A 57,841-nucleotide genomic window follows, 5' to 3' on the forward strand; every position below is an offset into this window, starting at 1 on the left:
AGTCGAATCCCAGCTCACTCTCCTGCCCTTTTTTCAGCCTGTTTTCAGCTTTTTTCTCACTCATTCTCTGCAGATTTCCCTCGCCACCACTTCTCCTGTCTTTAAGTGTTTTGTTTTCTCTCAGTCTCCCATTGTCTGTTGTAATGACATGCTTCTCATTTGCATTCACGCTCCCCTTATTCTTCTTTTCTTTTCACATCCACTCCTTCAGTCTTCCATCATGCTCCTTTTAGTTTGCTGCTCTTTTGATCTTTCTCTAACAGTCATGACTTTGTTTCTCAGTATTGAGCTGCAGGTCCAGGAGCAGCCTCCTGAGGTGCGTTCAGACATCTACTCCCACATGGAGGCGTTTGTGCCATGCAACAAAGAAGCTCTACTCAAACGCCTGAAGAAGCTCAGCCTCAACATCCAGGTGAGTGAGGCTCATCTATGGAAGATAGCTAATTTCCCCTACATTACAGTGATATAAAGAGTGATATAAAATAATGATGTAGCCTTTCGGACAAGCTTTGTGGCACTAAAGTAGTAGTAGTAGTTTTCCAGTATTGTATTGAATGTGTTTTCTTGCCTTTCTTTTCTGACTTAAGAATCTTGTCAACCAAACAAATGCTATATTAAACTTGCAATGTATAAACATGCTGTCTTAACACTTTAAACTGGTCCTCTAGGTTCCTCTAGGGCTGACTTCTGCAGCGAGCATTGCCACTAAAAACAGGCTTCTCAATTTTTGTTTATATCACCGTTCATTTAATAACTATATCACTGTCTGCCTCCATTTCCCCTCTGTACTCACTCAGACTTAAATTTTCCTCCCTACTCATCCTCTGGCAGCTTTACCTGCTGCTCACTATCTATCTCTCTGTCTATTTCAGGACGATCGACTGCGGAAACCTCTGTTGAAGCTGAAGTTGGCGGTGTGCAGTGTGATGCCTGAGCAGATAGCAAGATACAACATGGACTGCATGGCCAAGGTTGCAAAGTAAGTAAATCGGTTTTTGCTTTAGATGATTAGTATTCATCAGTTGCAGTTATGGTCTGATTAAGTATAAGGAAAAATGCACAAAGAGCAAGTCAATGTAGTTAATATAGTCTAAAAGGGTAATGCTGGTCTTGGAGTTTACCATAATGACCAGCTTGCTGATCATTATCATGCTTATTAAACGGCTTTATACATAAGAAGTCATTAAAAAAAATAATGTTGGCTCACATGACAAATGTAGCAAATGTTTTTTTATATGTAGCTGCAATTGGTTTCTACATAAGTCAGGTGTATATGTATAAAATACATTTTTTTTAACAAATGCAACACAATGCAAGTGTGAGAGCAGATAACTTAAATTGCTGGATTTTTCCTGTGTCTGTCTGCATCTTGTCATTCTGAACATTTTTTTACTGTTTTTTTCATGCTGTGTGTGTATCCTGCAGGCAGCAGTCGGAGGAAGGTGATAAGAACGGCTCAGAAGAAGAGGATGAGGAGAAACCTGGGAAAAGAGTGATGGGCCCGCGGAAGAAGTTTGTCTGGGATGACAAACTCAGGTAATGACACGAGACTGTCCTGCTGGAAGAGATGCTGTGCAGTATGTTTGTGGAGCTGTATGTTTGCTGTTGAATCCTAATTTATTTTTTTTCTTCATCATGTTTTATTAGAATGTGTTTGCAAGTTTCAGCTCAACATACCACAGAGATGCTTCATTTTACCATGCCTGCTTTTACCGTGTTCCAAAGGGCCTAGCTACAGCCCTTTGGCAAAGTGCTGTGCCTTTTTATAAGCTGGAAAAACCAGACACAAGAACCAAAGAGATTAGCAGAGAGAACACAAGAGTTCACATTTAGATGCTAGATCCAGCTGGGTGGTGGGCTCATCATCTTTTAACATCATACAGACCCACAAAACAGAAATGTTTTGATTGGTAGAGAGAGAGAAGAATTATGATTCTATACAGATATAGGAACAACACACTGATCCTCCTCCTGGCAAATGTTCACACTTCACACTTTTATCTTGCATAAATAAATAAATTTTACTTTACAGGAAATACGAGCATAAATGTGGAGAAATAAATTAATCTTTGAAAGAAATAAAAAAACAACTTGACACCAACTTACAACAGCTCATTGATTTTTTTTTTTTCTCCACATTTTTAGGATACTGATTTTTTTTTTTTTTTTTTTTTTTTTTTTTACAGAGATTACTACCTCTTACTGTTTAAAGAATAAGAGTCTCCTCTGTCAGTATGTGATCTGCAGCTGCAATCTAATTCAGATATTAATATTTTTTGTGTGTTTGTGCAGGAACCTGCTGTGCAGCTTGGTGCGGGTAAAACTGAGCTGCTATGAGATGGAGAACCAGTGTTCTCTGTCTGTGGAGGACTACCTCAAGGCCTTCTTAGAGAATGAGGTCAAACCACTGTGGCCCAAGGGCTGGATGCAGACCAGGTCTGTGTGTGTTGTAAAATTAAAATGGAAGTCATATTTACTTCAAGTTCCTGGAGCAGCACTTCCATGTTTGGAATGTGTTAGTTTTGCCCATCTTGCATCAGGCACACCAATAATAGATGCATCCAAATTCCAGCTGTTCAAACATCTTATTATCCTTAAAAAAAAAAAAAACCTTTTTTCCACTCCTTGGATTGTTTGCTGCTGTAACTTGTATTTTCCTAAGGAACCAATACCTTGTTGGCATGTGTTACTACATATAAATGCCAAAAATAGTGTATATATATATATTATATACTTAATATATAGCATTCTGCAAAAAAAGAACAAGATTTTTACTTTTTCTCAAATACATTTTTCAGATGAGAGGTTTTGCGCTTTGAAACAGATGTTACAAGAGTGGCATGTCTCCTTTAAGAAACTTCGCACTAAGTGTGTGTGTTTTTTTTTTTCATTTGTTGTCAAGTCGGCTGCTATATAACTATTTAGCGCTGCAGGAAACCCTGAGAATAAAAATAAAATTAGAGGTATTACTGTTAAAAGACAACTTTGCTCATTTTCTTTCCAAAGCTATGTGTGTAAACTCACCAGCTCTTCACCAACTGGTCATGGTCACCGGCCAAGTTCTACTATAAAACTGGAGTGCTGTGTTGTAGTACTTGGAGCTTAATGAAATGGGATGTTAATAGATTTGGACATTTTTGCAATTAACTTACAGTTTGAACACATGATGTCTTATGTTGTTGTAGTAGTAGTGTTGTTGTTGTTGACATGATTGACATTTACAAAGAAATGTAGTAACAGTTTCTTTGTCTTCTGCACTTTTAATGTATCAGGATACTTTTCAAGGAGAGTCTCGCTGTTCACAATCACCTCACTGGAAACCTGTGAGTATTTACTTTTTCACAACTTGTTTCTCCAGTAAAACTAAGTGCCCAGTGTCACACTTCAATACAAAATTTCCAAAAAACTTTTTTCACGCAGAGTCAAGAGAAGAATGATGCCTGGACCCAAGGCCAAAGCCAAGGTGAGTGATGGCTCAGACATTATCTGAAAAACGCCCAGCAGATTCTTTTGGTAGGAATTTGAAATTGCTGGTGGTTTTGTGTGTTAGCGTGACGGAAATCCTGACTGTATTCTTTTGTTTTTTTTTCAGGAGGGTCTTTGGATACACAAACAACCTCTGAATATGACCCCCACCCAGTCTCTGCCCACCCCTTCATCTGCTCTGACCTCCAATCGCCAGCCCCCCTCCTCCTCACCCTCTGAACCCATCTGCCTGTCCGACTCTCTGGATGAGGATCTGACTGCTCCATCCTTGGACTCCATCTCCCATGCTCTGGCTCTTTTCAACAATGGTTCCAAGGGCCTGGGTCCCTCAGACAGCCCCTTGTCACCCCCACCTCTGCAGATACCCACCTCTTCTCCTCCTCCCATCACTCCTCACTACCCCTCAGCCTCTCAGCTATCTGCCTCAGTTTCAAACACAACGCAGCAACATTCCCTGTCTAAGGTGGAGAATGCTCCGCTGTCTGCTGCGTCTGCTGGGAACATGCCAGCAACAACAACACTACCAACTTCCTCTTCTACCTCCTCTTCCTCATCTCCGGTTGTGTCCTCTCTAGTTCGTATGCAGGCAGCAGGCCTGTCATTGGCCTCCAGGACTGCAGATGGTCACTATGGCCCAATCAAAGGATCTGGGGCCATGGGCCAAACCCAGACTCAGAGACACATTACCATGGCATCATCCAATCACAAACAAGGCTCAGTGATGGGCAAGATGCATCCACACCCCTCCCCTTCTCCTCCAAAGCAGCGGCCTCCTCTCACAGCTTCTCCTCTGCTGCCCCCCCATCAAAAAGGCTTTGCTACCCCAGCAGGAGTACTGGGAACTATGGGAACCACTCAAGGACTGGGTAAGGGCAGTGCCAAATCCAGCGGCATCAGCAGCAACGGCAGTGCCGTGAACAGCAACATCACACCTTCCTCCTCCCCTTCCTTATTGTCTCGTTCCAACGCTACCTCTCACCACGTCCTACAGACCTTCTGCCCTCCCTCCCCAGCAACCTCCTCACCATCCCCCAACTCTCATTCCTCACACTCCTCTCCAGGTAAATCTCACACACACCATCACCAGTCCAACTTCATCACACCCATGCAGGCCACCCTCACCAAGTCCTCCCACAGCAGCAACTCCTCTCCCATCATCAAACTCACCCCTCGCCCTCCCGCACCCACTCCCCCTCCCTCTTCTTCACCCTCTCCGTCATCCTCGCCCTCACATCCACTCCCCCATCAAATGATCTCCAGCCAACAGCAGCAACAGTCACATCAGTACTCTCCCAAAACCCCCAAAAGTTTTCGCCCCCCTTTCAGTGTGGCGGGCAGTGGGCACTTGAAGCAAACGCAGGGCAGCTTTGCTGGAGGACAGAAACCTCAGTCCACCACTAGCAACAGTAGCATCAACAACTCTAACAACAAGGGAGTGGCATCAGTGGTCGGCAGTCATCCAGACAAAACTCCTGCATCTTCTGCATCTTCAGTCTCAGCCAGTCTTGGGCAGAGGCAGAGGGTGGTGGGTGGGACCACCCAGGGCTCAAAGGCAGGAAATGGTTGGCCAGCTTCAGGAACTTTGGCCACATCCTCCACAACATCACACCTCTCACAGGTACCTTTTAACACCAGCAGGAGCATGTTGGCCAAACGTAGGAGAGGTGCAGTTCTGAATGAGTTTGCTTTTTTCTGCAGGTATCAGCTGCAGGCACTACCCTTTTGGGTAACCCCTCTGCTCTGCCGCTGGGCTTTGGGATGTTAGGAGGACTCGTGCCTGTCTCGCTACCCTTCCAGTTCCCCTCGTTGCTCAATTTCAGCCCCCCTGGAGCACCTGGGGCAGCTGGCATGGGCTCAGCTCCTAGCTCCAACTCAGGATACCCGCTAGCACAGAGCGACCTAATGGGTGAGTGGGCACGCAGCTTTTTTGTTTTTAATATTCTGATTCTGTCTTAAATCAGATTCTGACTCGAAAAAATCATTTCAAACATTTCAAAACCATGAATTTTATGTTTTTTGACACACACACATTTTTAATGTAAATGTGCTATTTAAAACACATTTAAAACCTCACCTTTACCTTAAGCTGTAAAACATTTACAGAATTGACCATCTGTGGCCAGCTGTGTGAGGGCTTGTTTCTGTTTTGAAAATCACAAGTCAGTATGTCTGTAAAACTATAAAACACCATCAAGACATGATAAAAGAATGAACACCATCCCCAAAACACAACATGTCCTCATCTTCAGATGGAGGTGGTGGATGACTCCACAGTCATGGATTTCAGGCTAACTGAACTGCATGTACATTTACTGACAGCTTTAAAACTTATTTTCTGTCTTAGGCCACACATGTATTAGCCTAAGCACGTTAATGACCCAGCAGTACAAACAAAAGTGCAGACTGGCTCACATGAACTGAAATTTGGCAACCAGTTACATGTTCATACTGTTTGTTGACCTTGTTTGTGGTTACATGCAGCACAGCTTTGTTCTATGACCCTTACTCCTTTGTTTTGTCCCTCCTTTGTTCTCCATCATTCTTGTATCTGTCATCTCATCCTCTTTGTTACCTAAACACCTTACTTTGATCCCCTCCTTTTTTGTTGCCGGTCTTTTGCTTTCTTTGTGCCATGTGTTCCACATCACCGCTGATCGTGGTAGTTGCTGTTTTTGTCTCATCTGTTGATCCTTCCCTCTTCCATCTCTCCTCAGATCTGTACAAGAGTCTCCAGTCAGGGTCGCAGGCTGCCCTAACTCCTCACTTGCAGCTTGCTTTCTCAGGTAATCTGAATTCCTCCTCCTGTATGCCAGTAGCATGAAACATTTGAGTTGCAGTTTACAACAATTTCTTAATGATTGACCACACAAAATCTCATAATTTAAAATAAAAATGAGATTGATTGCAAAATAAACTTCACGGGGATCGAAATATTATATAGATATTGAAAAAACCTCATCACCTGCATGTACTTGTCAATAAAATAACAAAGTGGTTAAAATGCTCAGGTTAAAATGCTGAACTGGTGCTCCTCGGACAGGAAGAGGTCGTTTTTATCGTCCAGGTGTTAAAAAAATCTTTCCTTATCACAGATGTGAACCAAAGCCAGGGTGGAGACATGAAGAGGAAATCCCACTGACCAATAATGGCACAGAAGATGAAGATGGGGTAACATCACAGCTCATCCACTAATAGGAATCTTCTCTTTAACTGACTGACAAGATGATGTGGTATGAGGGGTGGGGGGCAGAAATTCACTGCCTCTTTAAAAACGGACCTAAAAGGAGAATCAATGAATCCTCGCTACAAGTGGCAATGATAAATTAATTTAACAGGTTTTTTTTTCTAACGAACCGGGTATGAGAACGAGACAGAGTGAATGACGAGAACACTTATTTTTGTTCTGCTTATTTTTATTTTTGTCAACATGTTTACATATGACCGACCTTGATCACTGTGGAATGAGTGTGAGCGAGGTGGTTGTGGTACAGATGAGAGTAGTAATATGCTACGTAATATAATTTGTATTTAAGCTTATGTGATATAACAAGACTCTTGTTACTTGCAGTACAAAAAGAAAAAAGAAAAACAGAGTAATGAGTTTTTGTTTTTCTGTCTTTTGTCTCAGATGTGGGAATTGTTGTGTCTGTAGAAGTTTATTGTTGGTCACCTCTGCTCCCACAAATGACTGTTAAGTAATAGCTTAAAATTAATATTGATAAATTATTTGTAATTTACACAGGGACAAAAATGTGGTGTGTGTGTGAGTGAGTGAGTGGTGAGCTTGATTTGAATGTGTTATGTACATAAAAAAGAAAACACAATATGCTGTTAATTTCTTTCCAGATGATTCAGTATGACTGTGTAAGGATGTTTCCCCCTTCCACAATAATGAGTGTAAGGTTGATGCCCCTCTCTTGCTCAGTATGTGTGTTTTGTTTTGTTTTTTTTTTTGTCTTTTTTTGGTGCTGTTAATCACACTGGACCTTTTGTGGAAAACAAAACAAAAGACTTGAATTGAAAAAGTTTTGGGTTCCTCTTCAAAGCAGAGGAGCTGCCTGTAAGAGAGGGGGAGAAACAACAAGATTGTAGCCTACTTGAATTGTTTTGTTTCTTTTATTTTAAAAAAAAAAGATTTTTTATTTACTTTTTCTGCTTAACAACTCAAACCAACTTAATATAACAAAACGCCTTAGTTTATATTGAAAAAGTAAGAAGAAGATCTATGCAGGACTGTAAACGCTCAATGCAAAAGTGCAAGTTGTCGCTTGGCTTTCAACCTCTACTTAACTTGTCAGTGCATTTCTGGAGTTGTGAATGTTTGTAAATGCCGTTATGTCATCTAAGACTACTTATTTTTCCAGTGTGTGTGTTCAGACAGAAAGAAAAGTTAATTTTAGGTGCAGCACAATTAATTGGAAGAAATGTTTAAATTGAAGCAATCAGAATGGGCGGCAATAGGAGAAAGTGGCCAATTTTTAAAGAACTATTTTAAGTGTTCATTCTGGGCTAATATCGCCAGGTGAACGCCACAAACTAGCTACATTTCATGCATATGAAGCTGGGTTTGAAAGTGGATTATGCATTTAGGTCAACTTGACATCAAGAGTTGAAATAAATGCAAATTAAACTAAATTTGAGTTTATTTCAACAAAATGATTACACAATCATGTTGTTGAAAACAAAACAAAAGACTTGAATTGAATTGTTACAGTGTTAGCATTGGAGCTAACCACACTGAAATGGCGCCCCCTAAGCAAAGCCCTCAAACACTTCTGACACTTTGTGAAAACAGTATTATTCTTGTCTTTTTCAATATGTTTTTAAGACAAGTCATCTACTAAGACTGTAAAAACTGGCAGGTGAGGTCAGATGCAGTCAGTACTAGCTACTAGCTAGTATACAAACAAAGCTAACCAGTGTGTCTACAGCAGCTGTTTGGGGCCACACAAATTTACTTCATGCTATGCTGCAAGCCTAAAATAATGTTTAATGGCTGTCTGAACACCCAGGTAGAGAAACCTTTCCTCAGCTGAATACCTCCGTTAACAAAACCGTTCTTCCTGAGTCCTCCTTCGATAAGTTCCCCGCCCTCCTCCATGTGTGTGTCTGGCTGACCGGCTGCACCAAGAACGATGCCAAAGATTGTTCTGTAGCTCCTCACGATGGGGTGCTGCTGGTTAGGGTGTGTGTGTGTGTGTGTGTGCATTAATCCGACGTCATTTTCAATCATAATGTAAACCCATGCGTGTCTGCGTGGTCCTACGGGATGTCATTGTCAAGTCATGTGACTGGAGCAGTGGGTGACTTATAAATTGTGCTTTCTTTTGGGGGTGGGGGAGGATTAAAACGACATTTCGTGGTTAACTGGTTACTTAATTTGGTCTTTTGTAGATTATTTTTGTGTGTCTCTTATGGAATTAAACAAAACAAGTGGTTTTCATGGTGAGTCCTTTTTTCTCTCCTGCTGTTCATTCATTGGCTGTAGAGGATAGAGGTGGGCGTGCCTGTGACCTGTGGGTCAGAAGCTTGTTTGTTTCTAGTTATTTTACAATGTTGTGTTATTTTATTCATGGAGAAAAGGGTGTTTATTTTAAAATCTTGAAACTGAACACAGCACAGCATTGACACATCGGTAACTTCACATTTCTGTCTAAACATGTCTAAAAATGGGTCAGTCCGCTAATGTTTTCCTACTTTCCAACTTGTCCGTTTCATTAAGCAGGTTCAACAAAGTCCGAGTTTAAAGGTGAACTCTGAGTTTCTGTTTTTGGTAAAGATGATCTGCATTAGTTCAATCAAATCTGACTATGTTAGATTGCAGTCACCATGGTAACAGATGAAAAAAAACCTCAACTATTTTTCCTCTTAAAATGCAGTCATGAGTTTGAACCACAGGTTTATATTCATGAGAAATGTAGCACAGCTGCAGCACGTTTAAAATGGCAAAATCCCAAAACGGCATTAAAAATATTCGCTATTAATACTTCAAAAAATGTGCAGCAGAAATTTCACTGGATTATTCCTAAAGAAGGTCTTCTCTATCACCACCGTGAGTTTCATGAAGATCTACTGCAGAATTATGGAGAAATGGGAAGTTGAAATTGCACTAAAATCCCATAGACTCTCATTGAAAACAGCATTTTCAGCAAAATCACTATTAATAATCCTTCAAAGCTGCAGCAGCACTGGGTTATTCCTAAATTCTTTAGGAATCACCACAGTGAGTTTCATGAAGATCTACTGCAGAATTATGGAGAAATGTGAAGTTAAACTTGCACTAAAATCCCATAGACTCTAATTGAAAACATTTTAAAGAAAAGTCACTATTAATAATTTGTAACATTTGCAGCAGATATTTTACTGGATTATTCTTAAGGAAGGTCTTCTCTATCACCACAGTGAGTTTCATGAAGATCTACGGCAGAATTATAGAGAAATGGGAAGTTAAAGTTGCACTAAAATCCCACAGACTCTCATTAAAAAAAGCATTTCATTAAAAAAAAAATCACTTAATAATCCTTCAAAGCAAGAGCAGATATTTCACTGGATTATTCTTAAGGAAGGTCTTCTCTATCACCACAGTGAGTTTCATGAAGATCTACTGCAGAATTATGGAGAAATGGGAAGTTGAAATTGCACTAAAATCCGATAGACTCTCATTGAAAACAGCATTAAAAAAGAAAATTACTATTAATAATCCTTCAAATTTGCAGCACATTTTCCACTGGATTATCCTGAAGGAAGGTCTTCTCTATCACCACAGTGAGCTTCATGAAGATCTACTACAGAATTATGGAGAAATGGGAAGTTGAAATTGCACTAAAATCCCATATACTCTTATTAAAACGGCAATAAAAAAAATTCACTATTAATACTTTGTAAAATTTGCAGCAGATATTACACTGGATTATTCCTAAGGAAGGTCTTCTCTATCACCACAGTGAGTTTCATGAAGATCTACTGCAGAATTATGGAGAAATGGGAAATTGAATTTGCACTAAAATCCCATAGACTCTGATTGAAAACAGCATTTAAAAAAATCACTATTAATAATCCTTCAAGTTTGCAGCAGATATTTCACTGGATTATTCTTAAGGAAGGTCTTCTCTATCACCACAGTGAGTTTCATGAAGATCTACGGCAGAATTATAGAGAAATGGGAAGTTAAAGTTGCACTAAAATCCCACAGACTCTCATTGAAAACAGCAATAAAAAAGAAAATTACTATTAATAATCCTTCAAAGTTGCAGCACATTTTCCACTGGATTATCCTGAAGGAAGGTCTCTATCACCACAGTGAGTTTCATGAAGATCTACTGCAGAATTATGGAGAAATGGGAAGATGAAATTGCACTAAAATCCCATAGACTCTGATTGAAAACAGCATTTAAAAAAAATCACTATTAATAATCCTTCAAAGCAAGAGCGGATATTTCACTGGATTATTCCTAAGGAAGGTCTTCTCTATCACCACAGTGAGTTTCAATAAGATCTACTCCAGAATTATGGAGAAATGGGAAGTTGAAATTGCACTAAAATCCCATAGACTCTCATTGAAAACAGCATTAAAAAAGAAAATCACTATTAATAATCCTTCAAAGTTGCAGCACATTTTCCCCTGGATTATTCTTAAGGAAGGTCTTCTCTATCACTACAGTGAGTTTCATGAAGATCTACTACAGAATTATGGAGAAATGGGAAGTTGAAATTGTGCTAAAATCCCATATACTCTTATTAAAACGGCAATAAAAAAATTCACTATTAATACTTTGTAAAATTTGCAGCAGATATTTCACTGGATTATTCCTAAAGAAGGTCTTCTCTATCACCACAGTGAGATTAATGACGATCTACTGCAGAATTATGGAGAAATGGGAAGATGAAATTGCACTAAAATCCCATAGACTCTAATTGAAAATCTGCATTTATTAAAAAAAAATCACTATTAATAATCCTTCAAAGCAAGAGCGGATATTTCACTGGATTATTCCTAAGGAAGGTCTTCTCTATCACCACAGTGAGTTTCATGAAGATCTACTGCAGAATTATGGAGAAATGGGAAGTTGAAATTGCACTAAAATCCCATAGACTCTCATTAAAAACGGCATTAAAAAAAGAAAATCACTATTAATACTTTGTAAAATTTTCAGCAGATATTACACTGGATTATTCTTCAGGAAGGTCTTCTCTATCATCACAGAGAGTTTCATGAAGATCTACTGCAGAATTATGGAGAACTGGGAAGTTGAAATTGCACTAAAATCCCATAGACTCATTGAAAACGGCATTTTATTAAAAAATCACTATTAATAATCCTTAAAAGCTGCAGAAGATATTTCACTGGAATATTGCTAAGGAAGGTCTTCTCTATCACCACAGTGAGTTTCATGAAGATCTACTGCAGAATTATGGAGAAATGGGAAATTGAATTTTCACAAAAATCCCATAGACTCTGATTGAAAACAGCATTTTAAAAAATCACTATTAATAATCCTTCAAGTTTGCAGCAGATATTTCACTGGATTATTCCTAAAGAAGGTCTTCTCTATCACCACAGTGAGTTTCATGAAGATCTACTGCAGAATTATGGAGAAATGGAAAGTTGAAATTGCACTAAAATCCCATAGACTCTGATTGAAAACAGCATTTAAAAAAATCACTATTAATAATCCTTCAAGTTTGCAGCACATTTTCCACTGGATTATTCTTAAGGAAGGTCTTCTCTATCACCACAGTGAGTTTCATGAAGATCTACTGCAGAATTATGGAGAAATGGGAAGTTGAAATTGCACTAAAATCCCATAGACTCTCATTGAAAACAGCATTAAAAAAGAAAATCACTATTAATAATCCTTCAAAGTTGCAGCACATTTTCCACTGGATTATTCTTAAGGAACGTCTTCTCTATCACTACAGTGAGTTTCATGAAGATCTACTACAGAATTATGGAGAAATGGGAAGTTGAAATTGCACTAAAATCCCATATACTCTTATTAAAACGGCAATAAAAAAATTCACTATTAATACTTTGTAAAATTTGCAGCAGATATTTCACTGGATTATTCCTAAAGAAGGTCTTCTCTATCACCACAGTGAGAGTTATGACGATCTACTGCAGAATTATGGAGAAATGGGAAGATGAAATTGCACTAAAATCCCATAGACTCTAATTGAAATCTGCATTTTATTAAAAAAATCACTATTAATAATCCTTCAAAGCAAGAGCGGATATTTCACTGGATTATTCCTAAGGAAGGTCTTCTCTATCACCACAGTGAGTTTCATAAAGATCTACTGCAGAATTATAGAGAAATGGGAAGTTGAAATTGCACTAAAATCCCATAGACTCTCGTTGAAAACAGCATTTCATTAAAAAAAAATCACTATTAATAATCCTTCAAAGCAAGAGCGGATATTTCACTGGTTTATTCCTAAGGAAGGTCTTCTCTATCACCACAGTGAGTTTCATGAAGATCTACTGCAGAATTATGGAGCAATGGGAAGTTGAAATTGCACTAAAATCCCATAGACTCTGATTGAAAACAGCATTTAAAAAAATCACTATTAATAATCCTTCAAGTTTGCAGCAGATATTTCACTGGATTATTCCTAAAGAAGGTCTTCCTAAAGAAGGTATTCTCTATCACCACAGTGAGTTTCATAAAGATCTACTGCAGAATTATGGAGAAATGGGAAGTTGAAATTGCACTAAAATCCTATAGACTCTCGTTGAAAACAGCATTTCATTAAAAAAAAAATCACTATTAATAATTCTTCAAAGCAAGAGCGGATATTTCACTGGATTATTCCTAAGGAAGGTCTTCTCTATCACCACAGTGAGTTTCATGAAGATCTACTGCAGAATTATGGAGAAATGGGAAGTTGAAATTGCACTAAAATCCCATAGACTCTCGTTGAAAACAGCATTTCATTAAAAAAAAATCACTATTAATAATCCTTCAAAGCAAGAGCGGATATTTCACTGGATTATTCCTAAGGAAGGTCTTCTCTATCACCACAGTGAGTTTCTTGAAGATCTACTGCAGAATTATGGAGAAATGGGAAGTTGAAATTGCACTAAAATCCTATAGACTCTCGTTGAAAACCGCATTTCATTAAAAAAAAAATCACTATTAATAATCCTTCAAAGCAAGAGCGGATATTTCACTGGATTATTCCTAAGGAAGGTCTTCTCTATCACCACAGTGAGTTTCTTGAAGATCTACTGCAGAATTATGGAGAAATGGGAAGTTGAAATTGCACTAAAATCCTATAGACTCTCGTTGAAAACCGCATTTCATTAAAAAAAAATCACTATTAATAATCCTTCAAAGCAAGAGCGGATATTTCACTGGATTATTCCTAAGGAAGGTATTCTCTATCACCACAGTGAGTTTCATAAAGATCTACTGCAGAATTATAGAGAAATGGGAAGTTGAAATTGCACTAAAATCCCATAGACTCTCGTTGAAAACAGCATTTCATTAAAAAAAAATCACTATTAATAATCCTTCAAAGCAAGAGCGGATATTTCACTGGATTATTCCTAAGGAAGGTCTTCTCTATCACCACAGTGAGATTCATAAAGATCTACTGCAGAATTATGGAGAAATGTGAAGTTAAACTTGCACAAAAATCCCATAGACTCTTGATTGAAAACAGCATTTAAAACAAATCACTATTAATAATCCTTCAAAGCAAGAGCGGATATTTCACGGGATTATTCCTAAGGAAGGTCTTCTCTATCACCACAGTGAGTTTCATGAAGATCTACTCCTGAATTATGGAGAAATGGGAAGTTGAAATTGCACTAAAATCCCATAGACTCTGATTGAAAACAGCATTTTAAAAAAATCACTATTAATAATCCTTCAAGTTTGCAGCAGAGATTTCACTGGATTATTCCTAAAAAAAGGTCTTCTCTATCACCACAGTGAGTTTCAATAAGATCTACTGCAGAATTATGGAGAAATGGGAAGTTGAAATTGCACTAAAATCCCATAGACTCTCATTGAAAACAGCATTAAAAAAGAAAATCACTATTAATAATCCTTCAAGTTGCAGCACATTTTCCCCTGGATTATTCTTAAGGAAGGTCTTCTCTATCACTACAGTGAGTTTCATGAAGATCTACTACAGAATTATGGAGAAATGGGAAGTTGAAATTGTACTAAAATCCCATATACTCTTATTAAAACGGCAATAAAAAAATTCACTATTAATACTTTGTAAAATTTGCAGCAGATATTTCACTGGATTATTCCTAAAGAAGGTCTTCTCTATCACCACAGTGAGATTAATGACGATCTACTGCAGAATTATGGAGAAATGGGAAGATGAAATTGCACTAAAATCCCATAAACTCTAATTGAAATCTGCATTTTATTAAAAAAAATCACTATTAATAATCCTTCAAAGCAAGAGCGGATATTTCACTGGATTATTCCTAAGGAAGGTCTTCTCTATCACCACAGTGAGTTTCATGAAGATCTACTCCTGAATTATGGAGAAATGGGAAGTTGAAATTGCACTAAAATCCCATAGACTCTGATTGAAAACAGCATTTAAAAAATCACTATTAATAATCCTTCAAGTTTGCAGCAGATATTTCACTGGATTATTCCTAAAGAAGGTCTTCTCTATCACCAAAGTGAGTTTCATGAAGATCTACTGCAGAATTATAGAGAAATGGGAAGTTGAAATTGCACTAAAATCCCATAGACTCTCGTTGAAAACAGCATTTCATTAAAAAAAAATCACTATTAATAATCCTTCAAAGCAAGAGCGGATATTTCACTGGATTATTCCTAAGGAAGATCTTCTCTATCACCACAGTGAGTTTCATGAAGATCTACTGCAGAATTATGGAGAAATGGGAAGTTGAAATTGCACTAAAATCCCATAGACTCTCATTGAAAACGGCATTTTATTAAAAAATCACTATTAATAATCCTTCAAAGCTGCAGCAGATATTTCACTGGGTTATTCCTAAAGAAGGTATTCTCTATCACCACAGTGAGTTTCATAAAGATCTACTGCAGAATTATGGAGAAATGTGAAGTTAAACTTGCACAAAAATCCCATAGACTCTTGATTGAAAACAGCATTTAAAACAAATCACTATTAATAATCCTTCAAAGCAAGAGCGGATATTTCACAGGATTATTCCTAAGGAAGGTCTTCTCTATCACCACAGTGAGTTTCATGAAGATCTACTCCGGAATTATGGAGAAATGGGAAGTTGAAATTGCACTAAAATCCCATAGACTCTCATTGAAAACAGCATTAAAAAAGAAAATCACTATTAATAATCCTTCAAGGTTGCAGCACATTTTCCACTGGATTATTCTTAAGGAAGGTCTTCTCTATCACCACAGTGAGTTTCATGAAGATCTACTACAGAACTATGGAGAAATGGGAAGTTGAAATTGCACTAAAATCCCATAGACTCTCGTTGAAAACAGCATTTCATTAAAAAAAAATCACTATTAATAATCCTTCAAAGCAAGAGCGGATATTTCACTGGATTATTCCTAAAGAAGGTCTTCTCTATCACCACAGTGAGATTCATGACGATCTACTGCAGAATTATGGAGAAATGGTAAGATGAAATTGCACTAAAATTCCATAGACTCTCATTGAAAACGGCATTTTATTAAAAAATCACTATTAATAATCCTTCAAAGCTGCAGCAGATATTTCACTGGGTTATTCCTAAAGAAGGTATTCTCTATCACCACAGTGAGTTTCATAAAGATCTACTGCAGAATTATGGAGAAATGTGAAGTTAAACTTGCACAAAAATCCCATAGACTCTTGATTGAAAACAGCATTTAAAACAAATCACTATTAATAATCCTTCAAAGCAAGAGCGGATATTTCACAGGATTATTCCTAAGGAAGGTCTTCTCTATCACCACAGTGAGTTTCATGAAGATCTACTCCGGAATTATGGAGAAATGGGAAGTTGAAATTGCACTAAAATCCCATAGACTCTCATTGAAAACAGCATTAAAAAAGAAAATCACTATTAATAATCCTTCAAGGTTGCAGCACATTTTCCACTGGATTATTCTTAAGGAAGGTCTTCTCTATCACCACAGTGAGTTTCATGAAGATCTACTACAGAACTATGGAGAAATGAGAAGTTGAAATTGCACTAAAATCCCATAGACTCTCGTTGAAAACAGCATTTCATTAAAAAAAAAATCACTATTAATAATCCTTCAAAGCAAGAGCGGATATTTCACTGGATTATTCCTAAAGAAGGTCTTCTCTATCACCACAGTGAGATTCATGACGATCTACTGCAGAATTATGGAGAAATGGTAAGATGAAATTGCACTAAAATTCCATAGACTCTCATTGAAAATAGCATTTAAAAAAAAATCACTATTAATAATTTGTAAAATTTGCAGCAGATATTTCACTGTATTATTCCTAAGGAAGGTCTTTTCTATCACCACAGTGAGTTTCATGAAGATCTACTCCAGAATTATGGAGAAATGGGAAGTTGAAATTGCACTAAAATCCTATAGACTCTCATTGAAAACAGCATTAAAAAAGAAAATCACTATTAATAATCCTTCAAAGGTTGCAGCACATTTTCCACTGGATTAGTCTTAAGGAAGGTCTTCTCTATCACCACCGTGAGATTCACGACGATCTACTGCAGAAGTATGGAGAAATGGGAAGTTGAAATTGCACTAAAATCTCATAGACTCTCATTGAAAACAGCATTAAAAAAATCACTATTAATAATCCTTCAAAGCTGCAGCAGATATTTCGCTTGATTATTCTTACAGAATGTATTCTCTATCACCACAGTGAGTTTCATAAGGATCTACTGCAGAATTAAGGAGAAATGTGAAGTCAAAATTGCACTAAAATCCCATAGACTATTATTGAAAACGGCATTTTTTAAAAAAAAAAATCACTATTAAAAATCCTGCAGAGCTGCAGCACATATTTCACTGGACTATAGGGTCCAGTCGGTGGACGCATAGGGACACAGAGCTGATGAGAATAGTGGAGACCTGTCTGTGCATCAAACCCCCAAAAACATATTATTCATACATAAAAATGATCAATAAGCACTTACTTCCTGTTTCCAGTAGGTGGCGCTGTGCAGGTGACTCATGAGCATGCAGATGTAACAACCTCCCAAAATCCACGCTCCACGTGGGTGGTCCTCTCCACCGGAGTTCGTGGTTCAAAACAAAAAAGAAAAATACATGAAAGAGTCCGCCATCACAGTTCGTAAAAAGAGAATCCTCTCACCTGTTCGTAGTATTTCTTGATTTACTGCTGACTCGCGCGCCTCTCCTGCTTCCTCCTCTTCTCTCCTCCTTTTTTGTCGGCGTGTCAGCTGACCAAAATAAAATCACCTGACCCCCCCCCCCCCAGCTATCCTTTCACACGCTGTGTACCGCAATAACACAAAATCAAACACAAAGCATCCGGTGACCTTAATCGGCCCTTCCCCATATACAACATACATTTTATATGGCCCCCCTGAAAACAAAATAAAATAAAATAATGGTGTCTCTGTGGGACTTCAAGTCTGTGATCCTCATCTGGCTGTGAAATAATGGAGATGGATTAAACAGTGTGAGATAAGTGAATGTCAGTGTAGAACATGGCACTTCCTCCAGACTCCAGACTCTGGGTTAATTTACCTTCATTATTAAAACAGTCACCTCAAGGTTTCCCTCAAATCAGGCTGAACATACTCAGAATTTCCACTTAACCTGCTTTATGAAACAGGCCCCGGATTCTATAGCATCCTCGATTCTATAGTCCAATTTAACTTCTTACTCCTAAACACAAACAGGCTGAATTTAATAATGTCGTACAATAGTCAAAGGTTAAATTTAGCCATAAAGACTTTGAAAAAAAGAGGCTTTAACAGTATAACAGGTTTAGACTTAGTGTTCAGTTTATGCTCCTAAAAGACAAACCAGGCCAGCGTCACAGTTCAAATGAATATGCTTTATTTTCCTTTTACAAAAACAAAACAGAAAAAGACACCGTCTAGAAATACTGGTATACAAGAAGTAACATGATGGGAGTATTTGCAGTTGAACACCTGGTTGTCAACAGCCAGCTGGATAATAATAAAAAAAGAAAAGAAAAAGGAGTTAACCACATATGGATGTTAAAGCTTCCAACCAACTTAGATCCTGTGCAGCACATCAATCCCCAGAACGAGCACTAAGCCTTCACCTGAGTGGATCTTAGTACAAGAATAATGCAGCTGCAGAGGGGCTCCGCTTCTCATGTTAGTTCATCTGAACACAATACTGATTTCTGATAGCTCTAGCTAGAAGGTTATGAACACAGAGGTACACAGTGGATATGATACGAAGCACAGCGAAAATACAAAAGAACGAAAAAGTGATGAGTTTCTTCTATATGTACCTGTTATCTCCAAACCTGTAGTGAGATCCTCGCCCGCTTATGTTCTTATTTAGTGTCTAAGGCACTTTTAAAGAAACATACTGTAAGTGTTAACATTTGAGGAGAAGGGCAAAGGAGTCTGTCATCAACAACCACGACCAGCATATCCAGAAAAAAAAAAGACTAAAACTCTACTGAAGTAGAGATGATGGAGTTTTCACACTGTAGTGGATCAGCTGTTTTACTCAATGTAGAGCTAAGGAAGGACTAAAACTGCAGGAAAACGAACAAAAACAACCCTCATATTTAGACAACCTATCTCCTATGAATACTGAGAGCTTGATCAGGTCTTTAGATTAAATAAAAAAATAATAACAATGGCACAAATTACATTCGAGTAGCTAAAACTTAACATGGTGTCTTTTGAGAATCCAGAACATAGCTCAACATTTCCTGCTGTTCTAAAGAGATTTCTTATGTCAGTAAAAACATCCAAGTCTGTAGTACAACACTGCTGGAGGCTGATAAAATATACACAAACATACCCAAAGATTCCGATTTTTAATTGCACAACTAGATATATCCTGCTACTGTTTTTTACTTGGTCAAAATAGCAGTTTAGGGCACTTTTATGATTTAAACAGTTTGTGTTAAACCAAGAGAGCAGTGAGAGCTTGAAACAATTTACCAACAGTCAGGGGCTGTTAGTCCACCTTCTGGGTTCCCAAAGATCACCAAATGGATGCTTAGCTTGATCTGAAGTTTAATGATAATACAAAGTGCAGCTAAGCACGAACACTGACATGTAGTGGAAGGATGACTATTTGTTTATTTAGTGTCACATTGAACTCTGTGCAGTTCTGTGCATTTTCCAGCATCTCTGCATCACTCGCCGCTCAGGCCAAAATCTGAATTACAGGACTGCATTACAGCGTTCCCACTGGTCAACTACACAATGTGGGTTGTGAGCTTTATATTTCTAGTTAAACCCCCCATTGGACATTCCTTCATTAAATGTTGAGATGAAGTTACACAGAAAATAAAACACCTTTTTTTTCACAGTAACAGTGTCCATGTTTTTCTATTGCATGTCACCAGATGTTAGTCTTTCCTGTAGTGATGAGGTTGAACAAGAAACATCCTCATGCAGCGAAAGCAGCCGGCGTAGCAGCCTGAAGGCCACAGTGACCTTGGTGTTGGGTTTCTCTGTCAGTCTGAACACTGGAAGGAGGAAGTGTGTTAGGTAGGAGATGACTTACACAAGTTGTGAGGACAACATTTAGAACACGAGTGAAAAATGTTTCCTTGTAGTCCTGTATTTCCAGTATGAGGTGCGGTCACACCTCGTGGCCTTTACCTACATCACACACGCACAGTTTCAAATGTATAAAAAGCACTTTGTACCAATGCATACTTTCTGAATAAGCTGAGTCGATAACTTCACGCCTGATGGGACGGGGGTGTTAGATCGTAATGCTGAGATGATACATGGCCCACAGATGAGCCAGGACTAGCAGCTTGCCAGAGGAGAACAGAGTAAGGCAGAAGTGTCCGTTTGCCCCTGTGACTCTCCATGACTGGAGGCGTTTCTCGAAAAGAGGGTGGTGGATTTTCCCTGCAGTGTGGTCTGATACAAAAAAGATACCCAGCTTGATCAAAAACCGCTCATCGCCCAAATCTTTTGACCAGTCAGTGCTTTGAAATGGATAAAGACCATGTGGACGCCAAAGATCTTTGCAGGAAAACGGGGCGCAGGTCACAGGTGGATGAAGTGGGAGGTGGCGAGGAGAAGATGGCGAGTGAGGAATGAGGGTCGCTAACTGTGTCTACTCAACATTGGAAGCCTGCGTCTCATTGAAGTCGCCGGCACGGCTGTCGGCGTCATCATCCGACATATCGACAGAGGCACCATCCAGATTGAGGTTGCGGCGGCCTGAACGACTGGAGGAGAAGCTGCTGACGGGACCGCCACGCCTGGTCAGAAAAAAAATAAAAAAAAATAAATGAAACCTCTGCTGCTTAAAGGAGCAGCCTGACCTTGCAGTATGCTGGATGAGTATCAAGAAAACAAGGAGGTATTTCCTACAACACTAAACTATTCATTTAATAGGCACTACTACAATGCCACTGTAAAGCCTACAGCTCATCTCGGAGCGTCTCTTGCACCATCTTCTTTATACCTGAGGCGGTTTTTGAGGGAGCTGATCTCCCGCGTCAGACCCTCACTGGCCTCAGTGGCGTCATCCAGCTCCCTCTGCAGCTTCCTGCGGGAGGCGTTGGCTCTGGTGGCTTCCTCCTCTGCCTCTTCCAGCTGCCGCTTCAGCTGCTTCATACGAGAGTTGGCCTTCTCCATCTGACGGGACAGATAAATAGTGAGAGGTCATCTCGGGAGTCTGAATCTGTGAGCTGCTTGGCTTCTCATGAATCCCTACCTGCTCCTTGTACTGGTCAGCATGACGACGCTCATCCTCCACCTGCATCATCACCTCCTTCAGTTTCTTCTCCGTACGTCTGACAATTTTGTTGGCTGCAGCTCTCTCCCTGGCGGGTTAAACACGAGACACGGTAATTATTTTAATTCATATTTTATTCAAATGGAGGCGAAATCTGTGGCATCTAGTGTGTGAGTTGGACGCCTACTTGGCTTCCTGCTCCAGCTGCTCCTCCAGCTGCAGGATCTTGGCCTCCAGGGCAGTGATGGACGCCTTAAACTTTGACTTCACAGCCCCTTCAAGCTCTGCTAGCTTGGCTTTCAACTCCTGCATTCATAAGAACAATGTACTTTTTATTTAGTCGCTGCATATTAAGTGTTTCAGTAAATAGAATTCAAGCTCATATTATGTATGTCACTGTGGCAGACCTTGTTCTGCCGCTCCATCTGTTGTCGAGCGTTCTCACTCTTCTGTGCAGCACTGCGCTCTCCGGCCAACTCGGTGTTCAGGTTGTCGACCTTACAAAGGATGTGATGTTGGAAGGTAAGACTGACGGTCATATCATTGCAGTCTTCTTCCTATCATGTGTCATATCAGTCTACCTGCATGGTGGTCTTCCTGAAACGGTCGTTGAGCAGCTCCATGTTGCCCTGCTCTTCTTCCAGCTCCTCCTCCAGCTGAGCAATCCGAGCCTCCAGCCTCTTCTTCTCCTCTAGCAGTGATGACCTGACACACACAGACACGTTTATATCACACTTCTCATTTTGAATCCACAGTATGTATTACTAAATCCATCATTCATCTACAGAGTGATACTGACTTTCCAGACGCACTGTTGGAGATCTCATCAGCCAGCTCATCTCTCTCCTGTTCAGCATGTCGGCGGGCCCTCTCTGAGGCTGCATGGTCCTGTGCAGACACAAACAGGGTCAAACAGGCATGATTAACAGACTAATCACTTGGTCACGAATGAGTGACAGTACAGTGAATGTGTGACAAATCACCTCCTGAAGCTGTAAGATTTCAGCCTCAAGGCTCTTGAGTTTCTTCTCATTCTCCTTGGACTGTGTAAAAATCTCATCTCTGGAGGCTCGGGCCTCCTCCAGCTCCCTCTGGTAGTCCTTCATTTGAGCCTGCGGGAGAAACAACACAGCAGGAGAAAATTAAGAACTGTTACAGTGAGGGCATTCTAGTAGATCCTTTTTTCTTTACCAGCCTGGAGTTTAAGAGTCAGTTTTAAGCCTACCTGCAGTTTTCTGAGCTGTTTGATGGCCTCGTCCCTGCCTTTGTTGGCAGCCTCGATCTGACCCTCCACCTCGTTCAGGTCCATCTCCAGCTTCTTCTTGGCAGCGATAGCCAAAGTTCTCTGCTTCCTCTCGTCCTCCAGCTCTGCCTCCATCTCTCGTACCTACAGTAGTGCACCGCATGGGACTCAGTGTAAATTTAGGCATTTTGAAAATGATATTCTCAGGTCATGAAGTCATCAGCCTCGTGTCCTCTATACCTGTTTGACCAGCGTCCTCTTCTTCTCCTCTCCCTGCTCCTCTCTGGCCTGCAGGTCTCGGTCAAACTGGGCCTTCATGGCCTGCATGTTGACTTCCAGCCGCAGTTTGGCATCTTCTGTGGCCTGCAGCTCATCCTCCAGCTCCTCCAGCTGCGTCCTCATCTCCTCTACCTGTTGCTCCAGTGTACGTTTGGACTTTTCCAGTTCATGGACCTAAATGCAGTGTCAGTGGAAGCAAGGCTGTAAGATGCAGTGACAGAAGGAATCCTGATGCTGGATTTCTAAAAAAAGATCTGATGTTAACTCTATTTGTACATAAGCCAACATTGCTTTCTTTGAAAGAGATGTGACCAAATAGATTTTACCATTGAATAGGTCAAAGGTCACTCACATTCTTGCCTACGTCATCCTTGGAGCTCATCAAGTCCTCCATTTCAGCCCGGAGCTGCTTGTTAAACCTCTCCAGCTCCTCTTTTGCCTCCAAAGCCTCCTCCAGAGCTCTGGCCATAGACAGAGCCTTGGTCTCCTTCTCTCTGGCCTCGGCCTCTGCCTTGTCACGCTCCTCTGCGTAGCGAGCAGAAATGGTCTTCTCCTCAGCCAGCATCTAGTCAAACAAAACAATACCTTCACCACACACTGACGTACATGTTTATGTCATACACATACTCATGTGGGTGATCCAATGTACCTGGTCAAACTTCTTCTGCTTCTTTTCCAAATTGGAGACGATCTGTCTCTGCTGGTCCAGGTTCACCATCTGATCGTCCAGCTCCTGCTGCAGACGGTTCTTGGTCTTTTCCATCTTGTCCATAGCCATCGTCTTCTCCTCCAGACGTTGGCTGGAGAGCTCCACATCCTTCTGGAGCTTCCTTTTCACCTCCTCCAGGCCCTCCATCGTTACCACATCCTCATCCAGCTTCTTCTTTGTCTCAAACAGCTGCAGGAAGAGCACATTTTGATATTGATATATTCTTGGCATTTGGTGTCACAGCAGGGTGTGCTTTGGTGAAGCCAGCAGCACAGCTACATGTAACTAGACAGGTGGGCCAAATTTAACATTGTGAAGTGTGCAGGTCGTCCTGATTAACTGCAGCTTCTGGAACTGATGTAATGAATGAGTCACAGAATGTATCACATGACAACTCATGAAAAGCAAATATTCACTGTTTCACAAAATAATGTAAGTATAAAAAAAGGGGAATATATTCTCCACAATACAGTTTTTTTATGATGACAAATCATAACAAAAGTTCTTTCCTTCTGCAATATATTTCCTCCCCCCCTTACGCTCCCTCACTTAGTAATCACCAGTAGTCTAAATGTGTAACTTGTGTGTACATATTCTTGTTGAACCACACACCCTGAACTGACTCAAACTTCATGGGGTCCTTAATTTGCTGAGCTACAGCTGTCTGCATGCTGCTCTGCACCCCAATGACATGTGTTGACAGCTGGTTAACAGCTGGAACATTTCCTTCAGCACTCGGCAGCACCAGTGGAAGCTCAAAGGTGTGCTGGCTTTGTGTATACCGTATGTGCACGAGTTTGTGAATGTGATTACCTGAGCCTGCACTGTCTGCAGCTGCTTTTCCAGGCTGCGCCGAGCCTCATCATCTTCCTCCTGCTGCTCCAGCAAGGTGTTCTTCTCCACCTCCAGCTGGCGGATTTGGCCACTCAGGTTCAGCTTCTGGCGAGTCTCCTCCTGACGCAGCTCCTACATACCCGAAATGGTGGTCAAAAGAAATCAGAAAGCCAGGTCATATACATGAAAGGTTTTGATGAAGATTATCCAGGTCATACTTAACCTTTTGAATAAATTAAAGGTTGAGTTTTCCATCCTACACTAACACTGATTGCTCAAAACTTGTTTTAACAGAAAGTGACATTGTCTGCTCTTCACACCTCAGAGTCTTGCAGTTTGCTGTTCAGGTTGTCGACTTCTTTAGCCAGTTTGACGGCCTTCTTCTCCGCTTCCTCCAGCAGTGCTGACACATTGTCCAGCTCCGTCTAACAAAAGACAACACAAGTATCATAAGCAAATTCAAATAATTGAAAATGAAAATAAAATAAAATAGTAATTAAGACAAAACTGCAGTTAATGTCAGCCTGTATGTTGTTACCTGCAGTTTGTAGGAGCGTTCAGTCAGTTCCCCCTTGGCTCTCTCCACTTCAGTAGCTCTGGCCATGAACTCCTGCAGCTGGCCCTCTAGTTTCTTCCTCTTGTGTTCTGACTCCATCTTTGCCTGCTGCAGTCCTTTCACCTCACAGGCCAGCTCTTTGTTGTCGGTCTCCAGACCCTGCTTGTTCTTCTCCAAGTTGGCCTTGAACTGCACAGTTAAAAATGACACTTTAAGAGAAAATCTTGTGTGTATGTAAAAAAAATAAATGTGTGACCATGTATGAACTGCTCACCCTCTTGGCCTGTTCCAGCTGTTCAGACAGTTCCTCCAGTGCAGTGGCGTGCCTCTGTCTCATATCCTGGATCTGAGCCTCATGGTTTTTGCTCTCTTCTTCGATGGCCTTCTTCAGCTCTGCCACTTCCTGCTCTCGTTTGGTCCTTAAGGTTCAGACACAAAGATAAAGCTCGCCTATTTTCAACTCCACACCTTTAATGATTTTTACACTTGTTTTCTTTAGTCACTGATGAAGCTGATGTGATTTTCATGAGTAAAATAATATGACTGATAAACCACGTTTAAACAGGCACCTCAGTTCCTGCTGGGCAGCAGTGGTATCCAGCGTGTCCTCCAGCTCCGTCTTTAGAGCCTCCAGCTCCTCACTCAGGTCCCTCTTGAGTTTTTCAGCTTTGCTTCGGCACATTTTCTCTGACTCCAGATCCTCCTGAAGCTCAGCTAGCTGGGCCTGCAGCTCCCGGATCTGCTTCAAAGCATTGTTCTTCTGGACAGCTTCCTCATCACTCCTAGTTTGAGACAAAAGGACAAAGCTTGTTTTCATTATAATGATCTATAAACATAGCCTGGCCAGCCATCCTAATTCTTTCCCTACACTAATGTTTGGTATTTTTGAGTTCGAGTTGGATAACCAGGTGAATGAGGTATTCTAGACCGATTTCATAATGAGAATGGTTATGGCTGCCCAGTCTTTATTTAATTATATTATTATATATATATTTATTATATTATTTATTATATTAAACTTGTTTTATAATTTGATTTATTAATTTTTGAGTTACTGATTACAATTCAAAAACTTAGGGGTTGAAATTAGGCCACATGTGCACACAAGGTGGCAGTGGTGAACTGTTCGATGATGTTCTCATAAAGTGTGTGTGTGTGTGTGTTTTCTGTCAGAGGAAGAACACTGTAGCTATGCTGTTGATTTGTTTGCAGCTGGATATGCTGGCTGCCACGCTCCTGTTACATTCCTCACTAATGTAGAAATCCACTATGTGACTGACTCAGTGGTTCAGTTTAATAATTAGCACACTGCCTCTGCTTTGATATAAAGGCACTAATAACTCCAACTGAAATGAAATGCCCCACTTTCCAAACAAAGATGATGCTGCAGTTCTCAATATAGCTGTTGAATTCAAAATGAGGCGCATGAACTTTAATGAAAGCCTAATTATATGCGGCTGTGACTAAACTGATGAATTCACTGTGTGAAATTAGCCAGACAGACGTTTACCATTGAGCCCTGTGTCCGGATTGTTGGCAGCTACTCTGACCTTCAGAGGAACGACTTCCACAGCTGTTTACCTCATTTACATGCAGGAGCTTTAGTGATGGCAAAATAAGAAATAATTTTAACATGATGCTGCCTGTGGATATTTTTTCCAAATTGTGGAAAATCAGTGTAAATGGAAGTGTGCTGTGACATGGAGACAAGTTATACCATCAAATTGTCTATAAATAAAAAGCAAGTTTGTTTTCATCCTGTGCTGGGAAATGAAATTAAATCCTGACTCCTTCTGCAGCAGAGCTCAGGACTGAGGACATCAATTAACATCAATCTGCCTGTAATCAGACACGACTGCCTGGAGATGAAAGGTCTCAGAGCAGAGCAAAGTAGGAAGAGACTGACAGAAACTGGCCCAAGCTGCTGCAGAGGACGTTTGTTGCTTTAAGTTCACAGTTATCTGTGAAAACACATTTCAGTATCTTGTCATTATGTTATCTGTATACCTCTACAGGTGAAGCTACATTTTGTGTGTATTGTGCTGGAAGGAGTCACACAAAATGAAGCACTCAAGAATCAAAAATTATGCTTTTGAACATTGTGCTTATCATCATCAGATGCTTTTAAGTGTCATAAATAATAAATTCAAGGCAGCTTTAGGTGCTGTAGTACTTGCTTACTCACTCACAGACAGAAGCACAGAAGGACAGACTGACTTCCACAGATATGGATGTCTGTGACTGACCTGGCCAGTGCAGCTTGCAGCTCCTCCTCCTTCTTGCTCAGCTGGACCTTCAGCTCCTCTATCTGAGCCTGAAGCTCAGCAATCTGATCCTGCAGGTCAGTTGTCTCCGCATCCAGTTTGCGCTTGGCCTTCTCTAGCTCCTGCCGTGTTTTCTCCTCTTTTTTTAAACGCTCTGAAGGGAGGCAAAACAATGAGTATTATAAATGTTTCAGGAAACAAAATCCATATTAAATATAAAATGAGGAACATTTTGTGCAAAATTTGTATTAACTAGTTGATAGGGATATTGCACAGCTGGTCATTTGAACAACACACAGTATATGAAGACTGACCAGCCTGCACATCTTCTGTTTGGAGTTAAATGACACAAGTTAGGTCAAGGTCAAGTGAGGTCACGCAAAGCAAAAACTGTTCACAGAAATAGGTAAAAATCACACATCTAATTACTGACAGCCTGACACAACTAACAGTAATCACATCAGTTGCTTAGCAGCTCATTAACTCATTGTGCAATTGTGTACACTAAATTTAAACAATCAAGGCTCATTAACGGGTGTACGAGATGCACTATGTGTGACCTTCATGTTGTGTTCTAACATAAGGCCTTTATTCTTCTTCCTGCTGTGAAAGGGTTCATTTAAGCACAGATTTTATACATGCCAATTGATTATAGCAGTGTGCTTGTTCATAAATGTTCCCTGTTCATGGACACAAAATGGAGCCACACGTACCTTCCAGGTCAACCATCATCATCTCCTGCTTGTTCTTGACCTTGCCCAGATTCTTTGCCTTCTCCTCTTCTTCTGCTAGCTGAGAGGTCATCTCAGCAATCCTGTCCTCCAGCAGCTTCTTCTCCTGTTGAATTACAACATAGTGTGTTTTAGTCTGACAGTAAAAACGATTGTAGAGATCAACAACAAGTTTCATTTTAGGAGTGTTAAGGTGCTTTCAGTCAGTTAAGTGGTTGAGCCAAGGAAGTCAGCTTTGCTCTCATGACCCTGAAACAGAAACTAGACAAACAACACACACAACACATTCCAACAAAGAAAGACTGGTTCAGTGTCACAAAATATATATGATTAGATTCAACCTTGGGTGCTATTTACCCACATGGAACATATCAATGAATAGAGACAGTATATCGCCAATATCAGCTTCCTATATTCTTCCTTTTTGATGTTTGATGTGTCAACAACCCCTTAAGTGCAGTATGTAAAAGGAAGCCTTCATTCTTTCTGAAACCTGCAGGTGTCAGTGGAATTACCTCTACAAAGGCTTTGCTAGACTTTGGATACCTGTTATTTCCAGATAAAATCATCTCACCTTAAGGAACTTGGAATTTTGGTCCTCGAGCAGCAGAATGTCTTCCTCCATCTTCTTGATCTTTGCCTCAGCAGTCACTTTATCCAGCTGCAGCTTCTGTCTAGCAGCCTCCTCCTCATCAAGCTGCTCCTCCAGGTCCTGTGTAAGACAACAATGCATACAAAAATTACTGACAATATCATCTTCACAGACTCAAGTCTAAAGACATGAATCTTGAAAATAACCATTTTTCCAGTGAGGACAATTATGGTTATGTGTAAATTGTCTGTAATGCAAAGAGGAGGTGACATAAACCTGAATGTGAGCTTGCATCTTCTTCTTCTCATTCTGCAGACTCTGGTTCCTCTCCTCCTCCTCTTCCACCCTGGACTCCAGGTCATGAAGAATCTCCTCCAACTCCTGCTTTCTAGACAGGAGACGGACTCTCATCTCCTCAGCTTCAGCAAACAGTTCTGTCTCCGCATGAAGTTGCTCTGCTAGAATATTCTTCTCCTCTACGAGCTACAGAGAGGAAACTCGTTGGTCAATACATGTCATCAAAAACAGAGAACACATTTTACAGAAAGTAAAACACCAGGTGAAATTATCTAACAGAGGACATTTTTACCTGCTGGTGTTTTCGCTCCATCTCCACCAGCTCGTTCTCCACCTTGAGTTGTTTCTCCTTCACCTTTATCAGCTCCTCATCTTTAGCCTGCAGCTCTTCCTCCTGCCTGGTGACCTGCAGCAGGGGTTTGACCTGAGAAACAGAAAAAAAAAAATCATGTGTTTATACTGTCATAATTTGTCAGCAATACTTCACAATTATTCCTGATAATATAATGAGAAAAACCAGGATAATGAATTAAGAATAGAGAAATTAATAGTTAAAGAGTATGTAGTATTTTGCTAAAGTTTAAGAATAAGATTAAGAAAACCTTTATTTTTCCCACAAATGCGAAACAGCAGAGAACAGCAAGATATCATGTAGATACAGTAGCAGTAAAAGTAAGTTAAGATGAAAGCAAAATACAGTGTCATCAGTGCTGCACATATAATTTACTGTTGAAAGAGTACCTTGGTGAAGAGTCTCCACCACTGCCAATGTCGCAGCTTCAGGTAAGCAGCACAATTCCTCTGAAGGACCTTCAAAGCACTCAGCTGCTGCTGCTTCTTAGCGAACGCTCTGTGACGAGAAGAACATGGGGATGGGGATAAATTAATGTAGTATTAGTGATGGATTTCTGAAGACCAAAGCAGAGGAAAGTAGTAAGAGACTATTAAACTGTCAGCTGAAACAGTAAAGCAGAGGAGAGATGCACATTTTGCAATGACAGTTTTCCCACTTTCTGCATTTTTTGTAATAAAGGGATTTATATGGCTGCATGCCCATGTGTCCCTGGGCAAGACACTTAACCCTAAGTTGTGTATAAAAATGAATAAAGACACTCCAGAGAAGAGACAGTTTACTGGATTAAGCAATAAGTGAAGCCAGCAGAGACTGTGTGATTGAAAAAGCATGTGACATGCAACACAGCACCGCCAACAAGCAGCTACACAGAAATACCACTGTGATGTAACTTCAATATGCACTCACTTGCGGGCCAGGTACCCCCGGCACACGGACTGGAAGTAGATGATGATGTCGGTGATCTTCAGGTCTCTCTCCTCCTCCAGATGAGCCAGAACACCAGTTCTAAAGAATATTTTACTCTGACCAATACGGAAGAGGTTGGGGTCCAGCTCCAGAGCTTTGATCTATAAAAGAAAGACAGGAGTTCAGTCAGAAATAACCCACATGGGCAAGGTCAAATTCACATTCAGTTCTGGAAAAACTATTTACTGTTAAAAATCAAGAAACAGAGCTTAATTAGTAGCTTAATTATCAGAAAAAAAACATCCCATTTCCACCATTCAGAATTTTCAACCACCCAGCAGCTAATTTGGTTCACTTTATTTTTAAGAAGAGAAAAAGAAATTACCATTCTCTCACAGGCCTGTTTTCCATCCATGAACCCCTTAGGGATAGCATTGGGTGTCAGGATCTCGTATCTGTGTAAAACAACATAAAGATAAAGTGTACACAAAGCAAAACTTTTTTGTGTTAAAAAACAAAACAAAACAAAAAACTTCTGCTGCATGTTACCTCTGTCTGAACTCCTGGAAGACGATGCGGTTGGGGAAGCCCTGTCTGCAGATACGGATCCCCTCCAAGACTCCATTACACCTAAGCTGGTCCAGGACCAGGTGAGGCTCCAGTTTACCAGCCTGAGGGGGGAAATACATGTTGTTAAGAAGAGAAAATACACTTCTGCCTTTCTATTTTACAATTCCTGCTACTTCTACTCTTAACAATCAATATCACAGAAAACAGGGCACACAGGTTCTAACAAATACAGGTCTATGCTTACTCTTTTTTCATGGTTGGGAATGATGCAGCGCACAAAGTTGGGGTTGGTGTTCCTCAGAGTGGCCATGAGCTTGGTGAGCGACTCTTTGTAGAGCTGTCCTACTGTTCGAAACATGCCCTTTTTTGTTTTGTATGTAGCACCAAATGCTGTCTCATTCATTCCAGCTACCTGGTCCAGGCCCACAATGCGGTCAACTGGTGAGGCAATGGAGAGAGCTAGTTAGGACAAAAGGCTTTGTAGAGAGTAGAGAATCTGTGTAAGATCAGTAGTATCAACACAGTGGCATAATATAGATAAATGGACAGAAACAGATGGTTGTCAAGGACTTTACATTCTACTGTCAAACAAGAGCAGTCTATCAATATCTAGAACTACTGCTAAGCATCTGCAGATGGAGATGGAGCACACAGCCTACCTGTTCACTAGCCTAAGGATATTATATGTTTAGTTTCTAGGGCATGAGCTGTCAAACTGTATTCTCTGCAAATGCCTCAGGGCAGCTATAAGAAAACCTTTCAACATTTCACTGCTTTTGATACACAACATCAACTGCCAGGAAAAGATGTTCAAGTTTAACAACATTTCAGAGATTGTGGATAAACTATTTCAAAGCAGCACTCTTCTGAGTATGTACTAGGCTTCACAGTGTTGGCTTATCCCAGCTGACTACATGATTGACATTCTTCACTGATAGATCACAAAAGAATAAAACACTACTTAAACCACTGCTTGCCCATGCACTTGAATGTGCCAATCACCTGCAGGTACATGGGACAACAGGAAATACTGAAAATAGAAACAGAAAATAAATAAATATTTTGTCATTGTTTCCATCCATCTCACAAAGACACTGGATTCACTAACACAGCTGCTCCAGTAAACACTGTGAGTAATGAAGGCTTTAGGTAAAATGTCAAACCGGTCAAACTTGGTAGTGAATTGGTCACAATATGGTAATGAATTTAGTTTAATTAAAGCATGGTACCATTAATTTTCAGGTAATTTTTGTGACCTTACTAATCTCAGAGGAATCCAGTGGATTTTATCCAACAGGCCACACATGGCTCAGACCTAAAAGTGCCAATAAACCCGCTTAGCAGACCAGGAGTAGAGTATTATTTTCTATTTTTGTTCAAAAACAAATTTATAATGGTAGTCTAGCTTTAATATTTTCTATGCTCTTACTATCATCTAAACCTTTTTGCACTGTGAGATCGACTTCACAAATTGTTCATTTGGCCTAGAAAACCACAGTACCTGTGTGTTTAGAGGTGCAGGGCCACAGCAGGTGAGGCCAGAACCCCTGATTAGTCTAAATCACAAATCATCAGTGGACTATATTGTGACCATAGCTATGTAATTGCTATGTTCTGTTTTTAAACGATCAGATTCGTCACAAGATCTGTTGACCTGTTGTCATTAAAATCTAGCAGCTGTTAACTAAACCCGAAACCCGCTGTACTGCCATCATACTACTGTGACAATAGGACTGTGACAGATTTTCACAGTGAGATGATGTAAAGCAGAATTGAGAATTTTTATCCAGCTTAATGTCATTGAAAAAACATGTAACAACATAGCTTAGGCAGTAATCTGACAGGATGCCAGCCAACATATTCTTCACAAGTTACCATGACACAACCCATAAGTTTTAACACTGTTACTTTGTGACTTCTTAATGTCCCAGCAGCTACATTAAAGTCCCAGGCTGCTGGAATTAAACTGAAGTGATACATGATCCACTGTCTGGATGTCCACGAGAGCAAAAGGAAAAAATACCAAGACAACATCTGGTTCCAATTCTCTGTCACAGTGATACTATCTAATAGAAGGGAGAAGGCGGGAAATTAAAGTTATATTCTCATAAGGATTCTTCACATCACATTTGTCATTTGCTAGTGGTTTTTTCACAAAGGAGGCTATAACACACTTGATTCACCACTACTGAACATACAAAGATCACATGACCAATGTCAGCCCACAGAAATACTACTGGCTTAACTAACAGAGCAAATTACAATATTCTACTTTCTCCTATTTAGGAATAAGGCACTACTGCTTTTGGCTGAGACAAGGGAGCCATGCAGCCTGGAAGCAAATGGGAGCTGTTGCAGCTAAGACAGACACAGCACTGGCTGAAGCACGGAACACACAGCCAGATCTGGGCAAAAATACATCAACAGCACCATGAGCAGCAAAGGCTTAAAGCCCATCACTGGTCGTTTTCAGCAATTTCTATTTTGGCCCAGGTCTGTTACAGCATGACCCAGTCATTCACCTGCCAACTCATCCAGACTAGTGACATTGTCATAGAATGAGGCCCTTTGAATGTTCTGAATCTCTACAACACAGAGAAAGAGACAGGGAAGGGTGTTGAAATTAGAAATGTGCTGGCCAGAGTGAACATGGAAGACAGCTGTTGTTAGTAGTAGGTTAGAGTAAGAAACATGCTGATGTGCTTGTTTACAGGAAGTCTTACTAAAACTGATTCATACAATTAAGTGTTTAGAGAAAGGCAGGAGGCAGATTACCATCTTTCCACAGTTCAGCCACAAATTTGTCAGTTGACTGATGCAGAAGTGTGGCCACATTGTCATTCAGAGGGTCCATGTTTTTCATCAGCCACTCGTCTGCCTTGTAGTCAACCTGCAACAATGGAATGGCACAACAACTAAGTCATATGGTCAAAAATACTACAAAATAAAGAAATACTATCCCTCACTGGAAGGCATTTACATACAGCTTTATATGCTGTAATGTTTATTGAGCTGCTGTAGACTTTTCTCTACAGCAGACAGTTGTCGAAATATTGTGGCATAAAACTACACAGTCTACTTAATGGTAAGCAGATGTACTACTCAGGAGCAGGTCTCTCTCCGAGACGCTTATGCGAGACGCTATATGTAGTGTTGCATAACACTGCTGACACATCCACATCCAATCCCATAGGATCACACATAAATCAACCTGGTTGTTCCCTGAAATCTAACCACAGGAGAACTTTACATCACGGTCTTATATATGACCTCTGACCAGCAGCTGCATTTCACATAGTGTTGCTTTTTTTGCTATATCAGGAATGAAATGTAAAAAGGGATCAAATGCAGTGATTTCAAAATAGCAAAAAACCTGCTGTGTAACAAAACAAGCATACCCTGCCAGCATAGTGGATGATGCAGAAGTCAGCCTTGTCTTTGAGCTGGCGGGGCTTCTGAAACTTGGTGTGTGTGCCCTGTTCTTGGATCAGCTTGTCTATGAAGGTCTTGTCTGTGGCCTTGGGGAACCAGCACTCCTCATCCAGCAGCGCTAACACACCTGGAGGATTCGCCTGAAGGAATGTTGGCACAGTTTGACACAGTTTAAGGCTCCAGAGAGAACAGTGATGTGACAAAACATTTTTGTTTTTATATATGTTGAGTATTAATATTTAGTGTCCAAAAAACTGACTGTTAAAATTGTAAAAAGTTTTATGTATATTCAAAAGCTAAACATTTTTTACTGACCGGCCTCTCAATGAGGTCAATGCAGGGCTGCAGGTCGAGGCCAAAGTCAATGAAGCTCCACTCGATGCCCTCCCTCTGGTACTCTTCCTGCTCCAGGATGAACATGGTGTGGTTGAAGAGCTGCTGCAGCTTCTCATTGGTGTAGTTTATACATAACTGCTCAAATGAGTTCAACTGCAGGAGAGGCAACGATATATAAGTGAGAACAACACGGTCACTAGAAACTGATGAAACTAACAAGAACTTGAATAGATATGAAAACAAAATTAAACATTAGCATAAAAAAAAAATTTAAATCCAAACCTGGAAAATCTCAAAACCAGCAATGTCCAGAATACCGATGAAGGAGGCACCCTGCCGTTTGGTTCTGTCCAGAGCTTTATTAATGCGATGGACCAGCCAGCGAAACAGACGCTCATATGTTGCTTTAGCAAGGGCCTCGACTGCGAAATCAGACTAGATAGAAGCAGGGAAGATTTTATTTTATTCATTCTATTACATACATTTCACATTGTAACTGCTGCGGTCTTCTGCTCAGGTTTGTACATATAGAATATTACACGCTCATATTACCTATATTTTATATTAAGACAAGACAAGCTGTCTATCAGTGCTGCACTTAATTAGTCTTTTCTATCTACACAGGCATAAACCAAGTACTTTTAACCAAACCATCAGTTGCTTTTGTATTTATAATTAAAGTAGTTATGATTTCATGCCAAACCAAAGCTTCAAAACAGAAGCGGAAACCAAACGTTTGGATGTCACCCAGAAACTAAAAAGGAAACAAAGTAAACTGACCTGCTCTTTAGTCTGTGCTTTTTGCACATAGTCTCGTCCCACTTTGATCCTTGGTGACAGGATGGCTCTGGTGAAATCCATTACATTCAGTCCCAACAGATGACACAACTTCTGAGCAGCTGGGGAACAAGAGGTAAAAAGGATTTGTATAAATCAGACTAAAAATACAAAAACTGCAGCACTGGAAGAATGTGGGAACAATAGGGTTTGCTATTATTTTGACAATTCATTTATTAGAATAGAATAGAATAGAATAGAATTTATTTGTCACGTGTACATGTACAAACATACTAGTACACAGCAAAATTACAATAGGAGTACGCCTCCAAGCCGCAGCCATCGGGCGCTCCCGAAAATTAGATTGCAGTTGCATTAATAATAATGTAATATGTCACATAGACCATAGATACATGTGTGTCAAAGATGGGAGTTTCTGTTCATTTCTGTTTCTGACATTCATTAATATTCAGATTTATTACAGTTTCCAGTGACTGGGAAAAGACCATATTTTACATGGCTGCAGCTTGTGGAAAAGTAGAAAAAGCAGAATCCGGTCTCGATTAGCCAAGTCTCTCCTTGACATTAAAACATCTACTTGAGTCTGCTAAATTGTGCTGTTGCTTTTAGGAATATGTGGCTGGTCTGCATCATTGGCATTAGATTCATTCTTTCTTTCTCTGTTAAGAGCCAAATGTGCGGTGCCACATGTGGAGGAACTGGAAGGCTGTGCCCCATTTCCTTCAGGAGTAAATCCTCTCAATGATGTGGTGCAATGGCAGGCTGACAAGACTCTGGGAGAGCACACACATACATCACCAACCCCTCTATACAGTGTAGGGGAGGCACACACTGGAACAGTACTATTGAAGTGTACATTAGAAAAGGAACAGGAGGATGTGTCATGACCTGTGAACCCCTTGTTGTGAGGTTATAAACCACACCTTCCTAAGGTTGTAAAGATTTGTGTGTGGTGTGTGTATCTGTGAGAGTAATCCTGTAAAACCTACCAGTGTTATCAGGCATGGAGGCTTGGTCCGTGTTCCTCTCCTTCTTAAACACAATGTTTCCAAACTGTAGCACCGCAGACACAACCTTCAACATGGCTACAAATATGAAACAAAAAAAATGAAAAACATTAGTAAAGTGAGAAATCACTTGTGCCTCTGTTGACATGAGGCAGCTTCATGGTTATAAAGGCATTAAGGGAGAAGTCTGAATATGGAAAACATACCCAGAATCTCCTCGTGGCCAAAGCTCATGATGTGCATGGCTTCCATGGTCTCTTGGAAATTGTCTTTGTCCTGCTGCCCTGGGATTGGGATGTTACCGTTGGACAGGAAGCGGTAGTTGTTGAATCCTTCCAGGAGCAGGTCGGCTGTGAGGGGAAAATGGAAAAACTGTTAGAACTACAGACAGCACAGTAAATGTTGCAATTTCAATTTTATTGATATAGCGCTTTTTACAGTCAGAACTGTCTCAAGGCACTTTACAGAAACCCAGAGCCTGAAAACCCTTAAGAGCAACTGTGGCAAGGAAAAACTTGAGAAGGACTAGGCTCAGAAAGGAGGGACCCTCCTGCTGATAGTTGGCCGGGTAAAGGAAGAGAAGAGGTGGACAGGACAGAGAGGAGAAAGAGAAGGAAAAAGAGAGAGATAACACTGTGTAATGGTAAAAATCATCAGTTTAAACTCACATCTGAGGTGCTCTCCAGAGCCAGCCAACAGCTGGTAGAAAATGTGGAAAGTGCGCTCATCTTTGGCTTGGCGAATTGCTCTGGATTTCTCCAGTAAATCTGAGAACCGGAAAGGTTCAGGAAAAACAAATCTATCTGATGGCTCAGCATGACACATGTCCGCACTGTGTACATGGTAGACTTTCAATATTTTAAAAGATAACATCTAAATAAATTACAGTTTTTTTAATAGGTCAACAGTAAGTGAAATGTGTATCGCTTTAAAACAGGATACAGGTTTCGATATTGGCCCCTACGATGTATCCAGTGACATCAAAGTTGATGCGGATGAATTTCCCCTGCAGAGACCAAAACAGATAAATGTTCAGGAAGTGCACTAGATAACAGCAATCCATCACCAACACAATGACGTAGTTGTAACTTAGTCTGTCATAATACATAACTATTAGCATAAATGTCTCCTCTATATCATGGGCATCCTTAATGACTAGCAGGTATCTCGGTCAGTATGGTTATACAGATATGCACACATTACCTTAATCAAATTATGATACCAAGTTAAACTCATTTTTCCTCACTTACAAAACGTGACGAGTTATCATTTTTCACAGTCTTTGCATTCCCAAACGCCTCAAGGATTGGATTAGCTTGTAAAAGCTGCCGTTCCAGTTCACCCTTTTAAAAAAAAGAGAGCGAAATAAGAGATTCTAAAGCACTTATCCTTCTTCACAACAAGAAAGAGCAACCAAGAGAAATGATGTAAAGATAAGGAACTGTTTGTTTCAACAAACATGCAGACAACAGACAGCTGACACCGTGATGTGAGTTACACACAAAAGCTTCACCTACATCATGTCTGTGTAGATGATTGAAAAAAATGTAAAAACAATGTGACCACACCATCTGAAAACCAGATTAAGATGTGACAAAAGGTCAACTGAGAAGAAATAACAACTTTTTTAAGTAAATAAAATTTGCCCTCAGGTGTAAACCAGCTAAAAAGTCCTGTTTTAAGGTGAGGTATATATAAATTAAATCAAAAACATGTTTGAAAGTAATTTAAAATTGCTTTATGTCATGATTTAATATTTAAGAGATACAGCGAACACATTTGGCCTTTACAGTCAAATATAGAATAATGTATGTTTATATTGACAACATATTTAATTTTATCTGCAAGACTTATCTTTGACAAATAAACAACAACAAATAAAAAAGACACCGCCTGTAGAGTGTGTAATTATGTCAATGTTCTGTTCTGTTGTGATAAAAGCCAAAAAGATTCTATCCTTGTCAGAAAGAAAAGCATTTACAACGTACACTAGAGACAGTTTGACTCTTTTGACCGAACTGATACTTTAAGAAGCTGAGTAAATAAATATGCAGATGTTTAGACAGGTGTTTCCATCTAAGCCACATTGTGGTCTTTGTCATGACCAGAGAATCCAAAATGGCAGGAAAACTATTTCTTCTACAGTGTTATTTCTCTTCTTGTGGCTGAGAGGAATATTTTCCCATTACAACAGAAATAGCTCCACAAACCGATGATTTGTGTAAGCTATTTTCCACAGTGGGGAACTGAGAAATCAGCTTCGACATGTAATGTGATCTTTGGCTAAAGAGAGCATGATGGGCTACATTTAATTGAGTTTTTTGAGCAGCTGGATTGAAGCAAGGCTGAGCTGGATAAACCAGGTCCCTCTCCATCAGAGCGGCGGCGCAGGCCACAGAGGGTAGGGGATTCAAACCCAAAAGCTTTTGTTTTTATATAAACACAAGCCTGTGGTGCAGCTTTGTAGTTAAAACTGTTCATTGAAAACCTCTACTCAGCTGTGTGGTTGGCTGTGCACACACAAGCAAAGAGCAGATTACAAACATCAGTGGGGGTCTGATAGATAGCAGCATTTTGAGTTGACCCACATTCCTGTTGCAAGTGAGCATGTCAGACATCTGACAGCCAACAGAGCACCTAAGATGGCCAGCAATCTGACAGACTTCATGACTACAAAAGAACAATCCTCACCTCCTCCTCTAAACTATTACTTTAAACTTATCTTATTAAACAGCTCAAAGGTTAGATTGTTTGGCAAACTCCACAGTGGTATGCTAGTGCAGACTTAGTGTAGTCAAAGAAGATCAGGCGCAACTGTCCCAATAAATCTTCGGAGGCAGAGGCCAGCGGTGGATGTGTGTTCGCTGCTAAACATCTGCTTCAGAGGTCATAAGGCCAGACAAATATCACAAGTCGCTCTTTTCGCCAGCAGTAAAAAAAAATAACGCTGGACAGGAACAGGCCCATGTGGAGAAGTCATCTGGCTCAGATTTTAAGACAGAAAAGAGGTCAAAGGATGTTTTGTTAGGCCACTGGATAAGGGGATTAAGATGAGCTGAATTAAACCAGAGGAACCAATTTAATCATTAAAAATGTAGGCTAAATACTTCAAACTGTATAGCTTCTTACGTGTATAAAGTAAACATTAAGATACACAGCATAACATCCAACTATAAAATGTGCAGGGAATCTCGTGATTTAGATGAACACATGTGTAAGCAGTACGGCCATACATTAATTATAATTTTAAATTATAACATCTGCATCTTTATGTTTACCCTTGACAAGGATGACTTTATCACAGAAGAAACACCAACTATCCACTTTATGAGGTTTTAAGGAGGACAGAAGTGTGTCAAGTTGTTTTCTACATAGGACATCCATGTGACTGTGTTTGGAGTGTTTAGACAGCTAAGAAACATGCAATGTAAAATGATTAGTCACACAGAACAACCTGGGAGGTTGCCATGACAAAGAAAGAAAAAAGAAGCATTCAACAGAGCAATTAGCTGTTAACCAATCAGATTGAAATAAAACACAGAAGTGGAAACACAATAAGCTGCAGCTGATCTTTGAAAAGCTGGTGAGGAGCTGTTAGTAGGGCAGCAGATGATTTCTGTCCTCTTGGTAAGGAAAATACTTACAAAATGCATACTGTTGCTTCTTGTTGTCACACCTAAAACCTAATTATAACAGCCACAACTTCCTCATAGGTTGCTGACTGGACCTTTGTAAGTCTATAGTCTCACCAACCTTGTGATTATCCAGTTTTCTTGCAAGGTAAAAAAATACTCATGTTTTAAACTCTGAATTCAGACCTCAGCACTCGGTCTGTGAAGGTACCATTAGCTTAAGTGGCTTTTTGTGCAGAGATGCCAACAATAACAGCTAATGTCGTCAGTCTAATATCCAGCCATTATCACACTTAACTAACATTCCTGGCTACGGTAAAATAATTACACATGTTTTCAAATTGTATGCAATCTGAAAGTTAAATCACTGAAAGATGTATTAGTGAGGACAAAAAGTATAGCTCATGCAAATGTTAAAGCAAAACTACAACAGACAGATTGAGGTGGATGAAAGGCATCTTCATTGATAGCGTTAATACTTAATTTGCTCAAAAAAGGTGGCAAAAGAGTAAAGCACCCCTTTTATTTCGTAAGTGAGGTGAGATAGGTGAGAAACTACATACTACTCACATAAAACAGGGGTCCACTCTGTGAAATATGGGGAGATTCAATGGTCACATAAAAAAATATTATTAAAAATGCATTAATGTCATGGATACAAGTAAACCTGCAGGAAAAGCTGAACATTTCTAAAATGATGCATTATCACCTAGGCACAAACTACAGCAGTCTATGAATAAATTAGCAGCAGGTGTGGTTATAACACATCACTGGTCATTCTGGCCCTCAAGACCCAGAGTACTGCAGGATTATCGATGGATAATGTCACCCCACATTTACTGTAATTCATTTTGCTGATTAGTTGAACACATGGACTACCTGCAGGGCTCTGAGTTCTGGTGACCAGAACAGGGACTCATAACTACATAACTATCTTATGGTGTTGATGCTTTCAAGCCAGAAAGGTGTGGTCACCAGCAGAAACACAACTGCTGAGGATATAACACACACACACACACACACACACACACACACACACACACACACCTGTAGAAATGTTTCAACAGCACAAAATGACAACTGACGCTTAATATGTGGCTACAACAAGTAAACATACAATAGCATGCATGTGTTGTGTGTTGTGTTATGTTTCACAGAGTCTAACAAGCAAATTCACAGTACATTACATTATCTCAGCAAAGACGATAGGAAGGGTCAGAATAATCATGCCAATTTTAAGCTTTACTTACAACTGCATTTTGGGCCTGACAAGAGAGAAAAAAAGTACATGCTAAATATGCTGTTTTCAGTGTTAACACCAGGTATTTTAGCTAAACTGTGACACCATTTGAATAGCTCCTAAGAGTTGTTATGAACCTGTGTTACAGAGAACAGTTTGTTTTAAATGAAAATGTTAGTGTAGCATGCACATGAATGTGTAAGAAAGCATAACAACTTGCCTGTAGTTTCACGGGTTTGGGTGATTCTGGCTGTTTGTTACAGATAAACAAATGTAAATTGTTAGATTGCACACGCATCATGTGCACAAACTGAAGTTATTGCTGTTGCCTTGGTAGATGTATAATGCAAGTATGAAGAAGCCACAACTATCCCAAACAAATTATAATGTTCTTCAATGCTGTCTGAATTGCAGGTTTTGATCAGTAATTTAATGACACATCAACTGTTCATGGTCTTAATCAATATATGGTTTAATATGGGCATTCTGAGTAATTACAAATGATGAGGTCTGACAGAATACTCACAGGAATGTTGTGGTCTTTTCTTCCTTTGTGGGAGGAGGCAACATGTGCCAGGTATTGAATGACCTTTTTTGTGTTTTCAGTCTTGCCAGCTCCTGACTCACCTCTGCAAGGCAGGAATACAAAACACACCAAAATAGGCATCCTCAGAATAGCAAAAGACAACTCAGCCAACAGATGGTCACAAACGACTGGATCAATATGCTGTTGCACAGTTTTACTTAAGGTTTACAGATTATTATTTTTTTAATAGGATTTCAACAGCAGAAGCACAACTATCCTCTCAAATCAAATAATGCTGTATATCTATATATCTTGTTTATCTTTCACTGCACTATATTTTTAAGTCCAGTTTAGCAGCTGTTGTTGCTGGAACACTTTTCACTGCTTCATCATAATCATAATTACAATCAAAATCAGCTGCAACTGCATCATTGCAGGACGTTGTTGAATTTCACACATAAAGTTTTCTTAGATCTCCAAGCAGTGCAGAAACTTTAAAGTGTGCAGCAGAGTAGATTGAGAGCATACCTGAGGTTTTACAGTAAGTGCACATTTGCATACACCAAATATGCACAAAGTACTGTTTGTGGCTGAGAGTAAAGACCAGGAGATCAGTGTGTAAGTGCTGCTTGTAAAGTTAGCCACTGTGAACAGAGCATAATCATGTAGGAATCATGCAGTGTGTGTCTGTTGTTGGCCGTGAACTGCTGGGTGTTACATTCCTCAGTCCTTCCATTTCAGAAGCTTTATAAACAGGGAGTGCTGACCTCATCAAACCTTGAGCCCTTTCTAGTTTGCAATAAGTTTGTGTACATCAATATCTAAGCCATTATTAATGCAGACAAATTAATTACAGTATATATTTTCATTTCTGAGCATAAAATTAAGGTAATTCACTAAAATGCAGGTTTCAGTATGACAGCCTCATTTTACAGTTCCTGATTTGAAACCATTTATGGTGTCAAATATTGCCACATTGAAGAAACTACATGTAATGTAGATTAAACTAGGACTGTGTCTGTAAAAACACTTCTCATTCATCATTCAGTTATATCCGAAGGTTTAAAGGCAGGGCAAGTGCAATAGTTTTCTGAAGACATTTTGCCACTTCCCCTGAGTGATAGAGTGGATGAAGCCACTCGGGATTAACTCAAATAAACTGGTAAAGTGTCAGTGTTTTAAAATGTTAAATGTATTTTTATTATACTAAGCAGTGGCTGCACCTTAATAAAAATGTCTTATATTTTGATACCATCATCTGGAATTTTCTCTGGCTACATTCCTGTCATCTGTACATACTTGTTACTTAAATGACACCAGAGACCTATGTAGCAGAAATGTCAGGCATTTCCTAGACCCACATTTCTCACTTTTCTCTAAAGTGGCTGGTCTGGTCAGTGTCACTAAGACACTCTCCTTAAAATAACCGTCAAGACCTCAGACGAACTGGCCTGCTTTCATTGCCTCTATGACAAGTTTGCCATGCTAGAAAAAAAACATACATAAAGTCTTATTAAGTCTAAAGACTGTTTACTTACGTGCAAAGAATGGACTGGTCTTCTCTATCTGTGGGAGACAAGGTGGGAGGGGGAGAAAAAAAACATTCAGTTTATTTCTTTTTTCTATTTATTCCATTTATATTAATTCCTTTATTAATTTTTAGCAAGCAAACTGACATGATTTCATTATTATTAAACAGAATCTCATGGAGTCTCAGGCTTCAGGAGAGACTGAGTTCTGTGCAACCTGGTCAAAGCAGCAGTAAGCCAATGTCAAAGTCAAGGTGACTCTGCAAACAACAGTGCATTACAAACAACAGAGGGAACAGTGGTTATCACTAAAACTAAAAAAAAACTAAATTATAGAGTAAGTGCGGATGAAGGGCTTCCTGCACCTTGCATATCTGCAACCTGAAGGCAGCAGTTGGCCAAAATAGCCTGGGCTTTCTTTGTAGCTCGGGTTTGTATAGCAATTAGACACAGACATATGATGTTAAAACAGATCAGTGTGGATAGTAGGAAAACCTCAAGTAGTTTGATTTGAGCTACTGTCGGCCAGTTATGATCCCCACTGATAAGGTTTTTTTTTTAATTTCCCCAGATGTCTTCCAGTGAATGTGTCTTATGTCTAATCTAGCTGCCAGATATGAATGAGATTAATGTAACATTTTCTTTAAATCATCTACGTTCATCTAAGTTTAGAGGCTGCTGTCTAGTCACATGGTTAGCTGAACAGCCAAAGGTTGACTGATAAAGACTGGATAAAAAGATCCTTATCACTCTGCAGACTTCCTGCTTTTATCCAAACAACACAGTTTGTCCTCAACACCCTATTGACTCAGCAAGATCACTAGTAGCCACATTATAATTAGAGGTAAAGCATTTATTTCACTCTAGCTAAGGCAGCTTCCTGTATCTCTTGATGAGCTATGTGTGAGCAGGAGACTGTTTATTACGGAGCCTAAAATTAGAGCCCATTTATACTGGGCCTGAACTGCAAAGTTTGCACATTTGTTAATTAAGGAGTTAACCCTGACAATGGATTGGCAAGCTCATGCATTAGTAGATTGACTTGGCCAATCAATAGCTCAGGAAAAGACCCATACTTGTATTCAAAGATGGGAAGGACAACACCAATTTCAAACTTTCAGATTACGTTCATAACAAATTCCAGAACGTGCAGGTCAATAATCTAGCAGGAAGACAACATTTATTTTAATTTTTGTTTTAAAAAAAAAGCAAATATTGTCAAAGCTGAAATAACACTGAGTTCTCGAGCCAGAAAGGTCATGGTCTGCTGTTTAAAGCTGTACTGAGAATATGTCAGCTCATTTTGTACATGCTGTATCCTGGGTTGGACTGTTCTGCCAAAGGTGAAGGTTTCCTGAAATGCTGACTGTGTTCCTTTGGGGTAAAATGATGGGAGGTTATCTAACTGAGGACACAGCTAGATGGCCCATCAAGGACAACCTGGGTTTCCTGGCTTTGGCCGGAACCTTCCTACACAGTTAAGTACTGTAACAATGGCAAATGGCTTTGCATACATGCAGTAAAGGCTGATCCTTCAGGATTTCTCATGTCATGACGTCAAAATCTGTGTGTCAGCACACATGCACGCCCAAGCCCTCTGAATAGCCCCTGCATCTGTCACATCTCTCCTTATATTCACATGTTTGTCTGAATTATCTGCAAACACACAGCAACCCTCAGCGAGCTGGGGTCTCCTTTATCAGACTGGCTGCAGACACACTGGAAAGATATGATCCAGTCATTGTGACATTTCACTTCCATTCACGAGCTTACCAGTTGCACAGTGGGCTTAACAGCTTCTCCAGACTGTAAAGCACTGATTACTGACAAAGACTGCGTGTGTGTGCAGATGGGAACTGCCATAACACGGCTGTTATATGCGTGACATTACTTAATGGTCATAAGAACAGTTTTGTGGCGTTCGCATGATTGGCAATACTCTTGCCAGCTTCACATGACTCCATTATGATGGAGGGCAGAGGATTTCCCCAGGATATATCATTTTATTAGCTGAACTGAAAGCTCATTTGGATCTTCTGAAGGATAAAGGAGTAATTCAATTATAAAACTAGTAAGATGGTATGAGAGTTAAAAATAAAGAGTTTCACATATTAGGGAGGTGTATGAGAATACACAGAAAAATAAGACTACTGACAAAAACTGGTGATAGCAAATCTGAGGATGTCTTGTAGCTTTTACACAAGCACATTAACTCTGGATGTGCTGGTTCTCCCTCTAAAGAAAGGGGGGAAGAAGGGGAGCCGACCTTACCTCACGAAAGTGAGCTCATTGTGAAGCTGTGGCACGCTGGGCCTGGGCCAGTCTCCGTCACTGATGTATAATGAAGGTTTTAAGGAGTGGCAATGAAGTGTAAAGTCTCACCTCAGCACCAGTCCCACACACTGATATAGCTTTTACAAAAGTGACAGAGAGGGACAAAAATCTCCACAAAACCACAGTCGGTTAAGTAGAGAAACACATCAGCCGACTAAAGACAAACTAGCAAGCACTATGCAGCTCATTAACAGGAGGAACTACAGCACTGTTTCTATGTTGCCTATTAAGAAAGGGAAAGCTATAAAGTTGCAGTCAGTATATTGAGCCATTACACTATGATCAACAAACCATTATAGTTACTTCAGTAAAGAAGCATCCACTCAGCTGTGAAATTATTTCCATTAATGCATCACTGAACAGCACACAGCTTACTTAGCCCTTTCTCCTGCAGCAAATATCAACAATCAATGCATGTTGTAACACATTATTTGAATAATGCAATTATTCTTTCTGGAAAACAATTTTTTGGCCACTAAAGAGTGAACAGTGCAGCCATTGCAGACAGTTGCTTTAAAGACACTGCACACCCACCCAGATCAATTATACCACCAACCAGGTGGAAGATGGGTGGTACAATGGTTTGAATTGCATGAAGGTATTAAACTATGTTGTTCAATAAGAATGCTGAGAATGTTAGGACAACACATGTGTCAATGTAAACTGTGTAACAGAAGGGTGAAGACACAAGCCTGCATGCAACCTGATGTCAGAATTATTGCATCCATCCTAAAACACTGAGGTCTATAAGCAGCAATGGTTATTACTTATGTCCCTACCAATTACACATGCCCAATGGTAGGGCTTATGGTTAGGCAAAAAGTGGTTTCACAAAGTGTTTCATATTAACAATCAATGCTCTTTATACAACCCTAGTAATTGTTGCTGCTGAATTTACTGACAAACATAAGTACCAACAACTGCAGTTCTTCAAATGGACACTTTACAATCATAAAGCAGGGATTAATATGTCTACCACTGGCTAGAAAAAATGTCTCTTCAGCCAATGGCTTACTGGAAACATATGCAATAGTAATTTGAGTGTTTGGTTCTCTACATGAAGCGTTTCTGAGAAGAAGTCTGTAATGAAATCTCTGATGGGAAGATTAATGGCTGACAACAAATGTTTGATTTTTATTCAATGTGTATGGGCAAACTGCAGTGATGAAAGTTGTTTATGCTGCCTGCACTTTAATATCTAACATCAGGTGCAAAATACATCAGTTGAGACAGCAACTGTAGCTGCCAGAGAACAGGGATGATATATACAAGAAATGAAACTGGAAATTAGTGATTGTAAAGGACATAAAAGAATTACAAAAGGCTACTTAGCCAGATGAAGTCTAGAATTCATGGGGATGCTCATAAGTCTGCCAGAAATAATTCTAATCAAAGCATCTTTTGTCAAAGTCCTGAATCACTTTTAGCAAATATTAGCAAATATTTCCTGTGAGGTGAACAGGAGAAGGTCTGAGGTTGAAAGAGTCTGGCACCCAATCTCGGTTCAAAAGGCCATCAAACCCATTACCACAACAGATGTGATTACTGCCAGGTGGGCCAGTATTTGCAGAGATTTTACGCTGTGCCATTCTAAACTTTACTTAGCTTGTTTTGACTCGTTTTAATCTTTTATTAATATTAGTAGTGCTGTTTTTATGTGAGATGAGAAGTACTTTTTTTTTCAAAACAGAGCTTTAGAGTGGAAATCAAAGAGCTGTGCTTTAGGCAAAAACTTCACTAATCCAAGATGGATCTGGTCAGACTTGACCTAGTGCTCTGATTAAACACCAGGGAGAGACTCAGGAGGGGGGTCTTTCTACTGAAACAAAGACCCCCTGTTTTATAACCCCACCTGGGACAGTTGCATTGCAGTTGAGGCATGCACTCTTGGAAGATATCACAGTTGCTGAAACGATCCTTCCTTTAGTGTATGCAAACAGGCCTTTTTCACATTTGGTACCTTTGGCTTCTAATGAAAATTACATAAAATATCTGGACCTGTAATCAAAGACAGATGTGCAGTAAGTGCCAAAGGTCTGCTGACACACCCCATCTTTGTTAGGCAACACTTCATTTAACCTCCCAACTGAGCAATGACTGGCTTCACAGCAGTGTTGCAGTAATTAACAGATCCCCGCCAGGTTCAGACACCCTTCTGTCGTAAATATAATCCAGCATTCGCCTCAGCTCCAGATGTCATAAATAGAGGGTAGAAGTAACAAATCATTTGTCTTCAGCATTTCTTATTCTTATTCAGATGGTAACTGACACTGCAAAATGTAAACATGAAGTGTGATTTTTTTTGGCATGCATCATTCTGAGGTGCAGATACTGGGGTTAGGGATTATATGTTTCCTTATATTCTGTTGGATATTTAAATTTGTATTATTGACAGGAAGTAATTTGGCCCTTTGGTTCCGTGACTGAACTCTGGTGTACTCCAGACACACCTGTCCCTGTTGATGATCATAACATCTTTGGTATTACATTTTAGAGCCATTATATGATACTGATTATTATTTGCCTTTGCCTACACTTTTTTCTTACTTTCTAAACATTTTTTACATCAAAGTGGTACATTTCTTGTTATTTGAGACATGAAATATCTAAATATGCATTTATTGCAGTATGTTAATATTAATTAGTACTACAAACACCCTGATGAGGTATTGCCAAGTCGTAATGTTTAGCAGTCTACTGACAGGTTGGAGAAAAAAAACAAAAAACATAAACCCACCGATGCTTATCTATACAACGGGTAATTCTCTTCTATTAACCAGGTTGCTAAAATGCTCAAGGCTGTAGCTGAAGAGCATCTGGCCTCCACTAATCTCCAACCTACAAACCTCCTTTTCAACCACAACTCTGTTAATTCTGACATGACCACAAATGGGTTGGCGTTGCATTAAAAATTACAGCTCATGTCTGTGCGCAGCCTTTGTGTACAATACAGTTAACACAGGCCAAACTTTCAAGTGCTTGAGGACAAAGGTCATTTCCTCATTCAGGCTGAAAAAATATCCAGCAAAAATATGTTTTTAGTATTACTAATTCGCAGTTCTAGCAGCCCTGATCCATGTGTCTATGACCATCAACGCAGTTGGTCGAGAAAAGGGAAGAGGGTGACAACATGAAACTGGAGCTGGACAGCTTGGCAGAGCTCCATGCCAGCCTCAGTGGGGCTACTGAAAATGTGTCCCATTAAAAGTGAAAACATGGTAAAACACAAATAACTGTCATTATCAACAACAAGAGTGTTTATAGTAAAGACATCATAATATGACTTTGTAATTAACTTTGTACAACTTAGCAGCAAACATGTCTTGTGACTCTCACTGATCACATCAACATGATGATGTTCCTATGTTCAGTCCAAAGTTTTAATCAAGCTTCTTGTTGACACTTCAAAAACTTTCTTGTGTGCACCAGCTTGGGGAAAGCAAAGCCTGAGGACTGACGGGACTGTCCAGTTTGTCACCACCCCCACTGGTCAGTCCTTGGAATCACACAAAGGATCTATTGTCAAGCACAATGGGGTCACCCTCTCTGTTCTCGCTGGTCTGATCCTAGTCAGTCACTGCTCATAGAGCCTGGATGCTTTCCAACTACCAGACAAGGATCTTCGAAGACATCATTCGGCCTAGACTCCCTTTACTTACATGTTGTGGTGTTTGGAATGAAAATAGATACGGTTCAACTAGAGTAACAGCACTGTTAAACAGGAAAGGCTCAATTTAGCTTGGCTAAAGGAAACAACTGTTGAGACACCAGTCATATGTGTTTGACTACAATGCAAACAATGTAATGGGATCTGTGTTCATTTCTAATGTAACTTCATAATGGAGGTTTGTGTATTTAGCCAGTCACAATTCTAACTGACTCTCACAAAAACCTACTAGTAACAGACCTTCAATGAACATGAACTTAAATCTAATAGTACAAACCTTGGACAGAAAGGTCCCACTAACATACAGCATACTTTATATAGGTCTGACTTTTGGTTTGGTGCCCCTTAAGACTAATTAACATTAATAAATCACATGTGATCACAGAAAACAGTTCAAAGACAGTGAGACAATCACCTAGTTTGACAGTAACTATATGGTGAAGAGACATAACATTTGAATGCATTTTAAAAAGGGTGTAATCTAAGACCTAAAACCTCCTTTGAATCTGATACACTGACATTCAGTGACATTTAATAATTCTTTTATTTGTTAATTTCTGCAGGTATGGTGGACTGAGATAAATAAGTACAGTGCATAGCTGTAGCACTCAGACTTACCTTGCAGCATGCATCTGTACGCAGACTCTGAGATGGCATATATGTGAGGGGGCATTTCATGCCTCTTTTTGCCTCTGTACATCTCAATGATGTTCTCTGAGTAGATAGGCAGGTTTTTGTAGGGATTTATGACCACGCAGAAGAGACCAGAGTAAGTCTACAGAAAAGACAGAAAAGAAAACATGTCACAGTAGCCCAAAGTCACAGGTTATATTTTACAGATTTATTTAAAATAATCTTAAAATAATATATTAATCCATTTATTTCATTCTATGGTTTACTTGTATACATTCACCATAAATCACTCTCTTCCACCTGTTTAAAATGTGACATTTGTGTTGTTTATGTAATTGAAGTACCATTGAAAGGTTACCTTTTGACTTAATGTGTGTGGACATTCACAGTCACAAAAATGTTACAAAAGTGGTGCAGGGCATGTAGGAAATTAGGCAAGATCATAATAACAGGTATGATTTCCAGCACCATCAAAAAACTGATATTTTCAGCTGACTAAGAGACGTCACAATAATTGAATGGAAGTTATATAGTAGTGGCATATATATGGCATACCATCAAACTGTAGGTCAGCTAATAAATTTATGCAATGTAGCATAGAGTTGAAAAAGGTGGCAACACCAGTGAAAACAAATAAAGACAATGCCTCTGCTCCTGTATGGGATCATTATGGGTTTTGGGCAAAAGATAGAGGTTAGGCAGAAGGATCACTTCTACATGCCACTTAAGAATGAAGTGGCATAAACGTGTAAGTGACTGTTCCAGGAGGCCCACTGTGTTGTCTGTACAGTGGGTTGCTGACACACTGGCTAGGACCATAGAGTCCAACATTCTTACTTTTTATCTTTGGTCAGAAAAAAATCCAATAAGGGAGGTGGATAGTTTAATCCACAGCAGTGTATCTGCTTTTATGCTGCAGACAGACAGACCAGGACAGGGTTAATCCCTGGTATGTCTGCTGCTGGAATATTAAACCCTGAGTGCATGGAGTACAAACAATACACCAGATTCATTTTGGTAGAATCACATCAACTTTCCAGTTATGATCACCCCCCCCCCCATCTCCTTACTCCTTTCCTTCTGGACTGTCTTTTGCACCTTTCTGATTTCTGCACTGACTGAGGCTGCAAAGCCACATTCTTTTACTTATGCTGTCTGTGACAGCCAGGGGGCTTCAGGGGGCCCAGGGTCTGCTAACCCAATTGTTGGTCTTTCACAATGGTGACATGACCAAAGCATGCTGTGGGTGCAGAGTGGATTGTGTGTGCAAAAGGACTTAACACCACATGCACATCATATATATGCCCCACTGTGATGTTACCACAACATTCAACCAGGGCTGGGCAACAATTCAACATTATCATTTAAAACCCCAATATATGAATGGCTTATAAACAATACACTTTTTCAATGTATCAACATTTAATGCAGTTTCAAAACACTTGTAATAACTGAACCCTGAACCGGGTGACAAACACAACCCTCACAGCCTTAAAACAGTAACAATAATACACTTAATGCACATCACTGGTGGTGCTTTTGTGGTGCTGTAGCTCATGTGAGTGGAGGGAGGGGGCATGTCACCAGATGGCCACAAACCCTCCCTCCCCACATTTTCCATGTGCACAGATGCTTTAGACATGACTCAACCTTCAACCTGGCCATACAGAGACTTGTTAGGTACTGGCCAGCAGAACTCCAAAATTGCTCTACATTATTGCCACTCATATTTTCAAGGCCAATACTACTGCTACTGCCTGTAAACATACACTTACGTTTACAGGATGTGCTTTAAGGCCATTACCATAATAACCCCTTCCAGGCCCCCTGTTGTGGACACACTGCCAGGCAGACAGATCAGTGATCCTGACCCAGGAAGGAACACACGCAGCAGGGAGGAGGGATGACTCAGCTGGCTGTCCTTGACATTGGACTTTAAGGGGTATATTTGGGGGATTAGTGGGCTTCTGAGGGTAAGGGGCTGGATTCCAATCAAACCAGGCAAAACAAGACCCCAGCTGCCAGCCATAACAAGACACCAGAAGGTTGTGGTATATTCCCATGTCAAAACGGAGTTTTGACAAAGGAATGTCTCCTCTGAAAAACGTTCCAATAACTCCTCTTAGCTGAACTCCGTATGAGTGTGATTCAACGCAGCCCTGAGCTGCTATGGTCAATAGAGAAAAACTCTTGACACAGTTGAAACGCTTCCTGGCTCTCCAGAAATGTCCAGATAAATGTCTGTGAACCAACCAGTGCTTAGCAACAGGGCCTCTCTCGTTGGGAAAGTTTCTGGGGTCTCTGCTATTGCATAAATCAGTGTCATTGAATCTGATATAACTGGGTTAACAGGGCTTTACCATTTTTTGCTGACTTTAAAGAAATTAAGAAAGGCATTTGCCCAGCACAGGACATTTTGATTATTTCCATTTGTGCCCAGATAGACTGAAGCTTCCCCTAGATAGACATGTTCTAAATCTTAAGATGCTATTAATCTCCCTCATCAGCACTTGATTAAAATGGCAGACCCGTCATCACCGTGAGCTTTTGACTGCTTATGGAGGGAGCTAACCCAAATTCAAACAACTGACAGTTGAGAGAAGTGGATGCTTGGCAAGTTGGCAAAAAGGGAAAATTACAACATTAAATTGAACACGATGAAAAGGAGCTGTAATAAATTGGATGTTTTCTATCAAATTAGCTGTGCAGCATGCAGGTCGTAATACTATGAATAGTATGACCCTACCCTAAAGAATGAATGATCATACGTTATCAATGCATGGATTGTCTTGATAAAAGAGATAAAGAAGGAAAAGGCATATGTCCAGGAGTGGGTAGTGAACAAAAACATCAATAGGAAAACGCTTGCTAACACAGACATTCACATAAAGCTCTAAGCCTGGAGCAGCCACCCATCCTCTTTAGGATGCATACTCTGCACCACTTATTTAACAAAAGATGAGCATATAGTGGGCTGCACTCAATAATACATTACATTGACATCATGCCTTCATCCAGTTTTCTTTTCTGCTGAACCACTGGGTCGGACCATATCTGATGAACTTCTTTCTGTTTTTATGCCATACATAACAACTAGCACATTTCATTTTGGACACCCTATGTAAATGGAAGTCAGAAAAGAGGTTATGTCAGCGTGATGCTATGTTGGTGTGACTGCAAAGGTCACACAATCCTCAAAAGCAGGATAGGAAAATGGCAGCTGATGAACTACTGTATGCATCAAAATAAGCCTCCATGTTCCAACTCTGTTGTTTATAAACAGTCCAAGTGTCCGTCTTTACACTTAGTGACATTGACTTTGAGGTCAAATCAATAATATCACAAAAAAGGCATGGCTGTAAGCCTGTAGAGCTAAAAGAAGCTGGCATGGACTGGCTGATTATTAAGCATCTGTTTACTAATAGCACAACAGAGAAAATTTCAGTTATTTGAGCAGACAGATGTTGCTTATCAGTAACACAAAGAGCTGTACAGCGGGTTTGGTTACAGTGTGACTCAGCACTGACCTCCCTGAGCTAACTTCTTTCTTGTTTTTAGTTTCAAAGGAAATTAATAAAGAATTCTGACAACTTTGCTCTATCTTTTATATTAAAGGTCATACTGTATGCTTTTGTATTGCAGCAGTGAGAATCTGGAACCAAATATTGTGCAAGAGATGACTTTGATTTATGTTGGAAAGTTTCCTTTGATAGTTCTTACAAGGTTCAGATTAACAAACATGCAAGCTCAAAACTTTAAAAATGACAAACCTTGCTGCTCTTATCTTTGCTGTTGCAAAAATGCAATTACCCCCACTGTGGGACGAACAATGATTTTCTTAATCTTTATTGCTAGTAGAATCCTAATTGAATAATGACATGATGTCATCATGCCTCATCAAGATAAACAATACATATCATTGCATTTGAAATGAAGTCATTTCAAATGCAATGACTTCTTCCAGAAAGTGTTCAACTTTCAACACCTAAAACATTTGTTTTACATAAATGCAACATGTAAATGATTTTATGCCAAAGGTCTAATTGTGTAAGAAAACACAAATTCAAACATTCTGAGAAGAGAGCAAGGAATTCCTCCTGCTCTCACACTACTCTCAGTAAAATCTGGCAAATGTGTTCATTCCGTCTTTGTGGCCATGCCTTTCAGGGGGGAAATCCACACCCCCTGCCAGCTCACTGGATCTCAGGTGGCCCACAAGCTCTGCGTCTGGGCTATTCCAGGAATGCATGTCATTAAGTGGGTCATAATCACAGGGGAAATCAACAGATTATTTGGGACATGATGACTTATTCGTTAAGGGAAACGTTGTTTTTAGTCTGTTTTGTTCAGAGACTCACATTTTAAATACTATAGAAGTAAATGTTTTACAAATTTACAAATAAGCATGTTAAGTACAGTAGACCTGTCTTTAAATTTTTTTTTAAAAATACTTACATAGATGAGGCCGGAGTAGTAGCGGTCTTTGAGATTATGAAGCACAGACGCCTCATTCAGGCAGGTAAGTTCAGCCATGTCCTCAACCTTGCTGAACTTAGGCGGGTTCATCTTCTGGATGTCATCCTTGTTGACTACTGCCCTCTTCCCATTTTCTGCCAACTCAACCACCACCTCGTCTCCACGCTCCTCACGAATACTTGCAACCTCAAAGCCATTGCGTTCTGATGGGATCCATATTAGCCTCTTGGCGGTCCAGTCGGCCTGTGCTGCCGGGTTGTACACCACAGCGCGGTCCACAAAGAGGTACCGCTCTGGGTCCTCCTGCCCACTCCTCTGTGACATTGCTGCTGGAAACCAGAAGCAAAACACTCAAGGTCACCTACAAGGAAGAGAGACATGACAACCAGTGTCAGTCCATTCAGAAATTCACCTGCCCCAATGTTAGGGCTGAAAATTACATCTGAAAGTGACAAATCTAATAAGAAATCAATCATTTTAGTTCACTCCTGTGCATTAACCTACTACAGGACGTCAAAATGTCAAAAATCTAAATTGCCTAGTTCAGGTCAAATGCCACCATGACAGCAGCTAACAGAAATAAATAACACTACTAAAGCCTAGTCCCATTTAAGTGATAGTAACATGTCAATTTTTATCACATTTTCTGAGAAAATCTATGTTGCCATAAGACAGTAAAGTTCATTGATTTGCAAGAAAAAGCAAAAATCACTGATGGTTGCCATTTACATCAAAATATACACGCATCATGCTCATTACTGATGAGATTCAGTCAGGATATTCAGATAAGCTAAATGTCGCTGGCCATTAAATGTTCAAGCAGCTGCTCTAATGGCTAATAAGTGAAGTCTCAAAGAAAACCCAGGTTGTATTTTAAGTGACTAGAATCTTTCAAATAACAAGAACTGATCTATTCCATCAGAAACTGATGCCCTAATAGCTAGTACCTTCATCTGTAACTGTTCAAACAGAGAAAATACTTCAGGGCAAGTCTAGTTGACTGACAAATGTCAGAGTGTATCACAGTGATCCATGGAGAGTCTGCTCGCCCATCCTTACTCTGCAGGGGCCTGTGAGGGTTAGTCTTGTATTAATGTACTATTATTAGAAAGTGTGGGTCATCTTAAAACACTGGATGCTTTTGGTATACGTGCGTATATATTCTTTCCTTAGGTGTTAAAAATAAAAATAATATAGGGACAAAATAATAGTTAACATTATCCTAAACCTTCATCTCTGACTCAGTGAATCAGAGGGGGAGCACCTGTCGTGTTCAGAGTTCTAACAAAATAAAAGAATTACATATTATTTAGTGGCATTCTGTCTTGTATGGTTAATATTCTCATTTAATAATTTTTTTCCAGATGGGCTTATTTGGTGCACACACACACTGACATGTGAGTGTCAAGCCTCCGTCCTTGCATAACCAACCCACACAAACAGTAACTTCACCATCTGAGCAGCTTCAAATGCAAAAGAGAAACCCTGATTGTTTTATGCAGTAAAATCAAGCAAAGCAACGTAATAAACACCTAAAATACCTAAAATAGAGCATACCCACCTATAATAGAGAGCTACAATAATCTATTTAAAGAAAACCTAGACGTCTGAAATGCAGTTGTTTTTATTATTACTTATTGTTTAGTTACGCAGTTAATATAGATTGCAAGTTGCATTTTTCTTAAAACAAATGACACAGGGAAACTAAGCAGCTCATCAAGTTAAAATAAACATAATTTTTGCAGATACTTCATCTCAGCTTTAACATTTTGAGCATTTTTACAACTCACATTTTATAACCCACATTATAAACAACAAAATAAAACATTATCATTGCTTGGAAAATCTTGTGCACATCGTGTTATTCACTTTCAGAATGCAGACACGCCATGAATATCAACAGCAGACACCTCTAAAGTGAAGCTGAAAACTGACAGAAAACTTGGCACTTGATGCCCCTAACAGCTGATGCAGGCTCGGGATGTCATGACAGAAAACGCCGCTCCAGCTCGCATCTTATTAATCGGAGACAACCTCAGCTGATAAACTCGCAGAGATATTTAACCTACAATCTAGTCCCATGCTTGAATCAGGCGCTAGTTAAGATACGAATCTGGGTCAGGTCACGGGATGAGGGGGATCAGTGTGGCTGCTGGCTGCCTTGCCACTGCATCCCCATCGGTCACTTTCATCCTTCGTTTAGCGCTGCTTCCCGGGGACACACGTTGTATATCACACCGCACCTCTTCAAAGACATTTCAGCAGAGAAACTGTAGTTAACGTGAACGTGGCTAATAGCTCGCATTGGACTGATATACATCGCCGGCCTGGCCAAACAGCTGCATCAGCTAGGTTAGCTTGCTAACGTTAGCTCAAAGTTGGCGTGCCGAGCCTGATAACCTATCCGCACGAAAAGATGCCTGAATGGACCGCACCAGCACCAGTCAACCAACTAACCACAACCAGGGATTTGTACCGTCGCTTTTATTCCTTTAAGATATCACAGGGCGAATAAAGGTTTATTTGCGGTTCAATTTAAACGCATATGTAAGTTTTAGGGATAACTGTGCAGCCTCCTCAGGCACAATCCCATCATGGGTGTGGGAGGCTCAAAGACGTCTGGGTGGGGATAAAAGCAGGCGGACAATGAGCACGCCGTTTCACTGTCGCACTTATAGATGGAACTTCTAAAACACATTTCTGCAACACAAATATTAATTTAAGGACGCAACAGATCGACATAGGAAGCAGACTGGTTCTGAGGCGCCGACCAACGTTAGAAAAGCTGATGGTCCTCCATCATTAAAAAGTCATGGCACAATAATCCGCTAGCTAACGGTTACTGCTGCTAACGTTCTCACTAAAGATATCGATCCTGTGTGTTATGCTTAACTCACCACACTCAAGTAGAAGAAGTAATTCTGCCCAGGTGTTTATCAGTATCCAACAGATATGTGTAATAGTCCCCCAATTCGTGCTAAAATACTCCCTTCTTTCGCCCGCTCTCTCATCAGTGGTACTCTCCCACCATCCAGCAGCACCCTCTCAACCGAACTCTACCCGGGCCGGGAGGACACGCCGCACCGCCGCACTCTCCTTCGGCAACGCCCACAAAACAAAGCTGGATTGTGATTGGCTGTTAAAGTCCGATGCCTTGATGCGATTGGTGAAAACATAATTTCCAGCCTAAAACTTTGATAGTTGACGACTGCCGCCCAGAATATCAACACCTGCAGACCAGTGATGCGGCGTGACGTATGACAGGGTAGTCAATACATATTTATAATCTCTCCTCCACATTTGATGCACTAAGAAAATATTAAAGTATCTATTAATACTGCACTGATAATACACAACTTTTCTCCTGACTTGAATCTAGTATATTTCCATTTTATAACTTGTATACTTGTAATGACTTCTTTTCTTTTAATATTTGTGCTTTAAAATTACACATACTCACTAGAGAGGTATCATATTAAATTAGGGTTGATTGATTTATTTTTTCCACATTTCACACATCATTTATAAACTATTTGTAACCTTTTTATACATAC

At 40.0% G+C, this 57,841-nt stretch overlaps 2 protein-coding genes across 5 annotated transcripts in view; one reads left to right on the forward strand and one right to left on the reverse strand.

Annotated features, from left to right (window-relative positions):
* ubn2a (ubinuclein 2a) overlaps positions 1–8,890 on the forward strand; it is a 15,415-nt gene extending 6,525 nt beyond the window's left edge. For all 3 annotated transcript variants that reach the window (XM_028403718.1, XM_028403709.1, XM_028403727.1), the window contains 10 exons: positions 283–412; positions 873–979; positions 1,426–1,536; positions 2,293–2,436; positions 3,273–3,323; positions 3,421–3,463; positions 3,593–5,104; positions 5,185–5,392; positions 6,201–6,269; positions 6,579–8,890. In XM_028403718.1, coding sequence (XP_028259519.1) covers positions 283–412; positions 873–979; positions 1,426–1,536; positions 2,293–2,436; positions 3,273–3,323; positions 3,421–3,463; positions 3,593–5,104; positions 5,185–5,392; positions 6,201–6,269; positions 6,579–6,625 — 2,422 coding nt within the window. In that variant the 3' untranslated portion in view covers positions 6,626–8,890. The remainder of the gene's footprint in view (positions 1–282; positions 413–872; positions 980–1,425; positions 1,537–2,292; positions 2,437–3,272; positions 3,324–3,420; positions 3,464–3,592; positions 5,105–5,184; positions 5,393–6,200; positions 6,270–6,578) is intronic.
* Positions 8,891–18,459: 9,569 nt separating this feature from the next.
* LOC114435689 (myosin-10-like) lies at positions 18,460–57,324 on the reverse strand. Of its 2 annotated transcripts, XM_028405627.1 has the most exons (45): positions 57,185–57,324; positions 54,267–54,648; positions 49,797–49,953; positions 43,187–43,214; positions 41,649–41,751; positions 41,343–41,372; positions 41,133–41,147; positions 40,453–40,470; positions 37,501–37,593; positions 37,193–37,256; positions 36,919–37,017; positions 36,457–36,600; positions 36,233–36,328; positions 35,226–35,344; positions 34,728–34,880; positions 34,425–34,598; positions 34,076–34,249; positions 33,453–33,567; positions 30,922–31,115; positions 30,657–30,778; positions 30,493–30,562; positions 30,108–30,268; positions 29,588–29,696; positions 29,139–29,270; positions 28,826–29,032; positions 28,532–28,669; positions 27,940–28,063; positions 27,209–27,380; positions 25,532–25,744; positions 25,237–25,381; positions 24,945–25,151; positions 24,727–24,831; positions 24,386–24,538; positions 23,513–23,761; positions 23,216–23,428; positions 22,825–23,037; positions 22,567–22,728; positions 22,325–22,453; positions 22,141–22,229; positions 21,923–22,046; positions 21,749–21,838; positions 21,529–21,647; positions 21,321–21,429; positions 21,069–21,241; positions 18,460–20,862 (listed from the first exon to the last, which is right to left on the reverse strand). In XM_028405627.1, exons 2-45 carry the CDS (start codon positions 54,609–54,611, stop codon positions 20,715–20,717), a joined length of 5,997 nt encoding a protein of 1,998 aa, XP_028261428.1. In that variant the 5' UTR covers positions 54,612–54,648; positions 57,185–57,324; the 3' UTR covers positions 18,460–20,714. The 2 variants fall into 2 exon arrangements, with proteins under 2 accessions (XP_028261428.1, XP_028261511.1); XM_028405710.1 differs by lacking the exon at positions 41,133–41,147.
* Positions 57,325–57,841: the final 517 nt, after the last annotated feature.

Source organism: Parambassis ranga, chromosome 1 (genome assembly GCF_900634625.1).
Source record: "Parambassis ranga chromosome 1, fParRan2.1, whole genome shotgun sequence".
Lineage (NCBI taxonomy): Eukaryota > Metazoa > Chordata > Actinopteri > Ambassidae > Parambassis > Parambassis ranga.

What these genes read in the sequence shown, in the direction of transcription:
- LOC114435689 (XM_028405627.1), bottom strand. Translation starts at nt 54,611, where the DNA reads ATGTCACAGAGGAGTGGGCAGGAGGACCCAGAGCGGTACCTCTTTGTG. An exon ending in AGGGGCCAATATCGAAACCT is followed by an intron (nt 37,018 to 37,192) that starts GTATCCTGTTTT and finishes TCCGGTTCTCAG; the next exon opens with ATTTACTGGAGAAATCCAGA. An exon ending in TCCCTCAAAAACCGCCTCAG is followed by an intron (nt 20,863 to 21,068) that starts GTATAAAGAAGA and finishes TTTTCTGACCAG; the next exon opens with GCGTGGCGGTCCCGTCAGCA.